The sequence below is a fragment of the Coffea arabica genome, chromosome 6e, assembly GCF_036785885.1.
Source record: "Coffea arabica cultivar ET-39 chromosome 6e, Coffea Arabica ET-39 HiFi, whole genome shotgun sequence".
Classification (NCBI taxonomy): Eukaryota; Viridiplantae; Streptophyta; class Magnoliopsida; order Gentianales; family Rubiaceae; genus Coffea; species Coffea arabica.
Genome location: NC_092321.1, coordinates 12,658,668 through 12,717,719, shown reverse-complemented (window position 1 = coordinate 12,717,719; position 59,052 = coordinate 12,658,668). Strand labels below are relative to the sequence as shown.

General features: G+C 36.7%; 6 protein-coding genes and 1 non-coding gene across 14 annotated transcripts; 4 read left to right on the top strand and 3 right to left on the bottom strand.

Moving 5' to 3' along the window:
• Positions 1-204: 204 nt before the first annotated feature.
• On the bottom strand, positions 205-4,885 carry LOC113695174 (protein MULTIPOLAR SPINDLE 1). 5 transcript variants are annotated; one of them, XM_027214176.2, is made up of 10 exons: positions 4,495-4,884; positions 4,350-4,407; positions 4,103-4,240; positions 3,938-3,994; positions 3,269-3,354; positions 3,062-3,116; positions 2,393-2,506; positions 1,159-1,351; positions 673-743; positions 205-555 (listed from the first exon to the last, which is right to left on the bottom strand). In XM_027214176.2, exons 1-10 carry the CDS (start codon positions 4,726-4,728, stop codon positions 371-373), a joined length of 1,191 nt encoding a protein of 396 aa, XP_027069977.1. In that variant the 5' UTR covers positions 4,729-4,884; the 3' UTR covers positions 205-370. The 5 variants fall into 5 exon arrangements, with proteins under 5 accessions (XP_027069977.1, XP_027069978.1, XP_027069981.1 ...); XM_027214177.2 differs by having other exon boundaries at positions 2,393-2,482; XM_027214180.2 differs by having other exon boundaries at positions 310-555; positions 673-714.
• A 6,715-nt stretch (positions 4,886-11,600) lies between these two features.
• On the top strand, positions 11,601-19,135 carry LOC113697592 (eukaryotic translation initiation factor-like). The gene is made up of 9 exons (XM_027217273.2): positions 11,601-12,097; positions 14,066-14,137; positions 14,820-14,915; positions 15,104-15,319; positions 16,358-16,455; positions 16,619-16,706; positions 16,859-17,209; positions 17,309-17,551; positions 17,639-19,135. The coding sequence occupies exons 1-9, from the start codon at positions 11,912-11,914 to the stop codon at positions 18,686-18,688; spliced, it is 2,400 nt and encodes a 799-aa protein (XP_027073074.1). The 5' UTR covers positions 11,601-11,911; the 3' UTR covers positions 18,689-19,135.
• Positions 13,361-13,466, top strand: LOC113697650 (small nucleolar RNA snoR103). The gene has a single exon (XR_003449935.1). It is a non-coding gene; the product is annotated as a small nucleolar RNA snoR103 (small nucleolar RNA).
• A 4,233-nt stretch (positions 19,136-23,368) lies between the features above and the next one.
• Positions 23,369-25,991, bottom strand: LOC113697619 (heat shock 70 kDa protein). Its single transcript, XM_027217304.2, has one exon. The coding sequence runs from the start codon at positions 25,553-25,555 to the stop codon at positions 23,588-23,590; it is 1,968 nt and encodes a 655-aa protein (XP_027073105.1). The 5' UTR covers positions 25,556-25,991; the 3' UTR covers positions 23,369-23,587.
• A 6,745-nt stretch (positions 25,992-32,736) lies between these two features.
• LOC113697307 (translation initiation factor IF3-4, chloroplastic-like) lies at positions 32,737-38,017 on the top strand. 2 transcript variants are annotated; one of them, XM_027216881.2, is made up of 9 exons: positions 32,737-33,130; positions 33,352-33,391; positions 33,705-33,764; positions 34,628-34,680; positions 35,154-35,209; positions 35,322-35,355; positions 35,976-36,048; positions 36,131-36,223; positions 37,687-38,017. In XM_027216881.2, the coding sequence occupies exons 1-9, from the start codon at positions 32,874-32,876 to the stop codon at positions 37,828-37,830; spliced, it is 810 nt and encodes a 269-aa protein (XP_027072682.1). In that variant the 5' UTR covers positions 32,737-32,873; the 3' UTR covers positions 37,831-38,017. The 2 variants fall into 2 exon arrangements, with proteins under 2 accessions (XP_027072682.1, XP_071911396.1); XM_072055295.1 differs by lacking the exon at positions 37,687-38,017 and adding an exon at positions 36,945-37,065.
• Positions 38,018-39,628: 1,611 nt separating this feature from the next.
• Positions 39,629-45,724, top strand: LOC113696396 (cellulose synthase A catalytic subunit 7 [UDP-forming]). The gene is made up of 13 exons (XM_072055293.1): positions 39,629-39,852; positions 39,964-40,159; positions 40,320-40,519; positions 40,709-40,808; positions 40,903-41,023; positions 41,370-41,636; positions 42,343-42,688; positions 42,784-43,047; positions 43,247-43,459; positions 43,634-43,844; positions 43,949-44,145; positions 44,414-44,767; positions 44,918-45,724. The coding sequence occupies exons 1-13, from the start codon at positions 39,778-39,780 to the stop codon at positions 45,497-45,499; spliced, it is 3,126 nt and encodes a 1,041-aa protein (XP_071911394.1). The 5' UTR covers positions 39,629-39,777; the 3' UTR covers positions 45,500-45,724.
• Positions 44,320-49,147, bottom strand: LOC113697069 (pentatricopeptide repeat-containing protein At4g30700-like). Of its 3 annotated transcripts, none has more exons than XM_072055294.1 (2): positions 46,558-49,147; positions 44,320-45,801 (listed from the first exon to the last, which is right to left on the bottom strand). In XM_072055294.1, the coding sequence occupies exon 1, from the start codon at positions 49,050-49,052 to the stop codon at positions 46,671-46,673; it is 2,382 nt and encodes a 793-aa protein (XP_071911395.1). In that variant the 5' UTR covers positions 49,053-49,147; the 3' UTR covers positions 44,320-45,801; positions 46,558-46,670. The 3 variants fall into 3 exon arrangements, with proteins under 3 accessions (XP_071911395.1, XP_027072313.1, XP_027072315.1); XM_027216512.2 differs by having other exon boundaries at positions 44,320-45,467; XM_027216514.2 differs by lacking the exon at positions 44,320-45,801 and adding an exon at positions 45,936-46,298.
• Between the last annotated feature and the right edge of the window lie 9,905 nt (positions 49,148-59,052).

The window sequence follows — 59,052 nt, the reverse complement described above, 5'->3', positions numbered from 1 at the left end:
TATTCCAATCCAGTCTTCATCTGCAGCTTTCTTATTTTCTAGTTGGTCCACCATGAAAATTTGATAAGATGTCAACATTATAACAGTTTCTGTTTCTAGTCCAGTATATTTCCAAATGATTGCACGTCAGTATGTTCAAATTAGAGAGAGAAAAGAGAACTAAAAAGGGAGACGTTCCAAACTGGTCAATGGAGTGAAACACAGTGGAAAAAGATTAGCAGATATCATATTGGTGTCTACGCTTCATTTTGTGTTTATGTACATAGGTTTGAAGCAATCACACAAGCTTTCAGCCTTGCAACAACAAAAGAAAGCAACATACTTGAAGCATAGTTCCCAGCTTTCCATGAAAAATTTTCTAACGATGCAGTTAGCTAAACAGACTAGAACAGACATTTGGTTTCAGCCTCTGCAAAAGCGAGGACTGACCTGCTTTCTTGGCTACATCACCAATCACGCGATCAATGTACAGAACATATAGTCCATTCCTACTTTCCAAGATTTCTAACGCTTTCCGAGCATGCAGAAGGGATGAAACCCAATCTTCAAAAAGTCCTGGAGGGTCATCATTCATTACCCAATCATACGCACAAAGATGAAATTCTGTGACTGGTACTATTCATCAAGCTTGAACATATAAGTAGTGATTCGAAATTATTGAAGGTTACATACCCATCTCTAGATCTTCCTTTTCTGACCAATTCAGTAAGTAATCTGAAACAAGAAACTGAATAAGCTGGATCCTGCAATGCAGTAGATACGCCAAGGCTAATATAAGGATACCAAACGGTTATTAAGTCTACCAATAACTATCTTCAATTTGTGTAGTAAAGAGCATGTTCATAATAACAAAATGTAATACATGAATAAAACATCAATGCAGAAAGAACAGACAACTGCCTGCTGAAAACCTCTTAATTAAAGACAAGCTATTTCAGTGATAGAATGATGTGTTTATACGACATCCAGTACTGGACCAACACAGTGCAGTTCAATAGAGGAACTTCTGCTCCATTTTGTCATTTTCCTGACATGGTAAAATAATATTCTTTGTATAATGGAAAGTATTGAAACATGAAATTCTATAGAAATATTTTAAGAGGGAAAACACATCTGTTGAAGTGATCATTTACTGTTCATGAATACAATGGCACTTACATCATGTACATACAGTTGTGCATATTTGGAAAAGCGTCATCAAATGGGTCCATGAAAAGCAAACTTTCTGCAGCTGTGCAAATTCCCTGAGAAACTGAGAGGATAATACGCTGTCCCACATAAGCCTCACTTCCAAGCTTACGGATTAAGTGTTGAACATAGAAGCAGGCGTTAGATTCAGTGTGTTGTGAATCTGAAATAAGAAAAAAACTTAGTTATTGCATAGATTGATTGAGTTGGGAATATCAGCAAACAATGAGATGAAAGAAAAGCATTTGAAATTTTCAGCCATCTGTTTGTACATGGCAGTAGCTGTTTTTTCATAGTTATGCAAACAAATAGCAAAAAGAGTAATTTGTTTATGGGATGATTGAAACAATCTGATTCCCATGATTTGCCGAATCTCACACTGCTGCCTTGCCTATAAACTGTGCCTCTGAATTACTACGATACTAATTCAATATTTGCATAAATGGCACCAATTCTTCCATATTACCTCACAGTATTTAGGTAACTCTAGCTAAAATGCATTTTCTCAGTTCACCGAGCAATCAACAACTTGTCAAAATATGTGGAACGTTTTAAGATGTTCAACGTAGAGCCCAAGCTAAAATGTGTGCCATTTTGTGTACCAACATATTTGAAGTTTGACAGATCAACCATGTCTGTTGCCTACTGATTAAAGATATTATTTTAATCAAGAAATCTCCCACCATGAAGATTCATGAAGCATACCTAGTCAGCCTTCACTCGTAAGTTTCCTTCATCTTTGGTATTTGGCAACCATATACTTAAGATATAAATTTCCAAGATACATTGAGAATAGTCCTGAATCAGAAGCTCATCACTATAATTAGGAAAGTAATTATTACTAAATCAGCTAATAAAGATGAGAAAATTAACTGTTTAGTTATGAACATGAAGCAAGGTTAAGGTAGCTTCATTTTCTTGACCACAAAGAACAGAAAATAAACCCAGCAAATAAAAGCAATTATGGTTGCAAAAGATGTAATCAGGTGAATGATTTGATGTGTTTGACAAGCCCCACACATACACACACATATATAGTCTCATCTAGTTGCCTAACAAGCATATTTGATTGAGCAAATATAAGATGCCCGGCCCTCTAAAGATGAACCACTTGCAGATTGATAAAGTAGAAGGACAAACTGAACATCCTGAAGCAAGCATGTTAAAGATGAAGTAACATAGATAAGTATGACTGAGTTGTTACCATCTGCATGCGAGCCATTACACGTCCTTCTCAGCAAACGCATGACTAAACCGCTGATAATGCCTTCAATAATTTCTCTGTTATCTCCCACTGGCAGCATAGACTTTAGTGTCACTTCCACATGCAAAGAGGATTATTATACACATAAAAACCATGAAAAATGACATCAAAAGAAAATAAAGCAGAAATAAGCAATGGTCTATCTATGACAAGAGGAGGATAAAAGAGCATGATGTTTGAACTTTGATGCAACAATGTCACAAATTGAGGTTCTTTATTCATTAACTGGAGGAGACTACTGGCGTTGACATGCAGTTGGCTCCAATGAATGGGGACTTTTGATGATCCTCAAGGTCATGGACTCCATCTCACTCCCATTTACTATTCATTGTGAGACAATAGAAAAAAGGACATGCTCCTCCAAAATATTATCATACTATCTAAGATTCCCAAGAAGAACATTATCTAACAACCACTTCTGGTTTTTGGTTGATAGCAAATACTCTTAGAGTAAGATTTCAGTACAAGGACGAGATGTAATTCAATGTAATAGGACCAGGAAATCTACCGTAAGCAAATTGGTTTACAGAGTTTAAACTAACTGACAAATAAAACAAACTACAATTCTATCAACTAACTCCATAAAAAAATTTCAAAATAGATGATTACTGAGAATGAAGTCCACAGCTTGGTGTGACCAATTTTTGAAAGCTTGGTCCTCCACCTGCAAAGAAGAAAAAAACAATAACAGAATTCAAATATGAATCTACAGCACAAAATGAAGCAAACCTTATAGTTGCTGCAAAACAGGCAGAAAAAACAACTCTACAGGCAACTATCACATGCACAGCAAGAGGTTGGAAAAATGCAATGTACATCAGTGGGAGAAATTGCGTCACAAAGCTCCACAAGAAAATCAACTGAAGAACTTAGTTGCTCAATTTCATTATCACTGTTAGTCCCTGCACCAGTGGAGGGAGAGTATTACTAGGTGTTTAAGTGAAACAATCCAACAAAAACAACACAAATAGTATTTTTACCAAGTTAAAGAATGAACCCTTGGAATCCCAACCAAACAATTTACAGCATAAAAATTTCTAAGATCAACTTAATGACCGCTAAATAAACAGAAAGAAATTTGCATCTATCCATTTTGGCATAGTAACTTGAATGTCATTACTCAAAGGAAAACATGGCATTTGCATGTCATCCGTAGATGGAGTATACAGAAATCAAGACATCTATGTCTGTTTTACTTTCTTTCTTCGGCATCACTTTGGCAAATTAATCAGAAACTAAGTTATCGAAAAACATCTTCATAAATCACTGTTTGAATTTCATTTTTCAATATATGATTCAGAAAATGGCCTATAAGTACCAACGCTTTTCCTGACTTTACTTTGACTAAAATAAATGGTCATTTTCATTACATAGCACCATTCTGCAAATAAAAGTAAAATCAAGGAAAACTTGCAGAAAATTTTCCTGACGCGCACGAATCATTTCCGTGCATCAGGAAGCACAGCAAACATCAAATATGTTTACCTGGAACATGTTGTTTGAAGCTGGCATCTCTTCTTCTCTTTCTTTCCTTTATCCTCACTAAGGGAAACACACAAACTACATAAATTACTCACAAACAAGAACAGCATTTTAAATTTGATACCAAAAGTTGAATAACAAAGATTTAATCCAAAGAAACAAACAGACCTTGTCTGAGAAATCTACGGCGCAGGACATCATTAAACCTCCTGTCCTCCAGTTGCTTATCGCTCAATATTCCCATATTATCATAGAAATAGCACTTGCAAGCCGCATTTTGAGGAAATAAATCATATTGCATTCCGTCTAAATATTTACAAAAAAAAAAAAATAATTTCAGAAAAATAATAAACAAAATTGCATTTGAATCATAAATTGACCGTCCATTAGAGAAAGAGTGAAAGAGAAGACTAGCCTTCAGCAAGTTTCAGGTCCTCCTGAAGTCTCAGAATTTCTCGTTTACGCTCTTTAGCCTGAAAATTTTCAGCAAAATCACCAAGTTAGGGTTTATGATATTCAATTTTTAAATGAAGTCTGGAAATGCTTCGATTAAATATTACCTTGCGTTTCCATTTGAGTGAATCGTGATCGTCCGATCGAGAATTTGGAGGTGGAGGATCGGCTGAAGATGAAACAGCACCAGCCCCATTATTAGTATTATGATTATTTGAACTATTATTTTTCTGAAGAAGAAGCTTTGATTTCAAAAGCGCCACTGCTATCGCCATTTTCAGCTTTTCAGAGCTCTCGCTCTTCTTCGAGTTCTCTGTCTCCATTTTTCCCCTCTCTTGCATTTTGAGCGGGAGCTAAGGGAATGACACTATATATATACATATACATACATATATATACATATACATACAAACATACTATATATATATATGTATAAGGCGATAATTTGGATAAATCCGATCTTTTAAGACCAATGATCGAATTGGACAGTTGAATTTTTGAAAACTGGATCGACTCAAATGTGAGTCATATATATACGTATATATATATATATATATATATATATATATATATATATATTAACGATATTGTAAGCCTATAGTTAATTCTATAGAACATTCCTAAGATGGTTTATTAATTAGTAGCTTATGTCGTCTTGGATGCAATTGATCCATCAATTTGATTGTCATTAGTTACATATATGCATGTACTTCTTCTTTTCAATGATAAAATTGCAATGTTTACATTTTGCGATAAAAGAGAATGAGTATGATTTCTTAGGTAATTTTGGACACGTAATTTAAGAACGAAAAAATGTGGAAGATATGCTTTGTTAATTTGTCTAATATAACTGGAAATTCAAAGAAATGTTAAATAAGATACTATTAGAGTGCTAAGCAACTATTTCCTAATTTGGAATGGACATGTTTCATCCTGATTTTATTGGAAATATAATAGTTAGATATGTAAACTATTATATGTGTATATATATGTATGTCTGCTTATATATATATAAAATTCTCTAAACACTTTTTTTTCATCTCATTTACATCAAAACAAAAAGATGTATGATCGCAAATAATTGAATTTTTAAACTAATCTTAAATCCAAATGCATTTAGGAAATAAAAGGAATACACCTTAAGTCGAAGTATTATGAATAGGGATGTAAACTGGCTTAATTAAGCCAAACACCCTGATGTTCAAACTTATTTGATTATTTTAATGGACTTAAAATTTTTTAAAGTTTGACTTATTTATCAAATCGAATTCGAACGAGATTTTATCTAATCGAACTCGAGTCAAGCTTGAATAACTTGAAATTATTACATATAAAATTTAAATTTATACTAATCAAACCAAGCTCGAGCCAAATGATAAGGAAGGGTTGTTAAGTTTTCTCTCCTATAAGATATAGGATTCGAATCCTGTGCCCGGCAGTACCGAGCAACTTGGCTTATTATCAATCCATCCATTTTTGCAGTAGGAAAAAAAAAAATCCATCCATGCGTTCTTCTCTTGCTAATTTCTTCAACAAATATCTGTTAGTCGGTTCCCGGCAAGAACATGTTGGACCAGTTATTGATTTTCAACAGAGTAAGTTTGATCCTCTGTACAAATTGGAGGGCTTGGAGAGGCGTCTCTTGAGGACTCTAGCCATTGATGACCTGATCAGTACTTGCCTCGTGGGGATTCGGGGAAGCGATCGACCAGCAGCTACATGCTACACTTAAGATGCACCTGGTACTCCCAAGTTTATTCAGTCTAAAATGCATGCATCTGACAACATGATCTTGGGCTTGTACTCGCAGCTTTCTCCATGCCTTGTACGTGGATGAGTTACTTGAGAACATTAAGCTAGAGTTTTGCAGAAGTTATGAACCGAAGCTGTTCCGAACAATTTCGATGATATATTTAAGAAGCTTGAGAAGGAAGCTGATGATCTTGCAGAAAATATGAAGGCATTAGAGCAACCTAAAAATATCCGTCTTGTTGAAAAAGCATCTATTTTTTTACGCATTTCTTAAAATACTTCAATTGGTACACGTGAGAAATCAGCCAATTCAGCAGCCTTTGTTCGATTTCTCATGGACTCAAATTTTTATAGAGGGAATGGTCCCCTGGCCTCGAATTCCCATATAAAGGACACGGCATGTAAAAGTACCCGCCTTAACTTCTATTCGAATGGACTGAATATCTTTTATAAGGAATGTGACAAGCTGTTTTAATTTGATGGAGTTATTGAGAAAAAGAGTAGTGATGAGAAGGGACTGCAGGCCATAAGGATGGTAGTAGTAATACAACAAAAAGCCTTGCTATTCAAGATTGTGAGTCCAAAGGCGAACCTATTTAGAGTTGAAGACTTGAGAGTGGAGAAGTCAGTGGTTTTGCTAGTGTTAATGGAAAAGAAAACAAGACTATGATCAGTGGGACTTTCAGTGAAGATAATGCTGAAGAAGATGCATGGAAATAAATCTAGACATAAAATTAGCACTGCTGCTATTTAAGGATACAAACAAGGGGTCTCAAAAATGAAGAAAAGAGAAGGCCAGAATTTACTGATCCACTCAGCGAGAATAGGGATGAGAATGTAGCTGTTTTGGACGAGCATGGGTCATGGAGAGAATATGATGGACACAGAGGAGATTGCTAGTTAGTAGTGATAGTAAAACTGAAGAGGAGTTGCTTGGAAAAGATGCAAAGGCTGAGCATGAAGAGGAAAGGATGGCTCTCATCCGTGTTTACCGGTAAGGTGGGAAGCAAGGTTGGATTGTGAAGTCCTTCAACTGGCTTTTCAGGGCCCTGAAGGACTGTGGGGTTTTTCCAATTTCTTGCTTATCAAATTAATTTCACTTAAAGAACCACAAATTTGTTTATCGATTGTTGTCATTTAGTTTTTAAATTAATCTTTTGTTTAAATTTTAATTATCTTTTAATTGGAAAAATATTTTGTGATTTAAGACTTTTTCATTTAATTTACCATAAAGCAAGACCATTGGTGTTGACGACATCTTTAAAAATATAGGTCCCATTTGATAAATGAGTTTTTTGAACGTTTGTCTTATATTTTATTATACTTATTGTAGAGTTTGTAAGAAAACTTTTTGAATAGTGTAAAAACTTTCCTTTTTAGCCCAAAAAAAAAATCTTTCCTTTTTTTTCTTTTTCTTTTTTTCCATTTCTTTCTCTTTCTCTTTCATTTTCCTTTTCTTTCTTCTCCTCTCCTTTTTCCCCACCTCACTGTTCATCTTCTCGACGCCAACGATGTCAACCTTCTTTTTTTTTTTCTCTCTCTCTCTTCCTTCCCTCTCCCCATCTCCTCCCTTCTTCCCCGCCACCTCCTTCTTCTCTCCTCCCCTCCCCTCTCTGTTCTTCTCCTCCTTCCTCCTTCCTCCCTCTTCTCCTCCCCTCCCATCTCCCATTTTCCCCATTCTCCCCGCCATCTCATCCCCCCTCTCCCTTCTCCCGCCACCCTCCTCTTCCCTATGTCAATCTGGTGGAAGGGGAGGGATAGTGGAGAAAGGGGGAGAGGGGAGGGGAAGAGAGAAAGAAAACAAAAAAATGGTCACAAGCGGCCGGTGTTGGCAGAGTTGCCGGTCGACGCTAGGTGACGGCTCTGGTGGTGGTGGGTTGAGGTAGAGGGAGGAAGAAGAAGAATAAAAAGAAGGGATTTGTGTGTTTTTGGGTATTGTAAGATGTGTATAACAAAAATATTGGGGAGTTTCTTGCTGTGTTTTCAAACTCGGACCGGACCGGCCAGTCCGACCGGTTGAACCGGGAACCGGCCAAGTGTCCGATCCGAGTTGGTCATCAGAATCCGGAGATTTAAAACCCGGTCAACTCCGGTCAAAAACCGGGTTTGACCGGTACAGAACCGGAAAAATCGGTCCAACAGGAGATTTTGTAAAAAAAGTTCAAACTTTTTTAATATTATGTTTTGACCCCCTAAATTGTGAAAACTTATTAATATACCTCAAATATTTCATACTTTATAAATATTGTCCTAAAATTTGATGTTATTTTTCAATTAAATCCATAATTTTAATTCTAAACTTGTTAATGTTTATTAAATAATATAAATTGTTACTTGATTGTTCTAATTTCTTTGTATTTTCTTGTTAAATATATTTGAAACATCAAATATATATAAATATACCTTTATTAATATCAATATGTTATTGGATATTTTATATACAATAATTTAATTTTTAAATAATTTTTATTTATGACGTCATCCGGTTCGACCCCTATCGACCCTCGGTCGAACCCATTGACCCCTGACCCCTGACCTCGGCCGAGTCGATATCCGGTCCGGTTCTGAAAACATAGGTTTCTTGAGGTTATTGTTGTTAAAATTGTAAAAAAGCTTATAGAAAAAAAAATTTGTTTGTCAAATGGGACCATATTTTTGGTGATGTATTTTTTAAGCATGTTTTGATGTATCATTTTAGTATTTTTAGATTTTTTTAAAATGTAGTTAGCATAAATGTGTTGTAAAAAAAAAGCACTTTAATAAACACAGCCTCGAAATGAAGTCTAAATTTATCTAAATCTCAATAACATAGTATGCAGTAAATTGAAATGAATGTAGCAATAAATCGAATTTTTCTAACTAAAATTTAAAATAAATTTTACAACCATGTACGTAGAATAACAAGTTTTCCTTTATTGTTAATTTACTTACTTAACTTTTCTGGCAGAAAGTGAAAAACTCTATTAAATTTGCAGAAATCTTACCCAAAACAGAAAAGGGCAAAAAGAGCGTGACGCAATTGTTGACGTGGCACAACCAATAATCCAGCTCATTCACACTCTTAATTGCACTTAATTTTGTTTTTTGTTTTTATTTCAAGAAGTCATGATTAGAAAGTGAACGCATACCGAATTAACTGCCACGTGCCTGTCACCCGAAGATACTGACGCGCCATCTGCTGCTAAATTTCCCATACCTGAAATGTTACACTTACACACCCTACCGGTGACCGATAAAAAGGAGGGCAAATCCAAGAGTCCCAAATTTGTTGTTTGGAAAGTACAAAATCGCTCCACCTATAAAGTTAAAAACTGAGAAATGGCCTTTGAGTTTACTTTAATGGCCTCGGGCAGGATACTAACTTCCAAGTTTCAACCCCATAATGCTTCACTTTCCTCATATTGACCCCTCCAATATTCTTATATTGGTAAGAAATGAATTCATGGTCTCTAGACACCAATTATAATTTGTATTGTGAGTATAAAACTAACAAACTTAAGATTTTGGGCCATAATACCAAATACACATTGTTTTAAGAAGCTCAAAAATGTTATTTTGTAATTATTTTACTTTAAATTACGAGTTTATGTAATTCGCAATTTAGGATTTGTACGTTCAACTGATATTAGTATATTAATAAGAATGCATTTGATGCACGCTCATCTTGATTTTAATGTCTAATCGAGACTTGCCTATGTTAATTGATAAATTGTCATTACCTACTATTGATCATATAAAAGATATACTATTACATAAAATGAAATAATTCTTCAAAAAAAAAAAAGATTTGAGTTATCATATGTAATTAAACATACATTCCTTATTGACTTGCTTTTAGTTGTAATCATTTTGAAAATGTTTATGGATTTACACTTGTTAATTTAAAATGATTATTTCATTACCCAAATAGAAAATAAACTTTTATCTATTAGTTGTAAAAGCCTAAAAACTTTTATCTATTTGGCTTTAAATGAGTTTCTCCTAATTATAGTACTATTTGTTTCTATACAATTACGCAGCTTGTGATGTATACAAACATATGCTTTAGCTTTTCTAATTCAACTATTCTGCAAAAAGCATGTTATTGTTTCTAGAAGGAGGCTATATTTATATCAAGAAAAGAATTGAACGTAATAGGGAAAAACAAAGTATGTAGTTATGGCATTGTTTTTTTTTTTTTTTTGAAAAAAGGCAAAGCATAAATATGATCGAAAATTTCTATCAAGTGATGTATAAGAATATAGAAGTTTGTTGAAGTTTATAATGTTATAAAATTCATGTATCTTACTAGCACGCAGAGTACGACACAAAATTATCATGAATTTAGTTCATTGAATTAGCAAAATATAAAAAAGACTTGAATTAAATCCAATGAGTATAGCTCATGTTTTTTATACACGTGGACAATATATAATTTTTTTTAAGTGTAAGTAGAAGGAGTCAAACCCACGTAAATAATATATAAATATTTACTCTTTAAGTTGTATGAGCTTATAATATAGACTTGAGGGCATGTCGTTTGAACGCCATTTTAATTATTTAGAACCCTAACATATTCTCATTGTATCTTTTCGGTTCAAATTGTGTCAATCAAAAGGTGAAAAAGAAAAAATTCATTGCCAAACCAATAATAAGGTGGCCTACAATATTTTACTTTTCTAACTTTATCGAAATTACTATCATACCATATTTGTGATGTATCGCAATGAATTATACTTGTTCGACATATAGTAGATGTAATCTAAAGTATAACTACATTTATCTTAAATTTTAAAGCTCAAAGCTTATATTAATTCTTACAATATTCTACCACGTAACAAGATCAAAATACATCAAAAGCTTTCATAATTGCATTCATGATAGTACAAAAACAAAACAGCTACCAAGTAAACAACTTAACCTAGAGTTCTTCTACCTTTGCATGTGAGACAAAAAATAACAAGGACATCAACGTGCTAAAAAGCTAAATACTACTACATGAGGGCCAAATCCCCCAAGCCAACAATTTTCAAGGGGCAAAATAGCCACTTTAAATAATTGATGTTTTGCCAACACCCCGTTAAAAAAAAAAAAGCCACTAATCATCCCCTTAGTCCATTAACTTCATTAACTGCTACACTCGCCGATGAAAAAAAGCCGTTTGAATTAGCTGTTTTTGAAAAATTTTACTATAGCAAAATTTTTATAGCATATTTTGAGATATTTTTAAAAAACATTTTGAAATATTTAAGAGTAGAAGAGTTTTTAAAATATGTTTTGAGATATTTTTTAAACATTAAAAAAAATTTAAATTATTTTTTAGAATACCTTTTAAAATATTTTTTAAAAATTTTAATAGTATTTAAAAATTTAATTTTAAAAGAATTCAGCAATCCAAACAGGTGATTTTAAGATATTTGAAAAACAAAACCATAAAAACAAAAAAGGAGAAATAAAAAGGGGAAAATTTCCTAATCCTAACAAAGAAAGGGTTTTTCTCTCTCCACCTTCTGTACCCTTCCCAACCCTCTCCTCCCATAAACATATTGCTCCTACCATATATAACTCACTCTTACCCCTTCCACCCCTCATTCCTCTTCCCAGTAGAGAGAGGAAACAATAAAACTCTCTCTCTCTCTATAAAACTAGTTTCATATCTCTGTCTTTCCCTTATCTCTCCTTCTCTTCTATCTTTCAGAGTATATAGATACATACATATCTATATATCAATAAAGTTTGAATCTTTTCGATTCGAAAATTTTTTAGACGGCGGAGATTGCTTTTGATTGAGGTATGCAGGCTGATCAGACGGTGATAAGTTTAAGACCTGGAGGTGGAAACCGAGGAGGGAGCAGAGTGCTTGGACCTCGCTTTGAAACCTCTTCAATCAATAACAGCAACGCCAATTCTTCTGATCTCCCCTTTTTCCGGCCTCATGGCGGCGCCGGCGCCGGTGGTGCTCCTCTTTCTTCCTTCAAGGTCTAATTTTTATCTATTTAGAAATTTTCAAATATCAGATCTAGGGTTTTGTGGTTTCTGTCCATGTTTACCTGAATTGTCCAGCTGTTCATTGCTTTAAGATTGGATTTTTGGTGCATACAACTAATTTTTTTAATTTATTTTTCTGGGCTTGTCAAGTTTTAGGAGTATGTCGAATGTGTGGTGAATTTGTGCCTAATTCTGAGTTAACTTAGTGGACTGATTAGAAAGTTTTGGGATTTTTATGGCTCCAGGTATAAGTGAAGCTGTTTGGTGATGATTCTTTAACAAGTTTTGTATATTTTGACATAGTTTTGGATTTAATTCCTATGTTAGGGATAAAGATACTTTTTGGGTTTTGCACTTTTTAGCTAAAGTTTTGCAAGTGATTATGGAAGGCATGAGTTGTGTTCGAGCTGGTCTTGACTGTCAAATTTTTAAATTTGATGTTTGGCAGACTTACTAGTGCGGAAAACATGGTAGCAATTGTGTTATTGGAATTTAACATGGCCATTTGTATGTGTGGGAAAATGTATATTTGCATGGATATGTGCATATATATATATGTGCGTGCGTGCGTGTGTGTGTGGAATGTCATTTTGTGCGTTAGGTTTGGTGAGGTATTTGTATTCCGATTCCGAGAATGTCATTTTGCTTGCTATGTTCAGAAGGTAATTGTTTTTGAAGAAGCATATGTTTAATCTGTATCAAGTAACATAGATAATGTGGTTGGATCATGGAAATATTGTTCATTTATGTATATGGAGCTTTTCTGACAGTTGAAGATGTCTTTATATGCAAAAGCCAGTCCTTTAGGTGATTAAGAATTCTTGATTTTTTGTAGTAACACTGGGATGCGAACCTTTATTGCTTGAGAATAGTTTTGATTTGAGAAAGCTGATATTGATTCCTTGATGGAGCTGATATTAACTTGCTTATCTGGAGTTTTATAAGCCAAAAAAAAAAAAATGTAATTGTGGAGTTCTTGTCTTAGGTTTATCATTCCTCAAAATCAGTTATTTCTATTCGGACAGTTTGGTTTTTTTTTTTTGATCTTTTTCCTAAAACATTCTTGGGGTGCTTATATGATATGCCTCTCTGTAATTTCTCTAATTTGGACCTTGGTTGCTTTTTGTGCCTAATGAAATCATACAGCTTTTGTTTCTTGACAGGGTATGTTGCTATTGAATTCTCATTGTACATAGTTACCATTCTTGAGCCTGTGAAGAGACTGATAAAGATTGTCCTAATTCTTGGCAGTGCATTTAAGATGTGTATCTGCTGTAAATATGGACATAAAATAATGAGTAGGCTTTAGGTGGGCGTTCAACGAGTATCTTGTAGCCCATAAAGAACCCTACTTACATGAAAGCTCCAGTAGATTGTTTCAAGGAGAAAAAACTGATGCTTCTTTTGAGACCTGGCCTCCTCGAAATTGCATCCTTTTTCTTTCTTCTCTTATAATTAAGGATAATGAGATTGAGAATTGCCATTCTGTGTCCTTCCTCTAGTTGCCTCTTATGCGACTCTCTGTGCACTTGGTTTCCTTACTACATGGTGGTGAACGTTTATGATCTTACTTCTTACTTTTATACCAAAGAATAGTTTGTAAAGTAAGGACTCTACATGTGTTTGAATTATTTTCTGTTTTAAGACGGGGCAATTGCAAGGAAGCTTCTGCACCATTGGTTGAATATGTACTGATAAGTGATGTTTATATTTTTAATGTCAAATTCCTAAACCAACTTAGTGCCTTGGTTTTTAGGTTTTAATGACTTAGCAAGCAATTGTTATCTTGTAAGTAATGTTGTGCTGGCTATTTGATACTCAATTGCCACCCTAGTTTATCATCTGTATTCTTGTTTCATTTCAATCGCCACCCTAGTTTATCACATCTGTTTTCTTGTTCCATTGGGCTATTTTTGCTCTAGCTGATCTTTTTGATCTGTTCTTAATTTTCCATTGTAGACTGGAGAGACTCGATTTGAGGGGCGGGAACGTATTCGATATACCAGGGACCAGCTGCTGCAGTTGAGAGAGGTATTCTTTCCACATCGTTCGCTTTGTTTTATTCTCAGTGCATACTGAGTTGCATAAGTATTCAATTAAATTTTGAAATGTTACCCAGTGTTGTCAATGGTGATTGAGGTTTTGAATTAAATAGATCTTCTGTATTTAAAATGGGTATTGATGATTTGACCCAGTGTCAATCTGGTTACGTGTGAATTTTTTTTTGGGAGTGTGAAAAGTGGTTGATACAACTGATTCGCTTTGAGGTGAAGTAGTCTATTAACTTATATTGTGTGCTGTACCCTTGCATAGGATTGGACGAAGATTTTTTTTTTTGGGTCATAGCTAGATAGATAGTAATTATTTTGTGCACTGCTCTGGGGAAGCAAAGAATTTTCTAATTCACTAAATCAACCCCTTGATGTTGGTAGGAAGAAGCATAGTTCAGAAATCTCTTTTGCCAGATTTTGGCAAGCACATGAAGTTGCGGTTTTATTTATTTATTTATTTTTTTGGGCAGATTAGCTACTAGACTAGTATATCTGTTGTTGACTTTATTGTGATTCATGGTTAAGAATCAAGAGTTCACCTTTAGTGTTTTTCTTTTGGTATTGAACTTCATGTGGACTATCTTGGAAGCCACCAGAAAAGGATGATTTCTCAAACCTCTATTAAAGCTTTGCATGCATCTGATGGGCTTAGTATCTTATAGGTGGTCAGCATTGCAGAAAACATTCTGAAAGTCAAAAAAGATGTTGAAGCTGAATTTTTTGGTGAAGATCCAAGCTGGGGTCGTGTGGAAAGCCCTGTAAGTGCCTTGTCTGATTTCAACTATACTCCAGCAGCATTCTATATAAATTTTTACTGGATAACTTATGCTAAGCGTCAACTAGTTGTTTTGGATAGTTGTTTTAATTTGAGATGTTTTGTGTTAACTGGCTTTTGGAACGGTTGTCATTGGCTTATCTGATGTTATGTGATCCTTTCTGTCAATAGTCACAAAATCAGCCCCCGAGTCGTTACTCAGAGCCGGATAATCGCGACTGGCGCAGTCGGTCTACTCAATTTTCTGCACCTCCAGAAGAGAGATCCTGGGATACAATTCGAGAGAATAGGGAGTTTGGTGCCAGACAGCAGGAAGTGAATCAATACAATCGGCAAGAGCAGTTAAATGCACAGTTTGCAAGAGCTCAAATCTCTTCCAACCAAGGGGTAATTTCATCTTACAGATAAATTCTTTTTCATCCTTTAAATATCTTTGATGTTTTCCTGCATTAATGGAAATTTGTTTTTGTTATGGAAATTTGTTTTTGTTTTTCTTCTTTGACATGGTTTATGTTCATTGTTTGATAGCTCAATTCTCATAGTGTGGCTTTTTAATTTATTTTTTTTAAAATGTGTGCTACAAATTTAACAAGGTTTAGGTATTGTTGGAGGTCAGCCTCTGGGTTTTTCTAGAATTTGCGCATATATTAAAATTTTGAGAAGTTTTAACTTGTTCTTGGGTGGTAGGTTCAGAACTTTCATTGGCTGTGTTATATGTATGATTTTTATTTTTCTTCCTTGATTCTGGCTATGGGATCCCCGAGGCTCTGGTATTTTTTGTGTTATTTAGATTTGTCTTTTACCACCTTAAGAGCTCACCAGATAAGCTTTTACTTTGTAGTTCACATAATAAGCTTTTTGTTGAAGCTTGACATGTTCTGATAAATGTCAAATGGTGCTTAAAATGATAACCATTTGCTTCTTGTAAAAAAGGAATGCCAGTACCATCTCCTCCTCCATCAGGGAAAAGAAACTCGAATACTTGTCGTTGTCTATACAAAGTTTAAGTTATGACATATCCTGCGGATGCAATCAACTCCTTGGAGTTGTGCTTATGATGCTTTTTTAGTATATTGTTCTTGAGATGAAGTGTTCCTGGCTATGGGATCCCCGAGGCTCTGGTATTTTTTGTGTTATTTAGATTTGTCTTTTACCACCTTAAGAGCTCACCAGATAAGCTTTTACTTTGTAGTTCACATAATAAGCTTTTTGTTGAAGCTTGACATGTTCTGATAAATGTCAAATGGTGCTTAAAATGATAACCATTTGCTTCTTGTAAAAAAGGAATGCCAGTACCATCTCCTCCTCCATCAGGGAAAAGAAACTCGAATACTTGTCGTTGTCTATACAAAGTTTAAGTTATGACATATCCTGCGGATGCAATCAACTCCTTGAAGTGTTCCTTGCATTGTGTTTATGAAACAGGGAGGACCATCTCCTGCCCTTATCAAGGCAGAAGTGCCATGGTCAGCTCGAAGAGGGAATCTTTCTGACCAGGATCGAGTCTTGAAGACTGTGAAGGGGTAAGATAAGGCTGTTGAAAACCTCCTTGTAACTATGGTTTACTTTCTAGACCATATCATAATTCAGTTTCTTGTACCCAAGGGGAAAAATAAAGAATTTAGTTTCAATTTGATGATATATTTTATGCATCATTTGTTAATTGTTGCTACTCCACTCCTGCAGGATACTGAACAAGCTGACCCCGGAGAAGTTTGATCTTCTGAAAGGTCAACTAATTGATTCGGGAATAACATCAGCCGACATTTTAAAGGTTCTTATTTTCCCTCCTTGCTGATGCTTGTTTGATGACTTTTCTTTTTGCTTTCTCTTGTTTTTGTGCTTCTACTCATTCTCTTTCAATGACCTTTGAATTACAGTCATTTCCTTAACTGCTGGATTTAATCTTCTCCTTGTGTTTTGCAGGGAGTAATCTCCTTGATATTTGACAAGGCTGTCCTGGAGCCCACATTTTGCCCCATGTATGCGCAGCTGTGTTCAGATCTGAATGAGAAGTTGCCACCATTCCCTTCTGATGAACCTGGTGGGAAAGAAATAACATTTAAGCGGGTTCTTTTGAATATTTGCCAGGAGGCCTTTGAGGGTGCTGACAATTTAAGGGAAGAGGTTAGGCAAATGACTGCTCCTGAGCAAGAGTTGGAGCGCAGAGATAAAGATAGGATGCTCAAGCTCCGCACTCTTGGGAACATCCGTCTAATTGGTGAGCTTCTGAAGCAGAAGATGGTTCCAGAAAAGATAGTTCACCACATTGTTCAGGTTCTAGATTCTCTCTTCATCCGAAGGAAAAAAATATAAAGCTGATAAAAAGTAGGTATGAGGACATATATTAATGGTTTCTGATTCACATATTAACAGGAACTCTTGGGAAAAGATACAAAGAGTTGTCCGGCCGAAGAAAATGTTGAAGCTATATGCCAGTTCTTTATCACCATTGGCAAACAGCTTGGTGAAAACCAAAAATCTCGGCACATAAATGATATGTACTTTAACCGATTGAGGGAACTAGGAACAAATCCTCAACTTGCCCCACGCCTGAGGTTTATGATTCGTGATGTTCTTGATTTGCGTACAAATAATTGGGTTCCCAGACGTGAAGAGGTGATTTTAGTTGGAAGCAGTGCAATTCTTTTTTATTGTGTTTGTGGTTGGTTTAATTTTAACTGTTTCTTTGCGCTGATTTCATAGGTGAAAGCAAAAAAAATTACTGAGATTCACTCAGAAGCAGAGAAGAATTTGGGATTGCGGCCAGGTGTTACTGCAACTATTAGAAGTGGTCGTGGCCCACCTTCTACTGGCCAGGGGAATATTAGCACAGGAGGTTTCCCAATAAATCGGCCTGGTACTGGTGGTATGATGCCTGGAATGCCAGGAACCAGAAAGATGCCTGGGATGCCTGGAATGGATAATGACAACTGGGAGGTTCCTAGGTCGCGCTCAATGCCAAGGGGCGATGGATCAATGATTCAGCCTGCTGGACGTGTTCAGCCGCCACTGGTGGGCAAGTCACCATCACTGAACCAAAGGTTTCTTCCACAGGGTAGTGGTGGGCTGATTAGTGGTAGGACTAGTGCCCTCTTGCAAGGTAGTGGTGCGCCTCCTGTCCGCCCGACTTATGGCTTTGGAATGGAACCTACACCAGAGGTTTCTGCTTCAGTGAGAGCGCCACCAACACCATCTGTGGCTGCAGTTGCTGATAAACCACTAGCTCCAACAGTAAGGATGAATGCAGATGAACTCAGAAGGAAAACAATCTCATTGCTGGAGGAATATTTCAGTGTGCAACTATTAGAGGAAGCATTAGCATGTGTGGAAGATTTGAAGTCCCCAGCTTACCATAGTGAGATTGTCAAGGAAGCCTTATCCGTAGGATTGGAGAAAAGTCCACCTTGTGTTGAACTAGTTGCAAAACTTCTGGAGTACTTTTTTACGAAGAAGGTTTTTACTGCCAGTGATATAACTCTTGGTTTCCAGCGTTATGCAGAAATGTTGGATGATCTTGCTATTGATTTACCAAGAGCACCTGCGAATTTTGGTGAGATTGTGGGAAGATCAATTTTGGCTGGAGAATTGGACTTCAAGGTGGTTTCCGAGATCCTGAAGAAAGTTACCGACGACTATTTCCAGAAAGCCATATTCACTTCCACATTGAAGGTCGTTAGCTCTAGTCCTAATGGGAAATTGATTCTGGATTCGCAGGCACTTGATATTCGGGCCTGTGAAGCCCTGTTCCAGTAAGCTTACTCCTCGTTAGCAGGAGTTATTGTTCTTGTACCCTCACAGCTAAACATGCTCATTCTCACTTGTCGTCGTCCCTTGTGCTTGTTGCGTGGGAGCTGAGCAACTGTATTTCAACTTGAAGACAAGGTGGAGCTGCGGGAGAACAGGTTATTTTAAGTGAGCTGTATATTTTCCCGAGGACATGGTAGTGTGTTCATTAAAGGAGAAAGAATCAGACATAAGGATTTTGGTCTCAAGTGTGGCCAATCATATGCCCTAGCAGCTTGAGATTAAGGGCCTTTTACGGGACCCAGCTGTTTTGTATTTCATTAGTTTTTTTATTTATTTTGATTTTGTTGACTAGTTAATTTAAATTTTTGCGAAACTTGTGAGCTTATAATGTGACTGTTGAAAATCGCTGCACCATTTTAAAGGAGGATGCTGTAGCATATCTTGCTTTTTTTATTGTCTTTCTTGCCATACCTTGTAGATTTTCTGTTGTTGGAAGTCTTTTTTTTATCGATGCATCTGTTGTTGGGTACCAAATTAATTGTCATGTTTGGCAGAAGGAGCTGCAGGGTTTTGTTCTGATGGGCTTGCTCCACCCGCATGCTTGTTAATCACTGAAGGGTTTGCTTGACAACCTGAATCTCATACCTACACAGAACCTTTTTCTTGAGCTGGGGAATGACAGTTTTTGGTGAAGTCATTAGTGATACTACTTGTCTTCAACATGGAACCGTTTCCAAAGGGAGATAGATGGTTCTTGCCGGTTGCATGTTTTACCGTCTGATTATATAATTTCAGCTGATAGTGGTCTTAGCAGCAAGGCTGTGGAGATCTCTACAGTAGTAGAAATTCGAAAAAAACTTGATGGTAACTTGGAACATCGATTCAAGAAACAAGATCTACCTACAGCGTATGTCAGGGAGAAGAGAAACACTTGACACTACTATTTAGTATTTACTACAAGCCTATGAATTTTGACTTTCGCAGACATCTCGAGCAGATTAAAGGCAATGCCAGCAAGTTTTTTTTTATATATTATTACTGTGTGGTTAACTACTGTTCAAGTTTTTTGCTACCATTGTGATCTCTATGTCATGCTTTTGTGCTTAGAAGATTGCTATATTAATCAATACGCTATTAGGTTGCGTGAACTTTAAAAGCCAAGTATAATGGAATGGTTTTATTGTGAAATTGCTTTAGAAATACAAGGTAGTGTTTTGCTTCAACTTTTGTGCTACAGCTCGAGGGGGGAATCTTTAGCACGCTAAGGACTAGTGTTCCATTTGATTAGGGAAAAACATTGAAACATGTTGCTCTTTTTTTATGTCAAAATTTCTCCATTTGTTAGCAAATCCGAGATGAAGTAAGAAGGTCAAATTTCTGCACCAGAAGATGAGATGTCGAAATGTTCTTTTGAATTGCAAGCATAGATTTTAAAAATAATTGCACCGTATAGTGCATGAAAATAGCATAACAAGTAGAGATACTAAATCAACAAATGTAGATATTAAAATAATAATATTTAGAAATACAATAAATTTTCGCTCTTATTAATATTTGTATCCAAAAATTTGCTCTTTTTTTTTTTTTTTTTTTTTTTCGCTTAATTTACCATAGATCAAATGGATTTTTCATTTTTTAAAATGTTAACATCGTTGACATTGATTGATATCGATTATTATATAGTTTGAACATCTCAAAAATCAATATCAGATTTTATTTATACTCTTAAATCATGGGTTGTTTTTAAAGAGCCCAATCCAACTCGCCAAGATCCACCACAACTAATTGTGTTTTGATGGTGTCAGCAATTCCACAACTAACCATTGTAATGTTCATTATATTTAAATTACTGTGGCAAATAAATGAAAAAGGCTTCCCAGCCTAAAACTCTTTGTCTAACCTTGATTATATTTTTGTCAAGATTTCATATTTCAATACCAATATTTATATGCCAAAAAGATGCTCTTAATACTTATAGTACTTTTATGGAGACTTTTGGTACCAATATTGTAATTTTATTTCCGTTTGAAGTGCTCTTTAAATTTGGACATTTTGGGTTGAATTCACCATTACTCAAAGGGATGTTTCGAAAGTAAATTTTAACATGATTGATATCGATTGGTATTGTAATGCAATGCAAATTATCTAATTATTAGAGAGGTGAGTAATTTGAGCGTCATAAATCTTAACGACCAAGATTCATAGTACTTATATAGCGAGTGCAGATTAGATTAGACTGATCGATGGCTAAAAATCAATAATAGAAAGACTATTTATATAGTTACATTCACCGCCAATAGAACTCTACTATTGAAAAATGCTGGACCGACTTATCTTATCACAGCTCTATGCCAGATTCAGTGAGTTTCCTTCTAAAATTTTGCAATTCCAAGTTAATGCTTTCACACAATGGGAATAATTTGCTTAGCACTATTCTTTTAACTATTTATTCCATTATGCTATCTTATGTTTTTTAGTTTTACACTCTCATAAGTTCTAAAAGCTATTTTTTCTTATTACCCCGGGTTCGAATCTCTCCTGGAATATCCGCCTGTCGCACAGGACTTATTTAGTGCGTCTTATCCCTCCATGTAACTGGCAGACTATTGTATGGGGTGGAATTTACTCAGTGCGCACTTTCCGATAGCGGCTGTGGGTTCCCTTGTAAAAAAACAAAAAAAGTTCTAAAAGCTATTTAGTATTAATGAATATCTTGGAAAAAGCTTTTAGGTTCATAGAGTTTTGGCACAAATATATAAGTTTTTAATTTTTCATTATGTAACACTCAAATTTTACTGAATTATGTACATTCCTTGTAAAAGATCATGTTTTGGCGTTTATGTTTTATACCATTGAGATTTTGTTTATCACATAACCAGATGTAGTGGTACTAGTCTTTTTTCTGGTCTCATGGATCACTAGATGATCCTTTTTTTTTTTTTTAGCATTAAGGATGAGAATTTTGTGGTTAATTCATGAAATAAATCTGTTCCTCATTGTGATTATTTTTTAGAAGATACTTCATGTAGTACGAGTATTAATAAAAAAAAAACATGAATGTATTCTAAAAAGAAACAAATTAAGAGATAATTGAAAGAAGAGTGCAACGAAGGCAATTTGTTGTTATTGTATGAAAGAATAACTTTAGAATTTGCAAAAATACTCCTCAGCTTATTAAATTGCTATGGATTTAACTCCCTTGCATTATACAATTGCTCAATACATCTCAATCATCCCAACAATTTGACTAGCCCTATCCACTTAACTAGCTCTATATCTTCTTTAGACAATCACCAATTGAACTCTGCTAAAAAATGCTGCTGGATCCTCCTATCAAAGCTCTGTTCCCTTTCCAGTTTCCACTCCCATAGATAAGGACCACGACCATATCATCATTTTGACTTGCCCAATTGGGCTTCTTGCAGGTGTCTGTTTGTTTCCTCATTCACACATTTCCTTTCTTCCCTAGCATCGTTTGACTGTTGCCCTTAATCCTTGTTGAATTTCTTGGGTCTTGCGACCTCACGGGTCAATGGTACCGCGGCTGACCTAAAATAAGCATCTGGCCACCAAATTTGGCTAAGCTAATTGGCCTCAAGGTTGCCGCAGCTTCCTTTTGGTTGTAGGGTCCTGATCATTACCCAGCACATGACTCAGTTTAAATACACTTGGCTAGCTAGTAGTGGCCACGATCCAGCAAATTCTTCCGATTCAGAAAAAATGGCTCAAATGAAATGCTTAGTATCTCTGTCCCTCGTATTATCTCTGCTCTTGCCGTTCCAATGTTTTCTAACCTCAGCCCTTGATCAAACTGTCTCAGATTTACCAGATGAAGTTCTTGTCCATAAATCTTTAAAACAGCAGCGGGGAAAACAGCTTGGGATCGGCAAACATGATAGCATTGGCATCCGGAAACTGGGTGTTGTAATCAAAGCTAGGAGAGGACAGCGTTTTATACCTTCGGGTGGTCGTGCCAGTAGTACAAGATCATCAGCTGCAACTGGCAAGGAATTATCTCTGTCCAAATTGCCTGTTCTTTTGCTTCTCCCATTTTCTTGTCTGCTGTTCTTGCTCTAGTGCTTCTCATGCTGAGGTTAAATGTAGCCCTTTAGCTATCGGCTTCTCCGGAAAATATTTCCTTTATATTATTGTAAGATAAAAGAAACATTAAATCTCCTCTTGGACATTATTGTATCTTCAGCATTTTAATGTTCTCAGAATTTACTCGGTTGTACATCATTGAGGAATTACTTGCCATGTACTAATCGTTTATTGATTCAATATTGTGTGATAGTCAGAGAAATCTGGTATGAATTGTTTCGTGGCCTCTGCTGTGATGTTTAGGTGCTGAAATTGATAAGAATTCATTTAAGTAGAGGCAAAATATAATCTGAATGAAAGCTTCTTGCACAATCTTAATCAAACCGATACGTTCGAACAGGTGCTGCTGAGCTTCTCATTTAACTTCTTACTCACAATTAAAAACCAAAATGAGCTTCTCATTTGTAGTTAAAACTATGAACATAGTTACATGTAAATATTTCAGAAATTCCTGAAGATGGGAAGCACCAATCATTTTTTTTTCAAACATAACATGCATTCATTGTATTTAGGATCTAATTTATCTCAAGAGCAAGTGCACAAGTGCAAGTGACAAAGAAGATTGTGGCCTATTCCAAAGCCAGATTCAGAAATTTTAGACTACTGCTACTACCATTTGCTCAATTTACATGGTCACAAGCTCCAACTAAGAGCAGAAGAAAGATGAAAAAGAGAGAGGACATTCAGAAACTGATACTACAATCTAAAAGTGAACGGTACAAACCAAAGCTCACCCCTAGCAAAAGAAAAAATAACCCAAGGCAAAAATCTATGCAAAGCCTCTAGCTACTCCATTAACATCATTTAGTCAACCTCTTCAATCTTAGGACCAGCTCCAGTACCATCAGTAGAACCTCCACCAGCACCAGCACCACCACCATGCATATCATCTCCCATAGGACCACCACCACCACCACCTCCTTGATACACTTGAGCAATTATAGGATTACAAATGTTCTCCAGTTCCTTCAACTTGTCCTCAAGTTCATCCACTTCTGCCAACTGATTCCTGTCCAACCACTCAATAGTTTCCTCCACAGCTTTCTCAATTTTCTGCTTATCATCCGGTTTTAACTTGCTATCAAACTTCTCATCCCTCACTGTATTCCTCATGTTATAAGCATAATTCTCTAATGCATTCTTGGCCTCCACTTTCTTCTTCACCTCTTCATCTTCAGACTTGTATTTCTCAGCATCTCTCAGCATCTTCTCAATGTCTTCCTTACTCAATCTCCCCTTGTCATTAGTGATAGTGATCTGATTCTTCACCCCAGCAGTCTTATCCTCTGCGGTTACGTTTAGAATCCCATTAGCATCAATGTCAAAGGCCACATTGATTTGAGGCACCCCTCTAGGAGCTGGAGGGATGCCAGAAAGCTCAAACTTCCCCAAAAGATTGTTATCCTTTGTCCTTGCTCTTTCGCCTTCATAAACCTGAATAAGCACCCCAGGCTGATTATCTGAATAGGTTGAAAAAATCTGCTCTTTTTTAGTAGGAATTGTTGTGTTTCTTGGAATCAAAACTGTCATGACCCCACCAGCTGTTTCAAGGCCAAGGCTTAGAGGTGTGACATCAAGCAATAAAAGGTCTTGAACCTTGGAGTCTCCTTCACCTGTCAAAATTGCTGCCTGGACTGCTGCACCATAAGCCACAGCCTCATCAGGATTGATACTTTTACAGAGCTCCTTCCCATTGAAGAAATCCTGCAACAATTGCTGAACTTTCTGAATTCTAGTTGATCCTCCAACTAGCACCACTTCATCAACTTTAGATTTATCAATCTTTGCATCCCTCAAAACCTTCTCCACAGGTTCCATACATTTCAAGAACAAATCCATGCAAAGCTCCTCAAACCTCGCCCTTGTAATAGTTGCATAGAAGTCTATACCTTCATACAGAGAATCAACCTCAATCGTAGTTTGTGTAGTCGATGAAAGGGTTCTCTTTGCCCTCTCACAAGCCGTCCTTAGCCGCCTCAGCGCCCTTGCATTTCCACTAATATCCTTCTTATGCTTCCTCCTAAACTCGGAAACAAAATGATTGACAAGCCTATTATCAAAATCTTCACCACCCAAGTGAGTATCACCAGCAGTGGCTTTCACTTCAAATATCCCTTCTTCTATAGTCAACAAAGAAACGTCAAAAGTTCCACCACCAAGATCAAAAACAAGAACATTCTGCTCACCTCTTTTTTGATGCTTCTTATCCAAACCATAAGCTATAGCAGCTGCAGTTGGCTCATTAATAATCCTCATCACATTCAAACCCGCAATCGAACCAGCATCTTTTGTAGCTTGCCTTTGAGAATCATTGAAATAAGCAGGGACAGTAATAACAGCATTATTCACCTTATGACCCAAGAAAGATTCAGCAATCTCCCTCATCTTTGTCAACACCATTGAAGAAATCTCCTCTGGTGCAAATCGCTTTTCCTCGCCTTTATAGGTGACAACAATCAGAGGCTTGTCACCTGGACCAGGAACAACTCTAAAAGGCCACAATTTCATGTCAGCTTGAACAGAAGGGTCCGAATATCGCCTCCCGATCAGCCTTTTGGCGTCAAAAACAGTGTTGTGTGGATTCATGGCCACTTGGTTCTTAGCTGCATCACCAATCAGACGTTCAGTGTCCGTGAAAGCCACATATGAAGGCGTGGTTCTGTTGCCTTGATCATTGGTTATGATCTCAACGCGGTCGTTTAACCACACCCCAACACAGCTATAGGTTGTTCCAAGGTCTATACCTATAGCCTTGCCTTCCTTGGTCGCCATTGAACGGAGATTCTTAAAACAGAAAAAAGTACTCAAGAAAGAAAAGAAGCGTTTACTACTATGGTTTCTTGGCACGGGGAAATGAAAAGGGGTGCTCAGAAAGTCCTGTTTTTTGGTCGAACAAGTAAGGTTTCCTGGTTATATAAGTACTAGGAGAAGCTTAGAATATTCTAGGCTGATCTAGGCCTAATCGGTTGATTTTTTGAATCTTGCTCATGTTTCAAGAAGAGCCATTGAATCAAGACAAATGTCAGATGATTCTAGCGGCGGGAATAGTGAACATTTTTACAGAAGAGACCTGATGTAACGTGGGATTTTACTCGATTAATGTTTGGATATTTGAGTGGGTAGAAATGGGGTCGTTGATGAGTTGCGAAGTTTTAACATGTTGGAGCATCAGAGGTGAAGTTTTCTTGGCTTTACCATAACAATTCAGACGGTGGGGGGAGGCGATGTGGGGGAGGTGCTACAGAAGTAATGATCTCAGAATTTTGATGAGGTGTCTGATTATAGGAGGTTTTTGTTACACGTAGCTGCAATTAATCTTCATGCAGAAAGTGCAAAATCGATTCAACTCTATCTCAAAAGAAGACTGGAGAGTCGCCTGGAACTGACAAACGAAACCTCGATGTTAAAAAAACAATCTTTCGACCAAAAAACAACCTACACAAACATGAAGAACCAGCAAGTTAATCTAAGTTGATGAGATACTTTCATTGTCAAACGATAGATAAGTGATGGTGTGACCATTCATCAGTCCAACATATTGATTGGATAACACATAATAATGTCGGCTCAATCATGTAAAATAAGTTGACAAACATTATATTATATTCTCCCATCCTCATCAGCTTTCTAAAGTTAATCTCCACGCTGAAAATAACTCTTGAGAAACTTTACCCGAAACATATACCCGAAATAACCTAATTTTAAAATTTATTACCTTTATAATTCTTTTTTTTCCATATAGGTTGCATATGTGGTAGGATGAAGATAGATGCATATTCTATCTCTTTTTCCCAACTAACATCTTCCTTGATTCTCTCTCTGAACCTTCCCACTCTTTTTTCCTTTATTATTTTGTGGCCTTTCGTTATTTTTCCTTGTCAAATGTAATTGTTAAAAGCCAATATTTATATTAACAACATCTAAAACTTCATTATCATTCCTGATATTATATCTGTAGATGAAAATATTCTCCTCGAATTGATAATTTCAAAGTAAATGAAGATTATTCTCTTGTCTTTTCTATTGTGTAGTTTTTGGAACATTCCCATGGCCTTCAAAAAATTTTGAATACTAATTGTTTTAACAAATGATTTCTCATACTGTGTGTTTGATAAAATGTCTAAAAGGAAAACTACGTAACAACATAAATTCATGCTCAATATAAGCATGTTCATTTGTAGTGCCTCTCTATCACATAATCAAATAATCTCGTATACTTGAAGTATTTTTGCACATTTATTCAACATCAATTAATGGCTTGTGTTACTTTTGAGAAACCTTAGCATTATCTTAATTGCAATAGTTTGATTACTTTTTGTAAAAGTTCTTTTCGAGGAGTAGGAAGCATAACATAAACAAATATGATAGTCTTAAAGTTTTTGTAACTTTTTCTTGTTATTGCTTATAATGTTCATTGCAATTTTTGTATTTTGCAAATTTATTTTTGAAAAAATATATGCAATAAGCTTGATACATTTAAAAAAATTGCAGAGAGCAATAATAGCAAGGTCAATAATGGTAAAATTTATTTTAAATAATTATAACGAAATTATCAAAGTTATGTAATTTTCTTGTGCCTCTATAATAAAACAGTTTAAATTTTTAGTTTTTATTGGAAACTATAAACTAGATTAAAGCTTTCTTTTCTTGTTATCCTACATGGCAATCAGGAGTATTAGGTGGCAACAATAACATCGATTTGGGAATACAATTTGAAAGTAAATCATATTGGGAATATTTTTTTAAAAAAGTGTTATTTTGGCAAAAAACTGGAAGTCCATAGCGTTCGCTGGAGGAGGCCTATTTTGCGTTTGATAACTTTCTTCTGCGGACAAACTTCATGAGGAATAGAGAGTTAGACTCCAAATACACCACCTTGCAAGAATTCATTCAGATCATTGTCCAATTCTTCTAGACCTCCAACCGGCTATTAGTAATTCCTTAAACAGACCTTTTAGACTGGAGAAATTTTGGATGTCTCACCCAAAATTCCCACAACTCCTTCATCAATCTTGGTCTGGGCCCCCCTCTGTTATCTCCAATTCTATCGAAAACCTCACTTCTAACATCCTTTCCTGGAGTAAAAAGACCTTTGGGAATATTTTCTTTAAAAAAAAGAGGATCCTAGCCAGACTCCAAGGGGCTCAAAAAGCGATGCAATCTCACCATTCTATATTCCTAGAGTCTTTAGAAAAACAGTTGCTCTTTGAGTATGAGGAAATCCTTCATCAGGAAAAATCCCTCTGGATTATGAAATCTAGATTGGACTATGCTATATCAGATGACCTCAATACCAAATTTCTACAAACTTCTACCCTCTGTAGAAGGAAACGGAATAAAATTGTTTCCTTGAGAGATAATGAAGGTAAATGGCTGACCAATAGTGATGTTGTTAAAAACCATATCCTTGATTTCTTCTCTTCCCTATTTACTTCTCACCACTCTCAGTCATCCTTTTACCCACAGAATTTCCCTTTTCAGAAATCTTATCTGGAGGAAGAAACCAAAATATCCCTAGTCACCCTCCCAACCATCCAAGAAATTAAAAAGGCTGTTTTTGATTTGAAACCTCTCAAATGTCCTGGGCCGGATGGCTATCACCCTATTTTCTACCAGAAATTTTGGAATTTCCTTGCTCCTTCAATCACCCAATTCATACATGATGCTTTCAATCAAAAGCCCCTTCCAGTCGGGATTAACGATACTTTAATTTGCTTGATTCCCAAACTTGACAACCCGGATATCATTCAGCAGTTTAGACCCATAGGACTCTGCAATACCACTTATAAAATACTAGCCAAGACCATTGTTAATAAACTTAGACCAATCCTTTCAACCATCATCTCCCCTCTCCAATCCAGCTTCATCTCGGGTAGAAGTGGAACAGATAACATCATGCTTGTCCAAGAAGCCATTCACAGGCTAAAAAATAAAAAGGGCAAATATGGGTTGTGTGCCATCAAGCTTGATCTTCATAAGGCGTATGATAGTCTTGAATGGTCTTTTATTCATCAAGCCCTCACTTTCTTTGATTTTCCCCCATCCCTCATCAACCTCATTCTTCATTGCATTACATCTACCAATTTGGCCATACTCATAAATGGATCCCCAACAAACTTTTTTTCCCCTTCTAGAGGCATTCGACAAGGAGACCCTTTATCCCCATACATCTTCATTATTTGCATGGAGTACCTGTCAATGGCTATCACCAAAGAAGTGGATGGTAACAACTGGACCCCTCTCAAGTTTGGGAGATCTAGACATTGTCTGTCACATTGTCTGTTTGCAGATGACATCATCCTCTTCTCAAGGACAGATGACACCTCTATAACCACTATCCAAAATATTCTGAACATTTTTGGGGACCTCTCTGGCCTCCGTATCAACCACTCCAAGTCAAGGATTCTATTTTCCCCAAACACCCTTGAATTCACTAAAAACTCTATCACCAGGACTCTAAACATTCAGGGTACCCGAGACCTAGGAAAATACCTTGGCTTTCCACTTAGTGTTAAGAAAGCAACAACCAAAACCTTCCACTTCCTTTTGGAAAAAATTCAATCCAAACTCCAAGGCTGGAAAGCAAACCTGTTGTCCTTTGCTGGGAGAAAGACAATTATCCAACAATGCATATCTTCCATCCCTACCTATTTCTTCCAAGCAGCACATATCCCAAAAAAAATCTGTGATGCCATCGATAGAGAACAGAAAAATTTCCTCTGGGGCTCCACAGAGGGGAAGAAAAAACTCCACTTGATTAAGTGGGAAACTGTTACCCTCCCCAAAAAGGAGGGTGGTTTGGGATTGAGACAATCAGCCCTTTTGAACAAAGCTAATTTGGCCAAACTCAATTGGCAGATGATGAAAAACACACATCGTCCTTGGGTTCAAATTCTTTCAGATCTCTACTTACATAGAAACCAACCTTTGAAAGAATCCCCTCTTAGCTTCTGCAAATCTAGAGGTTCCATAAACCTCAGGAATATCATACACGGTAACAACATCTTCAACCAAGGGTTGGGTTGGAACATAGGAGATGGTAAAACAATTAAAGTGTGGTCTGGAAAATGGTTCTCAGCAAGCACCCTCAGATCCTTAATTGAAGGACCACTCCTACCAGAGGAAGATCAACTACTCCTATCAGATCTTTTTGACAGCAATGGTAATTGGAATTTCAATAATATTTCCTTCCATCTACCCCCTTCCATTACCGACCTGCTAAAAGCTATTCCTAGACCTCACCATTCTAAACAAGCAGACAACCTTATATGGAGGAATTCTCCTGATGGTGAGTTCAGTCTAAAATCTGCATATGAGATCACTAGTTTGCTATATATTCAGGCCAAACCCAATGTCCAAACACCCCATCCTCCAAGCCAGTCTTTCACTTGGATTTGGACTACTCACACATCCCATCGAACCAAATTATTCCTCTGGTTAGCTTCTCAAGACAAACTAGCAACAAGATACCTCCTTCATAAGAGAAACATCCTCCCTGATAATATCTGCCCTTTCTGCCCAGGACTGATAGAGGATACTAATCATGTCTTGCGCAAATGTGTCCACGCCCAAGCTGTTTGGATGGAGCTCAATCCCAATTACTATCTATCCACTCTACACATTCCTTTTCACATCTGGATTAGGGAAGGTTGTAAACTTTCCACACCCTCCCCTTTCTACAATATTCCTTGGGGCACACTCTTTGCCTTTACTTGCTCCACCATTTGGAAATCCAGGAATAAAAAGATTTTCGAGCCCAACAGAACACAACCTCCTCCAACCAAAACCAGCATCAAGTTGGCCACTGAGTTCTACTCCCTTGGCCCAAATTCTGGCCACCCCCCTCGCAGAAAATCCCATATTCTTATCAGATGGATTCCTCCAATCCTCCATTGGTTCAAGCTCAATTCAGACGGCTCAGCCTTAGGAAACCCAGGTCCAGCGGGAGCTGGAGGTGTTATCAGAGACGCCTCCGGATGTTGGATTAAAGGATACTGCAGAAACTTAGGTTCTACAAACAGCATGCTGGCGGAATGTTGGGGTATCCGAGATGGACTAGAAATAGCCCTTTCCTTAAAAATTTCTCAACTTGAAGTTGAAGTTGACTGCGAAGCTATTATTACTTTGTTAACAGCTGTTGCCAATCCTAATCACCTTTTGAACTCTATCATTTCGGATTGCAGATCCCTCCTTTCGCAGCTGCGGCATGTTAAAATATCCCACATATACCGGGAGGCAAATAGATGCGCGGACGCACTCGCAAGAATGGGAGGCAGATTACAATCCAACTTTGTAACTTTTGCTAATTGTCCTCAAGAACTCGCTTTTGTCTATGATGAGGACTTGAAAGGGATCTGTTTTCCCCGCACTATCTCTTTTGCTTTGTAATAGATAGGGCTAAACTCTGTTGATTATTAATATTTAATCCCTATTTTCACCAAAAAAAAAAAAGAGAGTTATGGATCCAAATTTAGTGCGTGGATACCATATCGATCTTACATTGCTTGGGCTTATCGAGTGTTGAAGTGGTTGGTACCATTTATCTTGAGAAGATGCCTTGTGGGCTTTAGCAGTCAATTTAATGACTTCCAATTTACCGATATAATCTGTTTTTTTTTTCTTCCAATGTTGTTAACCTCAAATCGGATAGCAGCTCGGCTAAACTACTAGGTAGATTGATCAGATCGATCAAGACTGTTCTAAAAAACTTGCTGCTGTCTGATACTATAATTATTTATATTTTTATAAGTTTTAAAGATATTAAAATTACGTTCTTAGTTACATTTTGGCCAACTATACAAAATGTGACAAAAATATTACGCTTGCAATCAAATATACACCTAAAAATTATATATAAAAGTGTGAATTCATGTATGAAATATGTCCACTCTCCAAAACTACTTAAAAATAAAAACAAATCATACCTAATTCGAGATCTTTTTATTCCGAATATGGTTTTTCTAATGCAAGTTGGAATTGCTGATAATAAATTGACAAGATGATAGGGATAAGAATTTCTTAATTTAGAGATTATTTAGGCATATGAATGATTTTGGCATTTATACTAAGTGGGTGATGTTTTTTTATTTCTATTAATAAAGGAAAGTTTTATAATTTAGGTAACTCAAATTATATTTGGAAAAAATAAGAAAGAAAAGTTAGAGAATCTGAGTCAAGCAATTGAATTGGATCACTAATTTGGCTGATTTTTGACTATTTTCACTGATTTTTAACTAAAGCAGTTTTGTGCTATTATAATCAACTTAAAAGGAGGAATGGTTCATGGTTGGATCGACTGGTCTAATCCGCATCTAACAACACTGTATTTGTCGGCTCCAAAAACAGTTCTTTAGCGATATTATTTGTTCATTGTTATTCTTATCTAAGGACCCCTTAATTTCACTTATTCACTTTTTGCCCAAAGAATTTCGTCATATTCACATATTAATGGCGAAATTGATATGGGGGTCTATTTAGAAATAATACATGATAAGAAGAGAATTGGGCTGATTAATTTCTCTCGTTTACGTTAAAAAGTGAATTGATTATTAATTCTAATGAATTCTTATTATTATACACGTAAGACTTATACTTATATACTTTAAGTTGATCGATTATTTTTTTTTATGTATACATACTTTAAAATAACTCAAAAAATTTATCGATTAATTTTCTTATTTATATACACTTTAAAATAACTCGAAAAATTTATCATGGTACACGACAGAAAGAAAGTGATACAAGAAGAGAGACGTAAAATTTAATCAAACTTTTATTGAGCAGAGAGAAAACAAACAAGGAAAAGATTTTTTGTCATCCCATCTCCAAGCCTTGGAGTTGGGACTTGGAAGAATTTCAATAGTACTAGATTTCAAATTAACTAACACGAGCAATAGCCAACAGAATGAACCAAAATTGGCATTAGCCAACACAGGCTTGGGTGAGTGGTGACATAGACACAACTCAAGAAAAGATGAAAAATTATGGATAAGAAGCTCCAGTGTTTAACTCCCCCTCCCAAAACATCCGAGCTTTCGATCACCTGCCAGCAACACCCCAAGCCCCCCGTGCCTCCGTCTCTTCCTCCCCAATGGCTGGTCTCACCAGCACATTCCCCATGAGACCCAGTCTTTACAAAACCCGAAGTACCTTTTTCCCCAGTTCCTACTTCTTTGGCCTCCGCCTACTTCACCACCACCCTATCACTTCCGCTACCACTATTCCCGTTTCCCTCGCATCCCGCATCACCTCCATTTCTGCCCGCTCCGGCGGCGGGGGCGGAGGGTATTACAGGAGGTCCCCGCCTCCAGTTGAGGAAGATCAAGCTCTTGATATCTCCTCCATTGGGTATAAATTTCTGTTTATTGTTGTGGGGTTTTGATTTTTTAGCTTATAGTGTGAGTTTAGTTAGTAGGCTAGAGTTCTTGAACTAATTCTGGCAAAAAGTTGAAATTTTTATCATAGCAGTTTTGGGTTTTGTGAGTTACTAAATTGTTGCAGATATAGTTTGCTTATTTCTCTGTTTGAATTGTTATTGATTCATAGTTTGATGCGGTGGTTTGAAATAGGTCTGATCAAGTAAGGCTTATTGATGAACAGCAAAACATGGTTAGCTGCTTTACTCTCTTAATTTCTAGAACCTCTCTGAAAGTAGGAAAAATGTTTAGGCAGACCATGTCTACCAGTTTAATTTCCATAGACCATGTTGTTAGGATTCAGGTGGTACTTTGTTCTACGCTTGGACTAAATGGTGGACAATGTAGTTCAAATGTGACAAGATGGTCCATGGACAGCTGGTAGACTGATTCTGCTTAACTGTTTTCCCGGACTTTCCCTTTCTCTGTGTCTTTTGGTGTGTGGTTGTATGTGGTTTCTTGTGCTATGAGCATAAAAACTGGATACTGCTGCTTGTGCTTTGTAGGTGGGAATAGTTTCAAAAAGTGTGGCACTTCAAATGGCTGAAGATGCAGAACTTGACTTGGTATGTTCTTAAATTGGGTACTGTCTATATGATCTGCTTTATTTCTTCTGTTATTAATGTCTAAATGGCCTTTATTGTTCTTCAAATTTAACATGGGGAGATGGGCCAAAAGGATCTCTATATTGTTAATCTGAATGCCGGAACTTTGACATTTCTTGCTCCATTTCTTTTTCTATTTTTAAGTGCTTTTTTACTGTTAGCTTTGGTTATGCATGACCACCAAGTGAAAAGTGTAAACCTTGAAGTTCAGTGGTACATACTAGACAATCTTAACATGTGACCTCTTGCAAGTGCAAATTCTTGCCTGTTAAAACTTTTCATTTACCAATGTACTTCCATTTATGTGTGCTTCTCTTGCTATGACCTGATGCCCAGAACTGAAATTGAAATTGAAATTAAAATTTTGGTTTTAAGATTCCAGTCAAAAGTTTTTGAACCAGTCATTTCAGATGTAATATTATTCTTAAGTTCATTATCTTCAATTGGTATGTGTATGAAAATGGTGATGCCAATTCTCTATCCATAACCTTTCACCAAAAGAGAAAGACCAAGTAGTTTTGAAGCAACTATTGGGCATCTTTTGTTCTTGTCATTAATATTTGATGTTTAGGCCCTCTTAAACCTCCACATATGTCTATTGAAGCATGAGAATCTTCGGTCACAAAGTACCTCATGGTATGATGAATAATCTCTGCAACCTTAAAATTCTTATCTTATTGAGAGCATGGAGATTACTACTCTTGTTCAACACACAACTTTTTTGTTAGTAGGATGTGATTACCGGTCTTTATAGCTGCATGTAGATTATAGTATAATGCCAATGTAATCATTAACCAGGCATTGTCCTGTGAAATTTTTTGTAGGTCATATTGTCTCCTGATGCAGATCCTCCAGTTGTACGAATTATGGATTATGAGTAAGATATAACTTTTTCATCTTTTCTTTTTTTTTAATTTTTATGGCTGAGGTAACAGCTTTCATTTATGTGAGATTTAACCCTTTCCTGGCCATTGTAGCTCAAAAACGTTAGAACAAACTGTGTTTATACATATTTTCTGTTAGTTATTCCCCTTTTTCAGTATCTGTTGTTTCAAATCAATTGTTCATTCCATTGTGAAAGTTTTTAACCTCTGTTTTTAAATAGGTGTAATGAAGTTCTGTTGACCTTATATTCTAAGAACAGTTTCTATTGTTCTTGTGTTTCTCTGGGTCATTATAGTCATCAATGGAGATATGAACTATTTCACACTACAAAATATTAACATTTCAAAATATTCACTTTTCTCGAGTCAATATTGTTTGATTATTCTTAATGAAACATGTAAGGCTAAATTTTATTACTAGTTGTATTTTCTAGGTTTGTGCTGATTAATTTGAAATATCCTACAGCAAGTACAGGTATGAGCAGCAAAAGAAGAAAAAGGAGCAGCAAAAGAAAAGTGCTGGTGAATATCTCCTTTTAGTGAAGTTGGTATTGTGTATCTGACTATCTGTTACTGTGCGTGTATCTTAATCTTTATTTCATAACATTGACCAGAATTTTGGTTTACATGACAGCCAGCCGTATGGATTTGAAAGAACTCAAGATGGGGTAAGATTTAATATTCCAGATGTAAATTTTGCACTAGACTAGAAGTTTGGTTTTAATTAGCTCCTGATCTGGAGTGCTGCCATGCAAAACTGAACTGCTGTTTCTGTATCTAATGCGTGGTGATCTCCTACTTTTGTATTAAGCAAATAAGATGATTTTGTATTAAGCAGAAAGAGTATTTTAGGCTAATAGATGCATGGCTAGTTTGTTTACATCTAGTTTATTTGCTTGTGCTAAAATCACCAGGAAGAACTTTTCTGTGATATTAAGTTACAATTGGTTAAAGAGATTTGATTTTTTTTTCTTTAACTGTCTTGGGTTGTATGTGTGATTCTGGTGTTGATTTGGGGTTTGATTAGGATTGTTTAATCTGCTAATTATGTTTACTAATTTGAATCTTTTGAAACATGATTGGCTATATCAATTTGGTCCATTGGTGGTCATCCACATTTTACTTTGACAATCTATCTTCAACTTTAATTCTTGTATTTACTAAGATATATGGATGCATCTTAATCCCAAAGTTATTTTAATCTGTCTACTGAATGAAGTTCCCTTGTTGTCACTCATGCTCCCAAGTAATTTTGTTGTTGTAACAGTTATGAGTAATTTGATGACAGGTATAACATTGATGTGCATGATTATTCTGTGCGTTTGAGGCAAGCACAGAAGTTTCTGAGAGATGGTGACAAGGTTGCTTCCAGTTCTCTATGAGTGCATGAATACATTCTCTTAGGTCCGAATTACCCTGCTTACTATTTGATAATTTTTAAAGGTCAAGGTCATCGTAAACTTGAAGGGCCGGGAAAATGAGTTCAGGAACAATGCTATCGAGCTTCTAGAACGCTTCCAAAGTGATCTCGGAGAGGTAGGTGATTAGAGGTAATTGTAATGGTGTCAGGGCATAATAGTGATGGATAAGAACATAAACATGATATCAGAAAAATTTATTATGTTGCAAACAAACTTAAACTGTCTGTTGTCTAAATGTTGGTTCATATTATTATGTATGATTGCTGGTTGTGAACAGAAAGAACTGAAAAATGTTTGTAGCATAGTCAGGGTCTAGTTTATCGGTATTTGTAACCTCTCTAATTTGGCTTAGACATAAATTCCTTTTTTATAATGGTTAGAACCTTTCCCTGAAGTCTACTTGTTTTCTGATGTTCTGTTCATTAATTTCCTAAATATCTTGATCAATGGTTGAGTAAGGTGCAGGCAGAGTTGGTTTATTATGTTATTTTTGATGTAGCTTACGAGTTGCTATACTTGATGTGTGAAATAATGCTGATGTATATTATCCCTGATTGGTAGAGAGGAAACTTAGCTGATACTTCCATTCGAGGAAGGCATTTTTCCACTATGCATTTGTTTATTGTCGAATACGTGTAACAGCCATTAGCTTAGAGAAGTTTTGAGCTTCCAGCTTTTATTTTTGGGAAAGCCCTGAACTTTTTGTCCAAATCTGTAATCTTTTTGCACAGTTTATTACGAATAGTCAGCCACCTATACTCTTTCTCTCCCCTCTGATGAAATCCTTTGTGGTTGTTCCTTATGTGTGCTTAAGTATACGTTTATAAGTGATGCAGGTCTGGCTTGTGGAAGCTGGCCAGAGACGTGAGATTAGGGGCAAACGCCTGATGGGGCTATATGTGAAGTTTTGGGTGGCTTAGGTAGGAGTAGGGATGGACTGTTTTGCAAGGGAGCGGCGAGGGGAGGGGAGGATAGGGAAATGTGGTGCTGCCTATGTAGGAAACAGGGTTAATCGTAGGGGAGAGCAAATGGATTCAGGAGCTTGTTAGGTGTCAGTGGAAGGGTTTGGGATGGCTGCAGGGGTTTTTTGGTGTGGGAGGGAGTTGCTGGGCTAAACAGCTGGGGAAGTGTAGGCTGGAGGCCCTCTTTCTTTACACCTTACCATTGTTTTTTTGGTTGTGGAGGGGGTGGGGTGGGGTAGGGGGCAGGCGGGATAATTTGAGCAAAATTTAATGGAGCGTTTATGAAGCGGCATAACCAGTAGTTTAGTTGGCTATGTGTGATTTGCCCCTGATGCCAAAGAATTATTTTCTTCTTTAAGGTATAAACTTACCTGCAACTTGAGAGCTGTTTATGATCAAGCTTTATTCCTTCAGATAATGGATACAGTCACATGCTAATTTTTTGCCTTTTGTTCTGTTTCTGTAGATTCTTGAAACTAACTGCTGTAATAATTAACAGTTAACATCATTCGTGTTTTTGCTCATTACTAATTTTAGCGATCATGACTTTGAGTTTGAAACCTTTATTTTATACTTCTTTTTCAAGTTGGCTAAGTTTGCTTGTCATTACGTACAGCTAGCGACTCGAGAGAACAAAAACTTCAAAGACAGGAATGTATTTATAATTTTGGTTCCAAACAAGGTTGTTGTACAGAAAGCTCAGGAAGAGCAAAAGAAAAAGGATAAGTCAGTGGCAGCTGAAGTCTCAGCCAGTGTCTAGCCTTATTCCAGATGTGATGATCCTTGAGACAGGAAGTTAGCTAGTAGCATACGCGTTTGTATACAGCTGATATCAGGAATCTCACTAGGATTTATTGTTCTTTGTATAGAAGTAGTGATATATACTGTTATGAGTAAATAGCTTTGCTGCATTTTCAATAGCAACCCTTTGAATTTTTTCTCTGGCATCTTTCTATATGATGGTTATTCTAAGCTTTTTCTTGTAGCCAATGTTTTCCTTTTCATCTCCTTTTGATGCTAGCTTTAAAGAAAACTTCCGTGTTAAGTCTTGCTGTGCAATTATATGTATCAAAAACTCAAGATTTTGAAGCTACAATTTGCTTTTGCATTCTGAATTGTTTAAATAGCGACTGCAATTCCAGCCTTAACGGCAAAGCAATCTAGCAACTCTTAAATCTGATGATGACAAGGAAATTTCTCCTATTTATGTTCTTTCAAAGTTCTGATGATCCAAATGTCGATGAGGGGGTCTCTTGGCATTGAACTTGGCTCCAAGGAAAATCCCCGGATGTGTGTGGAACTAAACAGCCTACCTGATTCACCAGACTAGGCGAAACTCTTCTTTCCAGATGTGGAGTTGCCAACTGACAAAACCAACTTTTTTCTGCAGTGTACTGGTGCATGACTTTCTTTGCAAGTTCTTCAAAACCAAGCATTCGCATGCATTTCCCTGCAACACCTCACCTTCCAGTTATTAAGGATTAATTCTGCATTGCGGCCTTGAAACATTATTGTCATTTTAGGTTTTAATGTTACAGGGAAATGTCCTCGTACTATATTTAAGCTTAATGCCACTCTGAAAACTAAACAGAGTATTGCTCGAAAATGAAAGTTTGATTTTTTGCTTCTTGCCCAACAAACTCTTCAAGTAAAAGAATGTTAATTTGGGTTGGGACCTGAAATAAATTCTACTCGATTTATTTGATCATATATAAGCTAATGAAATAATTGCTATATATTCTGCAACAAGATTCATAGAGGCGCAATGGATTATATGAACAATTGGCTACTGTGGCACGTGAAAGCTCAATCACTAAGAAATTTGGTAAGGGATCTTTTGTGCAGGCATAGCAATTCAGCATGATTTCACTATACCTACTATGAAGTAATGGCCAAACTAAAAAGGCTTGAAAGATGGACTTGGCTCCACAAATTAATTTGCCCCTCCCTCAACTTCTTCAGATAATGCAGTGGTTATTTTTTTCAACATTTACACGTATTTACATTACTTAATTTTGACTTTTCAGTTAAAAAAACTTGAAATGCTGCTCCTAATTATTCTTGACATCCATAATTATCTTGCTAATCATATTTGAAGAGACGACTAATGTTTAAAGGATCATGAATGCTATGAATAACATCTGATTTGCAAATGCTCAGGCAATTCTATGTTTACGTTATTATACTTGTACTTACCCTGAGTGAATACAAGAGATAATAACGCGTGAATTCTGCTTATGCAACGTCCACTTCAGGATCAAGATTGCTGAATCAATAGTAAATAATTCGGAAATTGAATCCAGTTTGGTAAGAAGACAAGTAGCCAACAAATGTAACATCAAAATTTTCCCCAACAAGACCATTTCAACCCCGGAAATAAACATAAATAAATAATGCATAAAAAAAAAAGTGTGTCAAGAAAAGCCAGGAAAGAGAATGTACATGGTGGTTGAATAGACGAAGCTTTGCTTCAAGGCAATGGAGACTCTGCAACCAACAGCGTCCTCTTAATGTGGACACCTAATAGGTGCGAAAGATAGAGAGAGAGAGAGAGAGAGAGAGATGTTAAGACAGATACAAAACGATGCCTTCCTCGTACCTTAAAAAGAACTCCTCTTCATACCACCCTTAGTCCTGTTCCTAGCTAGACAAACATTTTTACCACCACCACCCCCGCCCCCTCCTTCATTGCACCCTCATCTCCACCATGGAAGCCAGCGCAGGACTTGTCGCTGGTTCTCACAACCGGAACGAGCTTGTTGTCATTCATGGCCATGAAGAGGTAGATACACAGAGCGATTGGAATTGTAAAGTCTAAGCATTAATTTTGCTTAGTGTGATTAAGTATGCTGTGTAACTAAGTTTTCGTTGGTTTTTATCATGTTCATTGCAGCCTAAGCCCTTGAAAGATTTAACCGGTCAAGTTTGTGAGATATGTGGTGATGAGATTGGCCTCACAGTCGATGGAGACTTGTTCGTGGCTTGTAATGAGTGTGGTTTTCCAGTCTGCCGGCCATGCTATGAGTATGAGAGGAGAGAAGGCACTCAACTTTGCCCTCAGTGCAAAACAAGATACAAACGACTCAAAGGTAAAGGAATATAGACTTGTCATCAAAGAAAACTCAAACCCTATGCAACAATAGCATTAACACATCCTAATGCTTCAACTTTGCCACTCTCTTGAGATGAAATCTATTCAGGATTAATTTGACCTTTCTCTGACTTTTATTTTGATCTTCTTTCTTGAAGGGTGTCCAAGGGTGGAGGGCGATGATGATGAGGAAGATATCGATGACATTGAACATGAATTTAACATTGATGATGAACGAAACAAAAATACTAAAATTGCTGAAGCAATGCTACATGGAAAGATGAGTTATGGACGAGGACCAGAAGACGAAGAAGCTGCCCAATACCCTCCTGTCATTGCTGGTTTCCGCTCTCGGCCTGTAAGAGAAAAACATACTTCATTATCAGAGCTTGCGTATCATGCATGAAGTAGTTGTACCAATTTACAGTGTACATTCATGATATCTGGTAGAATGAGTTTGCTTAAAGTACTAGCATGGTTTAGTAAAAACTTGCTGTGGTGATTTGGAAAAAAAAAAAAAAAAACTGACATGTAGTTATGCATGCAGGTGAGTGGTGAAATTCCTATATCGACTCATGCTAACGGAGAGCAGATGTTCGGCTCCTCCCTACACAAACGTGTGCACCCATATCCAGCTTCTGAGCCTGGTATACTCCACATGCGGCCCATATGATTCTCTCGAACTGATGTATGTACCTTAATCTTATTATTGACATTGTTTTCAATGAGATGAAAATACAGGAAGTGCAAGATGGGATGACAAGAAAGAGGGAGGTTGGAAAGAAAGAATGGAAGATTGGAAGATGCAGCAAGGAAATATAGGGCCAGAAGCTGATGATGCTGCAGACGCTGACATGGCTATGTATGTATCCAACTTCATCTTAACGTAGTTTCTTATGAATCTCTGACCAAGAAAAGCACAATAGCCATTTTCCTTTGTCTTACAAGGGGAAAGGTTATATTAAACTTGAAATGCAGTAATTGTGGCTATGGTGTAAAAACCAACTACCACACCGGAGTCCTTTGAATCAAGCAGACATTTTTATTGTTATTCTTAGATGAACAACATCAATTTTCCAGATCTAATTGTATTCAATGTAGTTTGCATGACAGGAAGCATTGCATAGATTTTTCAAAAAGTGTAAACTGTTCCAGTTGCTGGCGAAGGATGTCTTTGCTCATGTTTAAATATTTTTACAAAAATGCAGGGTAGATGAATCGAGACAGCCACTGTCAAGGAAAGTACCAATCGCATCAAGCTTGGTAAATCCTTACCGGATGGTGATTGTGGCTAGGCTCGTGGTTCTGGCAATCTTCCTCCGATATAGAATCCTGAACCCTGTGCATGATGCACTTGGCCTCTGGCTCACTTCAATTGTATGTGAGATCTGGTTTGCGTTCTCATGGATTCTCGATCAGTTTCCCAAGTGGTTTCCAATCGATCGGGAGACTTACCTGGATCGCCTTTCTCTCAGGTTGACATAATTATGTACATAATATTAGCAGTCAGAAATTTTACATTTTTCAGTTCTGATCTCATTTAAATGCTTTAGAATAAACTTTAATCAGTTGTAATATAAAGTCCTAAAAAGGAATCAGAGCTCCAGATTAAATTTCTTCAGTAACTAGAGCTCAGAAAAAGAGTGAAATTGTAGGAGCAAAGAGAAAATTTGGTTTTCAAAAACTAAACTCGTACAGCATTGGTTCCTTAAGTTTGTGCTTATGCTGGTAAGGATTTTCTAGAACCCTGTAGCGAAGCAACTGACATCAGAGACCACGAAAACAGGAGATGTTTAAAGAAGTTGGCACAATCACCTTTGGTAAGAAAATATTGTGAATCTTGGGGAGAGATTACCCCATAGTCGTAATAATGTGAAAGAAAAACAGCTGTAATGAATCGACTTAAATCTGTCAAAACCAATACATAATTATATATGATTCACAATATCAATATTCCTGTTCAACAAAATGTCTCCGTAGTAAAGGAGACGATTAAGTGAAATTTATAGTTTTACAGACCCATAGAAAATCTGAATAATTATACCTTTAATTTGGATCAGAGCAATAATCCCTCTAAACCTCACAGCGTTTCTTTCGAAATATTCAAGAAGACAGGAATGCTGCAACAGATACAAATTTTTCACTGTTTGAAGCTATAATGTTGGTCAATTTCTAATGCAGGTACGAGAGGGAAGGTGAACCTAATATGCTTGCCCCCATTGATGTCTTTGTCAGTACCGTGGATCCAATGAAGGAACCTCCTCTTGTTACCGCTAATACAGTTCTCTCAATTTTATCAATGGACTATCCCGTTGAGAAAATCTCATGCTATGTATCTGATGATGGAGCTTCAATGTGTACCTTTGAATCACTATCAGAAACTGCAGAATTTGCTCGAAAATGGGTTCCCTTCTGCAAGAAATTCTCTATAGAGCCTCGAGCACCTGAGATGTACTTCTCGCTGAAGATTGATTATCTGAAGGATAAAGTGCAGCCGACCTTTGTGAAGGAGCGAAGAGCCATGAAGGTATAATTTTAAACACTTAAAAGAGGTTTAAAAGAAGAGACGAAAACAAGAGGTTATGTATTTTGAACTTAACATGTTGTACTGTTTTATGACAGAGAGAGTATGAAGAATTTAAGGTTAGAATCAATGCTATGGTGGCTAAGGCTATGAAAGTTCCTCCAGAGGGGTGGATCATGCAAGATGGAACACCATGGCCAGGAAACAATACTAAGGATCATCCTGGTATGATTCAAGTCTTTCTAGGTCATAGCGGCGGCCCCGACGTTGAAGGAAATGAACTTCCTCGGCTTGTTTATGTTTCCCGTGAGAAAAGGCCTGGTTTCCAGCATCACAAAAAAGCTGGTGCCGAGAACGCCCTGGTAAAGATCACAAAGATCATCAATGACCTTGCACATAACTAAATACAACCATCCTGCATCTTCTTCTCTCCACCAATATTTGTCTTTGTCCAATGCATTCTTGTTTGAAGATAATTTGACCATTTAAATTTACAAAAAATAAAAATCTCACATTCAGCCATTATGTTCAGAAATGTCTCACTTGAGAAAAACTTTACAGGTCCGTGTCTCTGGTGTTCTTACAAATGCTCCATTCATGCTGAACCTGGATTGTGACCACTACGTAAACAACAGCAAGGCTGTCAGGGAAGCAATGTGCTTCTTGATGGATCCACAACTTGGAAAGAAGGTTTGCTATGTGCAATTCCCACAGAGATTTGATGGAATAGATAGACATGACAGATATGCCAACAGAAACACGGTCTTTTTTGATGTAAGTCCCAGCAAAACCATAATTTTAACACATTATCATTTTTGGCAAGTCATGAGAAAAGTTCATAGCTTCAGCTTCTACGATATATAGGGTACAAACAAGACAACCTCCAACACATGCATTTGTTCCTCATGCCTGTTTCCTTCTTGATGTACATATGTTTCTTCTCGGCAGATTAACATGAAAGGGCTTGATGGAATCCAAGGTCCTGTCTATGTTGGCACAGGATGTGTCTTCCGAAGGCAGGCTTTATATGGCTATGAACCACCAAAGCGTTCTAAGCGCCCAAAAATGGTGAGCTGTGACTGTTGCCCCTGTTTTGGGCGGCGTAAGAAGCTTCCCCAATACACTAAACATGGCGTCAATGGAGACAGTGCAGTTCAAGGTGCTTGACATTCTTTGCCTCTCATCTAACTGCTGGATTGAAGAATATATTTCTAATTTAAGTTTCATCTGAATTCATAAATTATTATTATGTTTGTTCCTCAGGATTTGATGACGATAAAGAGATACTGATGTCTCAAATGAATTTCGAAAAGAAGTTCGGACAGTCAGCAATTTTTGTGACTTCAACTTTAATGATTGAAGGTGGCGTTCCACCTTCATCCAGCCCAGCTGCGCTGCTCAAAGAAGCTATCCATGTGATCAGCTGCGGCTACGAAGACAAAACAGAATGGGGTACTGAGGTAATGGCTTAACACAGCCAAAGCTAACCACATCTGTAACCCAAAAGTTCGTACTCGTTAACTAATTGATGCATGAACTCACATCAATGAATTTCTAGTAAATCATGCAATTTATAAATCTTTGCAAAACCCTCATTGCTACATTAACCTTCCATGTGGATGTGGTGCCATGTGTAGCCAACCATCTAGAACATAGCCATTTGATTTTCATTGATGCGTCTTGCTTTTACCACACATATATTAAGTACAAGGGCTTTGCAACATGCAGTTGGGTTGGATTTATGGCTCTATCACAGAAGATATCCTAACAGGGTTCAAGATGCATTGTCGTGGTTGGAGGTCAGTTTACTGTATGCCAAAACTAGCTGCATTTAAGGGCTCTGCTCCGATCAACCTATCAGATCGTCTCAACCAGGTGCTTCGGTGGGCTCTTGGTTCTGTTGAGATCTTTTTCAGTCGACATAGCCCTGCCTGGTACGGCTATAAAGGAGGAAACCTAAAGTGGCTTGAGCGATTTGCATATGTTAACACAACTGTCTACCCCTTCACCTCTTTACCTCTGCTTGCTTACTGCACTCTCCCCGCAATCTGCTTACTGACAGGAAAGTTCATAATGCCAGAGGTAATAACGTCATGATCCTTATCTCTGCTGATAAAATTTATTAACTGCAGGCAGATGACAGAACTAGAGCTCCCAAATGATTTTCATTTTACAAAGTCTATATGCTTCCTTCTGACTGCTGCAAATATGTCTTCGTTCTCCTTGATTCAGATAAGCACCTTTGCAAGTCTATTCTTCATTGCGCTCTTCCTCTCAATTTTCACTACTGGCATCCTTGAGCTAAGGTGGAGTGGAGTTAGCATTGAGGAGTGGTGGAGAAATGAGCAATTTTGGGTTATTGGTGGTATCTCTGCTCACCTGTTTGCTGTCATACAAGGTCTTCTAAAGGTTTTGGCTGGGATTGACACCAACTTCACTGTCACATCTAAGGCATCAGATGACGATGACTTTGGTGAGTTATATGCCTTCAAATGGACTACCCTGCTCATCCCACCAACCACTATTTTAGTAATCAACCTAGTTGGTGTTGTTGCTGGGATCTCCGATGCCATAAACAATGGATATCAATCATGGGGTCCTTTATTTGGAAAGCTCTTCTTTGCCTTCTGGGTGATTGTCCATCTCTATCCATTCCTTAAAGGTCTCATGGGTAAGCAGAATAGGACGCCCACAATTGTCATCATCTGGTCGGTACTTTTGGCTTCTATATTTTCCTTGCTCTGGGTCCGAATTGACCCGTTTATACTGAAAACCAAGGGTCCTGACGTAAAACAATGTGGCATCAATTGCTGAAACAATCTCAATTTTCAAGTGAAAGCTGCATTTTGTGGACAGATGCGTATACAGTCTGCTGTTGAAGGTGTAATGTATGACCAAGCAAAGAGGAATTACAAAAGAAAGAATAAGTCACCTGTAAAATTTTTGTTTAGCAAAAGAATGATACTCAATTTTGTATATGACAAACATAGGCGTGCTTAAGAAGTTTTCTATTAAAAAAGTATGCAGCTTGGAGATCAACGTGTTTCCCATTTTCCCCTTTTCTTTGTTTCTTCTATTTCCTCTGACCTTGAAAATGAAACTTACTTTAACAAGTCCTGTGAGCAAAGAAGGCGTGATGATATTCAGAAACTCTTTGAATGTTTTTCAAGGAAAATGACAAGCATGTATAATAAGCAAATACATAATTGGGATCATTGCCCTAAAGAAATATCAGGTACTAATTCTGTGATTTAGCTCATATTCATGAGAAAAGAGATCTTTGCCTAAAGAACAATTGGGAAGTTTTTCAGCAAAGACATCAAAATTTTATGAAAAGAAGATATCTATCCAGAACAAATCAAAGACAATTCCTCTAGAGATAAAACTTCCAACACGACAGATGCATAAGACCCAAATGCCAGGATAGCAGCTAACATAAATAATCTACCACCTTTAATTCATTCAAAATCGAACATCTACTCATCTTGAACCAACAGCACTACGTTAATGAGAGTTAAGATGTACATGATAAGCATTGTTCCTGAGAGAAGTACTTTTCCTTTTCTATTGCGAGCCTTCTTCATGTTCTTGCAAAAATTGCTAGATGCTTCCTCTGAAACCAGAGTCCAAAACAGATTAATTCTTAAGAGAACTAAGAAATAACACCATCAGAGTTTTAAAGTTAACTGATTAAGACTTTCACTCAACTGTTGTGTACAGGAAAGTGAACATGAAACAATTGTTCCATCCCGAAGCTTCATGTGAATAAGGTGATCAGATAATCATCATGTTATTCTACACAATATTAGTGGGTTTTCTTTTAAAAAAAAAATATGCATGATGCCAACAACAAGAAGAAAAGATTTACTCACTATGTACATCTGAAAATAAGCACTGGAGGATGACGCACTCCTGATTTAGCACTTCTGTAAAACAACCTCCCATGTGCCAACCTTGCAATCTTTGTGGGCAAATAGGAGGTGGTTTACCAATAATCACCACATGAACACAGACCATCATTAAAATGATGAAATCGGTTAGCATCCCTAACAACAATGAGTCTTTCAGTGATTTTCGATACAAATTTTGTGAAATTGTGGCAGTCTAAACAGACCCTGAGGTTCTTGATAATCCTGATCTCTGCTCCTGGTTGAGATGTTATGAGTCCAAAAGCAATAGCCAACTTCTCACTGTGGACCTTCACCATCAGTTCCTTCTCTTCATCCTCTACATCATGCAAAGCTATAACAGTGTCCGTCTGAAATCCTGCTTCTATCATCTTTCCCATTAACTTTTCCAGCATGGCATAAATTGCAGCTGTCTGTGGATGAGACCGGTCACTAGACTTAAAAACATATGGATGCCCATTCACCTCAATCAAAGTACAGCCAGGGGTCTTTGCAAGATTCCTTTTCTTAATCACTTGCCTCACCGATTCAGCTTGAGGATAATTACGGTCAACTGAGTGCAGATTCGAGAGTAAGACATAGTATCCTATGCTTTCAGGATCCAATGCAAACAACTTATCAGAAGCAAAGCGAGCAAGGTTACTGTCCTTGTGAATCATGCAAGCACCTAATAGTGCACCCCACTCAGCAGGACCTGGATGAATAGGCATCTGATTTATAAATTCTAAAGCATACCGTAATTTTCCAGCTCGGCCAAGGAGGTCAACCATACAGGCATAATGCTCAGCTGAGGGCGTAAAACCATGATCATGGACCATAGATTCGAAAATTTTTTTGCCTTCTTCTACCAAGCCGGCATGACTGCAGGCATACAAAACTGAAAGGAAACTAATTCCTGTTGGTGTGACTCCAGAATCTAACATCTCATGAAATAGTGATATTGCTTGATGCCCATGACCATGAAGTCCATATCCAGAAATCATTGCATTCCAGGTCACATCATTCTTCTCAGTCATGGCATTGAACAACCTCCGAGCCTCTTCAATGCTTCCAGACTTTGCGTACATATCAACCAGAGCAGTTGAAACATAGATGTTAGACTCAAAATTCTCCTTCTTTATCAGATCATGGACCCATTTTCCCAGACTTGGAGCTCCCAGTTGAGCACATGCTGAAAGAATGCTGGTGATTGTAACTGGATTGGGATGAATGTCAAGCATCTGCATTTCTTGGAAAAGAGCTATAGCCATTTCCGTTAATCCATTCTGTGCATAACCAGAGATCATTGCATTCCAGGATGCCAAACTTCTATCAGGGGACTCATCAAAAAGTCGTCGTGCGCAGTCCATCTCATTGAGCCTCGTATAAATAGTTAGCAGTGCAGTTGAAACAGAAGAATTAAAAACCATATTAGACTTTACACAGAACCCATGGATTGTCTGCGCAAGCTCCAAATGACCAAATGGAATAGACACAGGAATCAATCCAACAATGGTACTCGAATTAACCTTTTCACCCAAAACGAGCAGTTTTTTGAAAAGCCTTACGGCAGATTCAGTCTCGTTATTACCTGTAAACCCAGAAATCATGGCATTATATGCTATCAAATCTGGCTTCTTTAAGAGTCCAAACAACAATCTAGAAGTTGAAACATCTCCACACTTTGAGTAAAACGAAACTAATCCCGTAAGAACATAATCATGAAAATGACACCTAACCTTCAGTGCCAGAGCCTGAATCATCATTCCAGTTCTCAACTCCTGCAACTCAGCAGTAGCTGTAAGGACCACAGCCAATGTAGTTGAATCAAACTCAGTCCCCTCCACAACCATATCGCGAAAAGTACAAACCGCCTCATAAAAAAAGCAATTCCTCACCAACCCAGAAGCCAGAGTGTTCCAAAGGACAGTATCCCTCTTAGGAATTCCTTCAAACACCTTATACGCGCATCTAACTTCCGAGAAGCCCATATACAAATCCACCAAAGCAGAACCCACAAAGGGGTCCGAGCTAAACCCAGAAACTATCACGTGCCCATGAAGCAAAATCCCAACTTTTTCGAGCCCGGGTGAAGAAACAGCCGAAACAACGAAAGCATACGTAAAATTATCCGGTCTAAGGGTGGTTTTTTCGCGAAGATGAGCATAAACAGACAGAGAATCAAGCGGGGATTTGTTCTGGGAGAAGCCTCTGATAAGCACATTGTAGAGAAACTTATCAGGCGGGATTTGGTTGGAGAGTGAGGTGAAGAGAAGCTTGGCCTGGGATATGGCTTTGACGTCGAAGAGTTTGTGGGTTAGCTTAGTGATGGCAATGAGGTCTTTGCTCAGGCCGTTGAGAATCACCTGGGCGTGGGTTTGGTTGAGCTGAGAGAGATTTGTGGCGCATTTGAGTAGGCTTAAGAAGAAGTTTCGGTCGCGTTGAGGTGCGGCTGCCGCTGCAATGGCTCGGCAGATCATTTGGTTGAGGTGATTTCGGTGTAGAATTGTTGATGCAAATCGTTATTTACAGTTGCAATAATTCACTGGTCCGCACCATTCTAAACTTTGGCGGGAGCTTCCCCCCTCAAGGATACCCAATTTTAATATATATATATATATATACACACACACATTAAAGTGTACCACTTTGTTTATTATGGGTATATGTTAGGAAAAATATTTGGAAGACTGTGTTTTAAAAATTTTTCCATGAAATGTGATGGTGAAAATTCAAAATTGAGTATTAGAATCAGTGGAAAAAGTTGCTATTGGGCTGAATCTGAATTGCAAGATTTATATTTGGTTCTTACAAGAAAAGTTAATTTTGGGGAATTTGAAGAAATGATTTCTACCAAGTTACAGTCTTGAAGAAAGGTTTCATCCAAAACTTGGTAGACACGTACAATTATGACATGTGTCGAGTTTGTACAATAAAAAATATCTATTCAAATAAAATATAAATTTTGTATACAGTGTTAAACAAAGTCGAATCCATAGGAACTGAGAAAATTTGTTCCTCCTTGAGTTCAACGTATGGGGGATTTTATAAAAATATAAAATAAATAATTAACTAAATCAAAGCAATGCACGAAAATAAATATGAATGAATCAACAATAGATACGACTCTAACCAAAGGTGCAACTTTTTAAATACGGTCCATTCAACTGATCATCGATGCAAAGATAATTCAATTATTCATTAATAGATTGGTTATAGTTGCCATACATGCAATAAACAACCAACTTTTTCTTACTTTTTCAATAGTTAAGGTACGACCGTTAACTATTTCCCTAACTAAAAGATAACTCTCGGTATGATCGTAGGATTTAATTTTTCGATTACATTAAGAATTAGAAAAATCCAATCTTAACTAACAAATACGCTACGAGCGTTTGTTTAAATTAGATTATATATTTTTCTAACATGAAACAAATCACGCTAGTCGCCACTGGTATTGACTAATTAAACAATTAATTTGGCAGTGGATTATTAGATTAATTCGAATATTGGTTCCTTGACATTCAAATAACAAAACAATCATAATAAGTTAAATCAGAAAATGCACGAATACCAATGAATAAAATAAATAACTAAAAATAATTCGATTTCACAGATGTTTGGAACCACATCTTCAAGTTAATTATTGACTAGAAAAGAAGATTTAGCTACGCATCCTCAAGGGAAATCCGCAGGACTCCATTGATAACAATTGCGTATGATTTTTCCTCTAAAACTAACGAAAAGGCCAGCAGAAGAGGAGCCAAAACAAGTGACGGCTGTGTATTGTACTTCAAAGAGTCACGCTCGAAATTGTTGCTGGCCGATTCCTAATCAAACAGGAATCCAACTTTCCTAATTCCTCTTGTTTCCTACTTAATCTCAACTACTAATAATAAGATATGTTCCCTAAAATATAAAAAGGAAACTATTAAAGATAATATTCCAAGTTTTCTAATCCAATACTAAGACTAATAATGAAAATTAAAGTCTTTAAAATCTTCCTCTAAAAACTGCCCTAAGTTTGATTTGGACTTGAAAATCGAATTCGAATGTGCCACCAACTGAAAAATTATCCCTTTTAATCATGTTTTACTCCTTTTCTTATAATTAGCAGTATTAATCAAATATAAGTAGAATCCATTAATTAAAATAATATTTGACTAAAATCAAGAAAAAAATAATCATAAATTAAATAGTAATTTTACACACTATCAATTCCCCCCACATTTAGACTATGCTTGTTCTCAAGAATGAGAAACAACAAATGAAACAATCAAGTTCAAATAATGACTATCATTCAAATCATCTATTGTCGAAATACATTTAAAATACATGTCAAATATTAGTGACTAGTTTCTAAGAGATATCTCTCTGGTTAACTTTTAAAACTAAGAACTCTTCTAATTTTGGGCTAACCAATCTAAGGATATAAAATATTCAATCAAAATTCACCAGCAAACAGTTTAACTATTAAGTAAAATTTCAACATTAAACTCATGGATCAGCAGGCTAACACCGTTATTCACACACTTGCATATTTTTCACTATTAGCTCATCCTTTTTTTTTTAAAAAAATATCCCCATACTTAAACTCTCATTTTTTTCTTTTTTGTTTCGGAAAAAAGTTTAGTCGTTAACCATTCAAGCCTTTTGATGTGAACTCCGATATCTACAAAATGAAGGATCCTGTTTACTCAGCCATCATCGCTTAAAAATCACATACTCATAGTTATTGTCACTTTTTAATGTGAAAGTCAACACTTGTGGTAAAGACTCTCGGTTACTAGGCAACGATACTAATGAAATATAGCTAAACATTATTCACAAATAAGTACCCAAAATAAAATTAAAGACCACACAAGTCTATTTTATTTTTCAAATATGGAGAACTAAGATTGATAGGTGAACCAATTTACATGAAAAAATGTCAGGCAAATACAATGGTTAGAAAAGTTAATAAAAAATTGTAAAAGTCACAAAATCTCAAATATTCACCACAGAGACACCTGCAGATTTCACCACATCATATTTGACACATTAGCATATAAAACTTTAGCAATAATACAATTTGAGACAACTAACCATTGCTTATCAAGAATAACCACAAAAATGTACAAAAAGTGGCAAAAATTGGATAAAATTCGACAAATTCGAACAAAAAATTTCAAAAAAGATACTTACACTTGCACTTTTCTATTATACTACCAATATACTACTCCCCTCCTCCCACACCTAAATCTTACATTGTCCTCAATGTAAGAGATAAAAAATAGAATAGGAAGTAAAAGGGACAACGAAATTTTCCTGATAATTGAGAAGGGTCGTGGACAGCTACGGATGGAAAGGGCAGCGTGAAGTGACAGCGAACGACTGACAAGGAATGGGTGGCGGTGGTAGCCTGTGAATGGTGGGAGCAATCCGCGATAAACAATGAACCAGCAATGGACAGCAAAAATGAGTGGCGGCAGCCAGGGTTTTAAAGTCGGGTGGCTATGAAAGAAATATGGGGGAAAGAAAGAAAAAGGAGAGAAAGAAAGAAAGAAAGAAAGAAAAGAGAAAGAAAAAGAAAAAGAAAAAGAAAGAAAGAAAAAGGAAATAGAAAAGAAAAAGAAAAATAATATTTATGGTTTCCCTAGGATAAGATGTTGTGCATTACTAGTTACCACGTGCTCTCTAGGCGCGGGCACGTCATGTTGCTAAGTTTACTCCAAAATCGAAATATGAGCTCTCCAAGCAAATAAGCGTGGGCACGTCATGTTGGTTCAAATGTTTCTGATGATGGAATGAAAAATTATCGCATTACCACTTGTCCTCTAGGCACGGATGTGTCCTATCAGGAGGAAGTCTGCTAATTATTAATAACGAAAAATTAAACCACTAAATGTGAAAAATCTACAAAAAACATATTGAAACACATAAAAAAAATGAATTGGGCGCCTTTTTTTAATATCTTTGGTTAGACATGGAGTATCACTTCTCAATCCAGTTGTAATTCGAGATTTCTTGCAATTTGTGGCATCTTTTCAAGATCCAGATCATCATTACGGGCAACCACCTTCTTTAATTTTTTCCCCATTTTTTCATCATAAGTTACTTTCAACTTCTGATGTTTGTTCGCAGCAACTTTCAACTTACCCTGCAATTAAATTTAGGAAATTCTCAAGCAAAGGGATCAATAGCATGAATGCCAAACACAGAATAAGAGTTACAAGATATATCATTATATCAAAAATATTAAAATGGACTAATTCTCCATCAAATTCCATTGTAAGAATACCCTTGCTAACATCAATCTTAGTTTGAATAGTACACAAGAAGAGCCTTCCTAATATAATAGGTGTTGGAATTGGAGCATTTATATCATCCATGTAAAACACATAAAAATTAGTCCATCTACTTGAATTAAAACATTCTCAATTATCCCATATGGATAAGCAAATATACGATCAGCCAATTGAATTATTGCCCCTATTTCTTTCAAAGGTTCTAAATTTAGGAAATCATAAATTGACTTAGGCATCACATTAATAGAAATTCCTAAATCTAGCATAGCATTTTTAATTTTAGAATATCCAATCTTACAGGGGATAGTAAACATACTTGGATCCCCGCATTTAGGTGGTAGTTTTCTTTGTAAAAAATCACTGAGACATTCTCATGTACTACAATCTGCTCATTCCCTCTCAATTTCTTTTTGTTGACGCACAAGTTCTTCAAGAATTTAGCGTATTTTGGCACTTGTTTGATCGCGTCTAACAAAGAAATATTGATTGCCACCTTTCGAAATACCTCCAAGATCTCGTTTTCCTTACCTTGCGTTTTTAGTTTCTCTAACCTGTTCGGAAAAGGTGGTGGGTTAGTTCTAACTTTAATTATAGAATTAGGAATTACCTTTGAATTCATGCTTCTCATTCTTTCCTTCTCAAGCTCTTTTTCAATCCATTCTTCATTTTTATCTTTCGAAGTCACGAGTTCGGGTCCCTCAACTTCCTTCCAGATCCTTAAGGTTATTACACTTAAATTTTTCGGATTGACTTCAGGTTGAAATGACAATTTTCCTTGAGATTGGGATTCCAGACGGTTAATTGATATTGCCTTTTGATTTATTTGATTACGTATCTCCTACATGTTAGAATCCATTTTCTATAGGAACCGCGTAATGTTTGCAATTAGTTCCTTCATCATGTCTTCTAAAGAAAGACTCGAATTGGAAGAAGAAGGATGCGGTCGAGATTGGTATTGTTGTTGGTACCTCTGTTATCTATTCGGCATGCAGTTCTACTGTCTGTTCCCTCCATAGATAAAGTTTAGATGATCCCTCCAACTTGGGTTATATGTATTAGAGTATGGATCATTCTGCTCTCTTGGTGCGGGCACGTGACTAATTATATTTACCTGTTCAATTCCTTTATCTTGTAACACTGTGCACCAATCTGTGGAATGATTCGTATCTTTACAAATACCACATGTTTTGGCCTGCTACAAATTTTCTACAGCCAATTGTCGAATAACCAAAGTTAATTCAGATAATTATTGTTGAATTGATGAGACATTTACCTCATTTACTCGATGAGTAAGAACATCCTCTCTTGTGCTAAATTGTTGAGAATTTTCTGCCATCATTTCTATCAAATTTCAAGTTTTTTGAGGAGTCTTATTCACCAAAGTACCTCCACTGGTAACATCTATAAGACTTCTATTTGTATATAGCAAATTTTCATAGATGTAACAGCCCCACTTTACCCTAAGGCGAACCAAAGGGTTCGGCGGACTGCCTGCCCAGCTCTCGCCGGGACTCAGTCGATCACTTCAAGCAATCATCGGAAAACCCATAAAAGAACACAACAACGTTCCAACTTAAAAGAAAATTTATATACAATAATATCTCAAAAGAAGTACAATCGTCAAATATACAGAGGTTCTCAAATCACCATACAACCAGCCCGTGCCAAGCACTAGGGCGAGAACCATTACAAAAGAAAACCAAGAGCTAGACCCAGCTAGTCTATACAGGCTCTCGTCCTTGCACGCCTTCCTGTTAAGGAAAACAAAACTAAAGGGATGAGCTGGAAAGCTCAATGAGGTTCCGAACACATAGGCAAACAAGAAGTTCAATGCATTCATTACATATAACCAATAATTCAAAATACAAAGACAAAAGAAAATGATAAATACACTCATTAAAAGGATACGTGCTCACAAGGAGCCATTCGTTCATTCGTTCGTTCATTCATTCTCCTTTCATTCCCTTATGTCTCCAATCATTTGAAAATGCATTTTATATAAGTAAAACCCTCATTCATTCATTCGTTCATTCATTCATTCATCCCCTTCCCTGACCGTTGGCCAGGCTCCACCAGACTTCAAGGTAATACTCGAGTATACCGAAACGTTCACCCAGGTCCCTAATCGCCCGACCGAGTCCGCTTCTGGCTCGAGACGACCGGTAACAAGGGGCAGTGGCCAGTTCAGCCAAAAGGCTTACATTCATGCACAATTAACATTGCAATCGTTCGATCACTGAAACTTCACAATCATTTAGGCCGAGTGCGATAAAGTACACACTCGCCTAGAAAACTCGTTTTTAACAATCATTAAAACATTGAACATGTTATCAATCATTCATACCAGCCATATAGTCACGAAACATAACAAACAAGGAACACTCACCTATACACGCAAAATAACGTCCACTTCTCAATCACCAATGAAACCTAAAATTAAACAAAGAACACATTACAATCCATCTAGCATGATTTAGATGAAATCAAGAATTACCCGACTACTCGCGAGTAAACGTATAAAAATGACTTTTAAAGTGTAACGATGGCATTTGGATTCGTGGACGGGAATAACTAGGGTTCATAAACCAACCTTGAAACCAAACTCAAAAGGTTATGCAATTTTCGGCAGAAAACACTTTAACCAACGACAAATCGAATTCCAATAAGGTAAGCTAGGAAGTATTGTTTCCGGAATCGTTTATGTATCTCAAAATCAATAAACTATATGCCTTGAAGAAAATCATGAAAAGGTGGCAAAACTATCTCACGTTCACTCTTAAAACTTCACTTAAAAGTTATTCACTTGTGGCCAAGAGAACCCTAGGTCAACCTCTATATTTTGGTATTAGGTTTTAGAATGGTAAAATAATCATTTTATTTGCCAAGCGGAAATATACAGGTTCAAATAGAAATTTAACCCTCGGCCACCCTTTGAAAGAGTCGGTAACATTTTCAATAACTACGTCCAATTCGTTACAAAATACATTCGCAAAAATCACTTTAACTTGCTCATATTACAAGAAAATAAACGGACGGCATGTCCCTTGTGTTTACCTATTTTCCAGCCATTAACGGCTTCATTATTTTCTCAAATCAGTCCCAACAGCTCATATAGAATAATCTCATTTCCAAAAGCCATTCACTAGGCTTAAAGTCATATAAATACAAAATCAAGCTAGAAACATTTCTGAAAAAAAAGGAATTGAGCTCTACACTATAAAAACATTTTTTGACATCATTATGCGGTTTTAGCACCATTGGCACTACAATTATCGGATGGAGGTGTAAGATACACCGTTTCGAAGCTAAGAGATAGGGCTACAACATTGTAGAAGGTCACTCTATCCAGTTTCGAGTGTAACTAGGTCAAAAATACAAGATACTATACCAGAACCGGAAAAACAGATTCACAGAACGCATTCTGGTTCAAACATCATAAGTCAGCCTACCTAAGTCCAAATCCAAAAATTCCAAAGCCATCCGAAAGATAAGAAACAAGGCTACATTTTATCAGAAGACCTCAACAATCAATTCTGAAGCATTCCCAACCACATTAACCAATTACTGACGCAACTAACAAATTCGGGTAAAACCAGGGCAGCAAGGATTTTTCCGTCTTTTCTCAAGCTACACTACTCCGATTGACCTGAAATTTTGAAGGCATCTCTAAAATATCATTCCCTACAACTTTCATGTTTTAACCCAAGGCCAATTCGGCCTCTAACTATATGCTACAGTGCCAGGCAGAATTGGGGAAAATAAAACCCTAACTTTCTAATTTTCCTTCCAAACCAACAATTCTCTGTAATTAGCTACCAATTACACCCGCTAGCTTCATTCTATATCATGTCCAAGCATCATACATGGCCACATAGCAATAATCATATGAAAACAGAAAAATCATAATTAATTAAATCCATTAAACCCATGAAATCATTCACAATATAACATATATAACCACCACAAATCACTACTATACCATTATCAAAACAAGAAAGATCTTTCTTAAACATCTTACCTCACAACTCAAGAAGACTAGCAATTAAAAGCTTCCCCTTCAAAATCACTCCACCCAAAAGCTTTAACCTTCCAAGAAGATCACTTGTACGGAGGGGTTTCAAAATATATCGGTGAAATTTCAAGATTGAAGCAAAAATCAAAGATAAAGATTGAAGAGTTTTTCTCTCTTTGCTCTCAAAGCTCACGGTTGGACAGGGAAGAAATGAGATATTTTGGACCAAAAAGGTGGGATAAGAATGAAAGAAACAGCCGGTCAAAGCCTCTGACCGGCTGTGACACGTCACAATCCGGTCGGATTCTTGGCCGGATATGAGGCAGAGGCTAGCTCAATTTTTTTTTTTAAATCCCCTCAACAATCCGGCAAGCAATCCGGCCAAGAACTGGCCGGATTTCAGGCCGGATTCGGCCCTTCCATTTTTCACAAAATTTTTTCCTCTTTTCCGAATTCGATTGCCGTGCTCCACCGTACTTCCAACACATACACATATACACATATCTCACACATAAACACGCATAACAACAAGGCCTTCCTTTGATTCAAACGATTAATGAACAAATTTTTCACTTAAGAGGGGAAAAATGAGAAGAAACAATAAACAAATTCTAGGGTTCTCACAATAGAAATATTGAATCAGGAGCTGCTCGATAATCTGGTACTGGGGCATCTAGTATACAGCTTCTTGAATCTCTCCCTATAGTCATGGAGAGACTTCTCCGATTGCTGTTTAATGCCACATATTTCCTTCTTCAAACTGACAACTCTAGACGCAGGAAAATATTTTTTCAAAAATTTCTTCTTTAACTGTTCCCAAGTTATTATACTATCTGGTGGCAGATAGTACAATCAATTTTTTTGCTACATTCTTGAGGGAAAAGAGAAATGCTTGCATTTTTATCTGCTCCTCAGTAATCCCCGGGGGTTTCGTACTTGTGCATACTACATCAAATTCTTGCAAGTGCTTGCTCCTCACCTGAAAAATCATTAAAAAAAAGTAAAAGATGAATTAGACTAGACTTTAATTCAAAAGGGGCATTATCATTTAAATTCGGAAAGGTAATGCATAATGGCTGCTGATTTAAGTCTGGAGCAGCCAACTTTCATAATGTTTGAGTATTAGCCATTTTCGACGTCTTCTTGATTAGAATCACTTGAGGTGTCACCAAAAAAATTTGTCAGTTCGACTTCTGGATTGTGCCTCTGAAATACAGTGACTGATTGCTCTTCTCTATGTTGTTTGGTCTACTTCCTTGTTCTACGCGCAGTCTTCTCTACTTCAGAATCGAAAAATAATTTGCCTGTACGAGAAGAACGAGGCATAAATAAGAAAAATGTCAGAAAATTAAAAATAAAATAAACTCAAAAGGAGACTAATTAGCCAACTCCAGTCCTGGGCAACGGCTCCAAAAAATTGACAGGTGTCGAACCTGTACAATAATAAATACCTACTCAATAAAGTATAATTGTGTATATAGTGGTAAGTAAGATCGAATCCACAGAGATTGGAGAAATTTGTTTCTCCTTGAGTTCAACGTATGGGGGATTTTATAAAAATATAAAAATAAATAATTAACTAAATCAAAGTAACACACGAAAATAAATATGAATGAATCAACAATAGATACAACTCTTGCCAGAGGTGTAACTTTTCAGATATGATCCATTCAACTGATTATCGATGTAAAGATAATTCAATTACTCATTAATATATTAGTTATAATTGCCATACATGCAATAAACAATCAATTTTTTCTTACTTTTTCGATAGCCAAAGTACGACCGTTCACTATTTTCCTAATCAAGAGATATACCCCTAGGTATGACCGTAGGATTTAATTTCTCGATTGCATTAAGAATTAGAAAAATTCAACCCTAACTAATAAACACGTTACGAGAGTTTGTTTAAATTAGATCATACGTTTCCCTAACATGGAACCAATCACGCTAGTTGCCACTGATATTGATCAATTAAATAATTATGGATTTAATCGGTTAATTTGGCAGTAGATTATTATATTAACACAACATTCATAAGAAGTTAAACAATAAAAAAAATGAATACTAATGAATAAAAGAAATAAATAAAATAATTCGATTTCATAGATATTTAAAACCGCGTTTTCAAGTTAACCCTTGACTAGAAAAGAAGATTTAGCTACGCATCCTCAAGAGAAA

Excerpts from the sequence above, each read along its gene's own strand:
- LOC113695174 (XM_027214176.2), bottom strand. The coding sequence starts at position 4,728 with ATGCAAGAGAGGGGAAAAATGGAGACAGAGAACTCGAAGAAGAGCGAG. Across the intron at positions 3,995-4,102 it reads CCGTAGATTTCTCAGACAAG|TGAGGATAAAGGAAAGAAAG; the intron begins GTCTGTTTGTTT and ends TGTTTCCCTTAG. Across the intron at positions 1,352-2,392 it reads TAATGGCTCGCATGCAGATG|ATTCACAACACACTGAATCT; the intron begins GTAACAACTCAG and ends TTCTTATTTCAG.
- LOC113697592 (XM_027217273.2), top strand. The coding sequence starts at position 11,912 with ATGCAGGCTGATCAGACGGTGATAAGTTTAAGACCTGGAGGTGGAAAC. Across the intron at positions 12,098-14,065 it reads CTCCTCTTTCTTCCTTCAAG|ACTGGAGAGACTCGATTTGA; the intron begins GTCTAATTTTTA and ends TTTCCATTGTAG. Across the intron at positions 16,456-16,618 it reads GTCTTGAAGACTGTGAAGGG|GATACTGAACAAGCTGACCC; the intron begins GTAAGATAAGGC and ends CCACTCCTGCAG.
- LOC113697619 (XM_027217304.2), bottom strand. The coding sequence starts at position 25,555 with ATGGCGACCAAGGAAGGCAAGGCTATAGGTATAGACCTTGGAACAACC.
- LOC113697307 (XM_027216881.2), top strand. The coding sequence starts at position 32,874 with ATGGCTGGTCTCACCAGCACATTCCCCATGAGACCCAGTCTTTACAAA. Across the intron at positions 33,765-34,627 it reads AAGATGCAGAACTTGACTTG|GTCATATTGTCTCCTGATGC; the intron begins GTATGTTCTTAA and ends AATTTTTTGTAG. Across the intron at positions 34,681-35,153 it reads GTACGAATTATGGATTATGA|CAAGTACAGGTATGAGCAGC; the intron begins GTAAGATATAAC and ends AATATCCTACAG.
- LOC113696396 (XM_072055293.1), top strand. The coding sequence starts at position 39,778 with ATGGAAGCCAGCGCAGGACTTGTCGCTGGTTCTCACAACCGGAACGAG. Across the intron at positions 44,146-44,413 it reads AAACAGAATGGGGTACTGAG|TTGGGTTGGATTTATGGCTC; the intron begins GTAATGGCTTAA and ends TGCAACATGCAG. Across the intron at positions 44,768-44,917 it reads GAAAGTTCATAATGCCAGAG|ATAAGCACCTTTGCAAGTCT; the intron begins GTAATAACGTCA and ends TCCTTGATTCAG.
- LOC113697069 (XM_072055294.1), bottom strand. The coding sequence starts at position 49,052 with ATGATCTGCCGAGCCATTGCAGCGGCAGCCGCACCTCAACGCGACCGA.